Source organism: Saccopteryx bilineata, chromosome 10, assembly GCF_036850765.1.
Source record: "Saccopteryx bilineata isolate mSacBil1 chromosome 10, mSacBil1_pri_phased_curated, whole genome shotgun sequence".
Classification (NCBI taxonomy): Eukaryota; Metazoa; Chordata; class Mammalia; order Chiroptera; family Emballonuridae; genus Saccopteryx; species Saccopteryx bilineata.
The window spans coordinates 41,769,497-41,841,585 of record NC_089499.1 but is presented as its reverse complement, the minus strand read 5'-3'; the positions used below and the strand labels follow the sequence as shown (position 1 = coordinate 41,841,585).

At 43.4% G+C, this 72,089-nt stretch overlaps 1 protein-coding gene across 1 annotated transcript; it reads left to right on the top strand.

Annotated features, from left to right (window-relative positions):
- Window positions 1–22,350: 22,350 nt before the first annotated feature.
- Window positions 22,351–44,768, top strand: TRIM42 (tripartite motif containing 42). The gene is made up of 5 exons (XM_066245406.1): window positions 22,351–22,691; window positions 26,559–27,256; window positions 30,995–31,818; window positions 35,489–35,713; window positions 44,509–44,768. Exons 1-5 carry the CDS (start codon window positions 22,351–22,353, stop codon window positions 44,593–44,595), a joined length of 2,175 nt encoding a protein of 724 aa, XP_066101503.1. The 3' UTR covers window positions 44,596–44,768.
- The last annotated feature ends 27,321 nt before the right edge of the window (window positions 44,769–72,089 follow it).

Genomic DNA, 72,089 nt, shown 5'->3' with positions numbered 1-72,089 from the left:
AAGAATAATTTATATCAGATGTTAGAGAATCTTTGGGTTTCAAAGCAACAATCATTGGAATTTGGAATCTTAGTTTTTTAAATTTTTTTAAATTGATTTTTTAGAGAGAGGAAGAGAGAGAGAGACGAACAGGAACATCAATCTGTCTGTCTGTATGTGCCCTGACTGGGGCTCAAACTGGCAACCTCTGTGCTTCAGGATGATGCTTTAACCAACTGAGCTCTCTGACCAGGACTGGAACTTGGAATCTTTAAGGCAAACATGCAACTGCCTATCAATGTTGAACAAGCTGAGTCACAAAATAAAATGCCTGTCAGCAAGAAGGCTCTCAGTGGCCAGACTCTTAGCAAAGCCACCTATCTCCCTGGAATAGGGAACAGACAAAACCTTAGGGAGTCCCCAAGTTGTAGATGCACCCCTGAAGCAGTGAACAACCCGATCTAGGATTCCAGAAGGACTCTCCCCTCAAAGGGGTGTGAGCACATGGACTGAAGGGGGCAGCATGAATTTGTGGAATGGACTCACGCACAGCCTGATGTCTGGGCAGGAAGAAGCTGGCTTCCCCCCTGACACTGGCAAGAGAAGCATCCTCAGCAAACTGTCAGACAAGGAGGAGTCCTCACAGAACCTGGAACTGAAGGAATAGTCTGACATGAGCAGGAATGGCTTTAGACACTGAAATGGCTTTAGCCACACAATCTTGGGAAAGTTTCAGTTCAAGTCGTGAAACTTCTCAGGTATTAACAAGGCTCCTCAAATGGCCCTATTTCCTTCTCTGAACAAGAAATAGAATTCCATTGCTGCAGTAGTGTTCTTTTAGCTTCTGACTTTAATCCCCAATACAGATTTCCTTAAAAAGAAAATAGCTCAGACATTAAACTGCTGTCAGTCACCTCCCCTTCTATGGGAAAGATTTGCACACTAGAGAAAATAATGTATGGTAATTAGGAACATAAATACCTGAAGAGGATGAGGAAGTGGAGCACCATTGAGGGGGAAGTAGTTTTTGGACAAGTGGCTCATTGGACTGGGCAGAGCATAGACTCTGGAGTCAGAAAGACCTGGATTCAAATCTTTTTTTAGAATTATTTTTGAGAGATAAAGAGAGAGAGAAGCATCAACTCTTTGTTCTACTTAGTTGTACCACTGACTGCTTCTCATATGCACCCTGACTGGGGCTGGAACCGGGACCCTCTGTGGTTGAGCCCGTGCCCTTGCAATCGAGCCAGTGACGCTGAGCTAGAGCCTAGGAAGCTAGGATCTAACTGACAACCCCAGAATTGAGCTGGTGACCTTTGGCGCTCTAGGACAATGCTCTATCTACTGTGCTACTGACCAGGGCTGGATTCAAATCTTGCTTCTATTACTAACTAACTGTTACCTTGGGCTAATTACTTCACTTCTTTGAAACTTAACTACTTTCTTTTGGAAGTAACTATATAAATACCTATCTCCAGACCATTGATCATTGCATCCTCTCTGTCTTGAATGTCCACATTGTCCTTACTATTGGCCTGGCTAACTCCTGTTCAGGCTGTATGCCACCTGTGTCACCCCATCAGGAAGATGGGATGGGCGAGGTGGCGGTCGGCAGGGCCCTCCAGTATCCAGCTGCATCGAGCAGAGGCTGCATATTGTACCTCTTCTGTACTGTGTTTCCCTCTGACTGTCTCCACTAAAATGGAAGGGTTTTAAGATCCAGGGTCTTACTCATCAGTGCACCCCCAACGCTTAGGAAACTTGAAACCATCAGGGAGAGGAATCTGAAGTGCTCTCACCTAGGAGAGATGAAAGCCCTGGACTCGGGTGGGCTGGGGAGAAGCAGGAGCCCTGTGGGAGGCCATTCCTCCACCACATGGAGACACAATGCAGGCAGACCTGGGAAAGATGGGCAGCACCACCACTTCTCTCCTCAAACCAGCTTTCTAACCCGGGACTGAAGCCTAAATGGAGACAGGCAGGAATCATGACACGGTTATGAGACAAAGTCGAGGTTGAGAGTATTGCATGGGGGCAGAAGAGGTCACTTCATAATGATGAAGGTTGCAATCCACAGTGGAGATAATACTGTCATAAACCATTAGAAATTAAATAAGAAACCATCAACGTTTGTAAAGTAAAACCATTGCAAATGCAGAGGAAAACTGACAAAAACATAAAAGCAATAATAAGGTTTTTAATACACTTTTGTAGATCCCTAACACATCAACTATATAAAAATATTTAAGGATATAAAACAGGTGAACAATGTAATTAAAATTATATCTTACTAGGTTGTTATGGTATATTTACAAAAAGTACCACCTTTTAGGCATAAATTCCTAGAAACACTTGTAATGCAAACTACATTCTAAGATTGCAGTACAATAAAGCAATACATAAGTAGCAAACATAAAAATATAGAAAGGCCAAACACTGGGAAATTAGGAGGAAAACATTTCTCCTAATTAACTATTGCGTCGAAGATGTTAGATTAATTACAGTTGTTAAATATCTAAAAAATAAAATAACGTTGAAAATTAGAACTAAAATGCATTCAAAATTGTATTGATAGGGAAAGTCATAACCTCAACACTAATATTACTAAACATACAAGAATAAAAATAAGCATTCAACATAGAAAGTTAAAAGGGAAAGAAAAAGTTCAAGTTATAAACTGAAAAACAATGAATTTGTAATGAACACATAGTAGAATTAAATATTTTAAGAGTAGGTTCCTTGCAGGAAAAAAAAATCAATATGATCAATACATCATTAGGCAGCCTAATTAAGAATGAAAGAGAGAAAGCACAAAATTATAAAATTAGGAATGGATAAGAAAGAAAACACAAAGGCAGAGAAAAACCCAGATACATAGGAGAACATTTTGCTCAACACTGTGTTAGTAATTTTGAAAATATGAACATAATGTACAATTTTTAAAAGAAAACATAAATGCCAAGACTGCCAAGTTAAGAGGAAGAAACCATGACAAAAACTAAGCAATCTGTCAAAGGGCTAGCCTCTCAAGTCTCACTTCTGCCAAAAAACACTATACCATGATGATATTACAGATTCTAGAAAATATTCAAGAGGCAGATTCCACTCTTAATTTTTTTAATTGTCCTTAATTAGACTGAAAATAAAGCAACAAAGTCCCTACCACTAGATGAAAGAAGTCACAGGTTTGCATTTTAAGTAGAGCATGTAGGATGGGAGATATTGACCCTTAACCAGAAAATTTAGTCTCAAACTCACAACTGTGGTCTCATTCACTAGCACCTGTGCTGTCACTCAAAGCGTTAGAAAATAGACTGTTATAAGAACACCAGGAAAGGAGTGTATCTGATGCTGTCCTGCTGTCCTCCTGCATTTTCTCTCCTCACCTTTCAGGTGGCAGTGGAGAAACAACTGTGGCCTGTTGAAGTCAGGTAAGGGTTATGGTCAGATTAAGCCTAAAACCTCTAAAATGGGCTTTGTTCTCACAGTGTCTTGAAATTCTTGTTCTACTTCTGAAAAAAAAAATACAAATTAGAAACTATGGACATACATAATAAAAAATATATATTCTTGAAGTAAATGCCATAGTCCTACATCAAAAACTTGGTCAATTGGTATGCAAGTATATATTTTATGGTAAAATTAAAATGAAAAGTTTAAGGTATGGGAATTTTGCTCTTGTGACCAAAGTAACTTTTATCTGATAAACTCTCCTGAAGTTAATAGTTATAAACCCTGGACAAACTTAGGGGAAAATTAATCTGTCAGCAAGCATTAATAAACAGTTATAAAGCAGGCAAAGACTGGAGGAGTTTGATAAAAGGGGACAGCACTATGTATTGGTTTATACAGATTTTCCTTAGTCCAGACAAAATAGGATTGGAAGACAAGCAAATACCCACAGCCCTGCAGCCTGAGAACTCAAGGATGGAGTTCAGGACTGCCAGGACGGCTGGAACGGAAGGGAGCTCTGGAGGTAAAGCCCTGTCATCTGCATGTAGAGCCTACCCAAATCCTCAGTTGACCCAGGAATTACACAAGCCTGGGAGGAAACACCAGGAGGCTCAACAGAAAGCAATGGCTGGGAGACAGAAAGACTGTCTTCAGCTGCTTCAGAAAAGCATACTTCAGCTGCTGCCCACCATAAGACAGACAGAGTTTAGAGTTTGTGTCCAACCAAGGAAATTACTCTCTAAAATAAAAATCAACAATCTTCAGATGAAGATAAGAGAATCCAGAGTTGTAATCATGTGTCAACCTCAATTTCCACTATACAATCACGTGTTACTGGATAATATGAAGAAACAGAAAAATATGCATCGTAGACAAGGAAAAAGAAGTCAATTATCAGCTGCCTGTGAGAGGACGCAGACATTGGAATCGTCAGATAAGAATTTTGAAGCAGCTATTACATTTTCAAGCACTTAAAAGAAAATATGGTTAAAATGGATGAGTAGAGGAGGATCTTCTGCAGAGAAATAGAACCCAGGTAAAATAACCAAATAGAAAATGAAAAATGAAAAGTATAATATCTAACATGAAGATTTGCTAAATAAGCTTAACAACACATTGGGAACAGTGGAGAATCATTACATTTGAAAACAGACAATATTAATTTTCTAATGTGAAGAGCAGGGGAAACAAGGAATTTTTAATGAAAGAGCCATAGTGACCCTTGGGACAATATCAATCACTCTACCTTACATGTAACCAGCACCCCAGATAGAGAGGAGACAGAGGGGAAGGAAAATATTTGAAGAAATGATAGCTGAACTGGCTTCAGATTTTGTTAACACCAACTTATAGATTCAAGGAGCTCAGAGAAACCAGACCAAAATAAATACTAAGAAGATCAGAGCTAGGCATGCCATGGTCAAACTTCGGAAGACCAAAGGCAAAGCAAAACTTTTTAAAGTAGCCAGATAAAGAAAACACATTATATACATTAAAAAAAAAAAAGAATAATGGTCAGTTCTTTTAAAAACAACAAAGATCAAAAGACAAAAGTGACATCTGTAAAGTGCTGAAGGAAACATTCCAGATTTTTATATCCTGCCAAAAATATTCCTCAAAAAATAAAAGTGAATATGGACAGTTTAAGATAAACTAAGATTGGCCCTGGCCAACTGGCTCGGTGGTAGAGTGTTGGCCTGGCATGTGGAAGTCCTGGGTTTGATTCCCAGTCAGGGCACACAGGAGAAGTGTCCATTTGCTTCTCTACCCCTCCCCCTCCCTCTTCCCTCTCTCTTTCTCTTCCTCCCCCCATAACCATGGCTCATTCAAACAAGTTTGCCCTGGGCATTGAGGATGGCACCATGGCCTCACTTCAGGCACTAAAATAGCTTAGTTGCCAAGCAATGGAGCAAAGACCCCAGATGAGCAGAGCACTGCCCCATAGGGGGCTTGCCGGGTGGATCCCAGTCTGTCTCTCTGCCTCCCTGCTTCTCAGTTAATAATAATAATTTTTTTTTTTTAAAAAAAGAAAAGGTAAACTAAGATTGAGAATAATTTTAAGAAATCTACAATGAAATTACTAGGATTCATAAATGCATTTAGCAAGGCCAGTGCATACATGTTCAATATATAATAGTCAAGTACAGCAGCAAATAATCAGAAAATGAAATATAGAAATTTCAATTATCATACAGTCAACAAACGATACTTTAGGGATAAATTTAACATAAGATATACAATACAACTGCCATTGTAATGACACCATTATTTTATTAAAAATAGTGGGATCTGGAAGTAGCAGAGGCCGTGTGGTAGGACTTAATCACAGCAACAGGCTGGTGTAATTAGTATAGTAGGAAACGGAGATAAAGTGGCTATCAAAATGTTCTGACTCTATGAGAATTCTGGCAATGGCTAATTGACTACAGCATCCCCAGGAAAGAGCTTGACAGCCTACTAAAGAATTAATGTATCTGTACAGCTGCAAATACTCTAGGCTTGGCAGGAAGAAGCCTGATAGATCACCTTATAGAAAGTTAGAGCCTACATTTGTTCAAAGGCGATGGCTAATGGTTTGGCTACAGGGTCAGTGTTTTGAAAGACAATAATTGGTGACCAGAAGGTGTGGGGGAATAGTATGTGGATGGACCTCACAAAATGGGCACAAAGTGTGGATATCTGTGTCCTGTGTGCTTAATCACTCAGAAGAGGTTTTATAATCATTTGGGAAAACGGAAAATGGAATCTGTTGGTGTCAGTCACCTCTTTCCCCAGCCACTGCAATGGTTGCTCGGTAAGCCCCTGAGTATAGTGAAAATGGTGGAGGCTATCCATGAGCTAAAAATGAATCTCCCCCCACCAAGCCTAACCTGCCTACGCCACTGTGGGCGGTGACTTGCCAGCAGCAGAGATCAATGTGGCACCACGGTCTCTGTGTGATCCCAGTGTGGCACCATGCCCTGGGGAACCATGCTGATGTCAGAGTGATTAATGTGTTGCCCTTCCATCACAAGGGGGCAACAACTTGACCTCATGAAACAGGCCTTCTGCTGAATATGGATCAGCCTCCTGTGTCCACAGCCGTATGTGAAATATTTATTAACTGTCTTATCTAACCTCACAACATTGCTTCTAACCAAAAAACTCATTTTCACAGTAAAAGAAATACAAGAGTGGCACATGCTCGTGGAATTCCAGCTGATCTTACTACATAACCCATCACTTAGAAGCAGCTAGACTAAATGGGACCATAGCATGGCCTGCTGAAAGCCAGGTGTGAAACGATACCTTGCCAGGGTGGGGTATTATTCTAAAGGATGTTTTTGAACCCACATCCAACACATGGTAGTTCCCCCCACAGCCAGTGTACATGGACCCAAGAATCAAAAAGTAGAGATGGAGTAGCCCTTCTCATTATTACACCCAGTAATTCACTTACAGAATTTTTATTTCCTGCCCCTATACCATTGGGCTCTACTAGTTTAAAAAGTCTTAGATCCCAAGAGGAGAATCTTGCCACTGGAAGTTGAGAGTGAGACCTGGTCATGTCAAATTCTGCATGCTAGTAATCCAACAGGTGAAGAAGTAAGATTATTCTTCTGCCTGGGAGGGTTAATCCTAATTATTGAGGGGAACTGGGTTGCTACAGAGTGTCTAAGCCTAGAACTCAAGTAATGAACTCCTTCCACTGAATAAAAATAGTTTTTGCAAGACTTTATCAGTGGAAGGCCTGTTTCAGATTGTTCAAGTGTTTACCATGGTCCAGCCTTTGTTAAACTCAGGACTGTCACAGGATGAGGGATCTGAGTAGAAAGACTGATGCTGTTTCCTATAATGAGCACAGGAGAAGCAGTTCCCGAGTGACTGTTCCCTTGAGCTTTACCACATAGTAACTCACTTAAGAACTGCAACAGCTAGAGATCTCCCCATTTGAACTTAAATGGGTTCCCTCAGGCAGGAGAAACTCCCCAACACCAGAGGACAACAGAAGCTGGGGGAGCCTGAGTCCAGGGTGTTGGGGGAGTGTTCTTATACCCACAGGGGCTGGAGCAGATGACGCATGATGACCCCATCCTGTTGGTATGAGTCATTCACTAGGGGGTATGCCAAAGTCAACTGCCAGCCCTCTTTCCTCCTCGCTTCTTCCCAACTGCCTCCTAAGTGCCTTAATCTCTACACTTGATTTTAGCCAAAAGGACAAGAAGTGAGAAGTACCCTACTCTCTAATTAAAGACCTAGACTGTGGCCTGACCTGTGGTGGTGCAGTGGATAAAGCATTGACCTGGGTGGGACATTGAGGTCACCAGTAACTGCTTGTTTGAAACACCAGGTTTCTTTCGTCAAGGCACATATGGGAGTTGATGCTTCCTGCTCTTCCCTCTCTTCTCTCTCTCTATCCTGTCTCTCTAAAAATGAATAAATAAAATCTAAAAAAATAATAATAAAAAAATTTTTAAAAAGACTTAGTACTGTGACTAACAGGTAGTAGGTAGGTTGTGGTCTGGAAACCAAAGGTCCATTTACTACTTTGTTTTGAAGTAGGCACACAGAAATCTTTCTTTATCCCAAAATGTCACGTGAATTTATTTTATTAACCACAGGCTTGCTGCTTCTGGATGAGACTCTGGAAAATCAAAGCAGTGACTCTTCATGTGCGCTAGACATGGTGTGAGACTCACAGAATCTCACTGATAACGTGAAAATGACCCATAAAGTAGGTACCCTTTTTATACCCTTTCCAATGTCACTGTTGAATAAACAGCAACTTTGAGAAATTTATTTGTCCTAAGCTACAGAGCTAATTAGTAACCAAGTTGATACTTAGGCCCTACCAGGCCACTTGAAAGCCACACCAGTGGGCCCCCCAACTGCAGTGTTCCGACAGTGCTGGTCCGAGGACTACACTTGGAGTCCGGGCACCGTGCCTCCCAGTAGAGAATTTTGTTAATACTTGGCACCTACCGCAAGCCAGGCATTATACAAGATGCTCTATAGACTTTGCTCACTTAACTCCCACTTCTATGCAGTAGATATTTTAATTCCTATTTTACTAACAGGAAATTTGAGTTAGGGAGCTAAAGTGCTTACCCAAAGTAAAACAGACCTAAGAGGCAGAGGAAGGATTCAGACTCAGATCTGACCGACCCCTAAAGGACTTTCTTTACCTCTCAGTGGGTTGCTCTGGTCTTCGTGTCCTCATAGGACTGCCAGGTGTGCTCACAGTGCAGTAGTCCTTGGAGGAAAAGAATACAACAGAAAATTAAGACGCCACCGGCAAGAGAGACTGCAGAACTATCACCACCAACCGTGCTCTGATCGGTGTGTTTGATCATTCTCTCAAGAGTTATATGTTAGTTTATCATTTTAAATAAATTCTCAACAAGCTATTTACCGGTCAATCTGTATCTGTGGAGACTTTTTGTACATCAGATAAACAAGCAATTAGAGACTTAAGAAGGCTCTTAAATGTGGTGGGAGCTTGTAAACCTAAACTCCCAGGGACAGTAAATGTCACATCAAAGGTTTCAGTACACATTTCTTGTCTTCCCTTTGTTTCAGCAGCTGCAATATGAGCCTCCTCATCTCACTGTCGGAGGACACCTGACTTCTGGCCGGGTGTGAAGGGAAAATCGGGGAACTGGTACTTAGGTCACTGGAATTCTAGATCTAGCTGTCCTTGGATGACCTCAACCAAATCAATGTTTCTCTGTTATTTGTTAATAAAATGAGAGAGTCAAAACTAGAATATTGTTAAAAACTGTCTAAGCTTGACCATTTTATGCCTTCATGAATCTATGATTTTGACTATGCATAACTTCTTCCTTTACAATATCCTAGGCAGGAATAGCAATAAAAAGCCCTCAATAAATATTACTTATTATTTGATGAAATTGGAAAGTCTATATGTAGTATATATATATAATATACATGTAGACTTTCCAGCTTCTAGCAGAACCAGGATCTAATATTCTGCCATTAGAGGCTCATTTCTTTGGTTAGAGGATTGTGAAGTGTCTCAGACTAGAGAAATGCTTTAAGACAAGATTCTATATTTTAAGAAGCAAAAATCTTTTTAAAAGTAAAACTCTTCAGTGAATCCCTACATGTAAGATACTGAATTTTTCTGGAAGAAGTGGAGACTGGAGCAGGGATACCTGGGAGCGCCCCCACTTAGCATCCCCTTCACCCTCACATGGCCCCTAGGTACCACCTCAGAAACCTGGGTTTCTGCAGAACACCATTCAAAACTCTTTTCTCTTAGAGATTAAGATGATTGATTGGGAGTGAAAAATGGTGGGGCTGGCACCGAGGAGGCCAGACTTCAGACTGGAAGGGAGAGAAAAGAAACTAACTTTGGCCGTGGCCTGTTGGCTCAGTGGTAGAGCATTGGCGCAGCATGTGGAAGTCCCAGGTTCGATTCCCGGCCAGGGCACACAGGAGAAGCGCCCATCTGCTTCTCCACCCTTTCCCCTCTCCTTTCTCTCTATCTCTCTGTTTACATCCCACAGCCAAGGCTCCATTGGAGCAAAGTTGGCCCGGGCACTGAAGACAGCTCCATGGCCTCTGCCTCAGATGCTAGAATGGCTCCGATTGCAGCAGAGCAACGCCCCAGATGGGCATAATGGGTGGATCCGGTCGGGCGCATGCGACAGTTGATTTGACTGCCTCCCCACTTCTAACTCCGGAAAAATACAAAAAAAAAAAAAAAAAAAAGGAAGAAACTAACCTTTACTGAGTGTCTTCTGTCCACCAGGTATTTTGCCAGATTCTTTAACTGTCCAATAAGGGGGAATTGTTTACACTGTGTATGTTTACAGAGGCCCAGTACCCATGCCATGGCTCTTCAGAGCCAGTACCTCTACTTCCACACAAGAGCCCATCCCGCTTCTCTGCTCGAGACATTGCTCCAGACTTCCTCCCGTCTCTCCTGTCTTACTCATCTCCCACCTGGATCACAGCCATAGCTTCCCGGCTGCTGCCACACACATCGGCAGTGTGCTGACAACAGAGGCACTCTGCCTCTGGTCCTCCATTAGGCTCCCAGCAAAAGCCACACAAGTCCTTCACAGGCCGCCAAGGGCCACATGATCTGGGCCTGATCCCCACTGACCTCCTCTCTGCTGCAGCCACACTGGCTTCCTGCTGTTCCTGGAGGATCCAAGCACAGTCCTGCCACTGGGACTTTGCACTGACTGTCCTCTCTACCTGGGACACTCTTATGCAATGTCCACATGGCCCACTCCTTACAGCCTCCAAGCCTTCTCTCCAATGCCCCCTTCTCAACAAGTTTCTCTGTTCAACATAGCAGCTGCCCACTGACTTGGTCACTTTAATCACCCTTCCTGGTATGTAAATTATTAATATGTTGAAGTTAAAACCTCCAGTAGCTTCAAATGTTACCTTATTTGGAAATAGGGTCATTGTCAATGTAATGAAGATGAGATCACACTGGAGTAGGGGGGCCCTAATCCAATAGAACTGGCATCTGTATAAAAATAGAAATTCTGGACCCCAAGACGGACATGCGCAGAAGGAGAATGCCACGTGAAGACTGAAGCCCAAAGCCAGGGAACTTACCAGGGAAGCTGGGAAAGAAGCCTGGAACAGATCCCTCCCTAGGGCCTTCGGAGGGAGCATGACCTCGCTGACATCCTGGTCTCCCATCCCCGGCCTCCAGCACTGGGCCAGTTGATTTCCGTTGTTTCTGCCCCCCAGCTGGTGATGCTTGTAACAGCAGCCCTAGCACACTCATATACTTCCCTGCTCTGCTTATTTTTCCCCCATGGAAATACCTAATGCATCACATAATTGACTCACTTATTTCTTTTAGTGTCTATTGTCTAGCTCCCCATTTTAGATTATAACCTCTGAAGGGGTGCAGGTCTCAGTTTATGATGTTCGCCGATGTATATATATAGCATCGTAAATATTGAGTTCATGCTTTCAGATGATTGTATCAATTCACCTCCTTTCTTCTGTGTTCTCAAGAAACCATCAGAAAATTCTTCCTTATCCTTTTATGCTTTAACTCTGATTCATTTTCCTTAACTGACGCCCCACCCCCGCCTGCCACCTTCCCCACTCTCACTGCCTGTCTTCCCACCCCAAGGGACTAGAACGGCATGTTGGTTTGGACCTCATAATGAGAGGTATGTGGCCCAAGAGGGTGCAATTACATTCATGTTGCTCATTTTTAACCCTCATAGAAGCACTTTGAAGCAGACATTATAATCCCATTTTATAGATGAGGAAACTGCGGTTCAGAAAAGTTAAGCAACATGTCCATAGCCTCCTGCATATAAAATACTCATGCATGTTGACCTCTCTCCTTCCCTCATTATCATGGCAGCTGCCCAAAGGCAGGCACAACCTCGTCACCTCTGTATGGCAAGCTTGCAGGCCAGGCGGGCACACAGGAGTGCTGCTGAATTCTGCACGTGATACCACCAGTAAGCTGGACTGGAACGCAGCTTCCAGTCTGTATGGCAAGCTTGCAGGCCAGGCGAGCACACAGTTAGTGCTCCAGGAGTGCTGCTGAATTCTGCACGTGATACCATAAGTAAGCTGGACTGGAACACAGCTTCCAGTCTGTATGGCAAGCATGCAGGCCAGGCGGGCACAGTTAGTGCTCCAGGAGTGCTGCTGAATTCTGCACGTGACCACCAGTAAGCTGGACTGGAACACAGCTTCCAGTCTGTATGGCAAGCTTGCAGGCCAGGCGGGCACACAGTTAGTGCTCCAGGAGTGCTGCTGAATTCTGCACATGATACCACCAATAAGCAGGACTGGAACGCAGCCTGACCCCACAGCCCGTACTCACGCCCACAGAGCCCGCCCCCCAGAGAACCTGGCCTGCATTATAGCTTCCTACTCTTTTTATCAGAGTTTTCAGCAGCCTTGTCTCCCCACCAGACCCCAAGTAACCCATGTTAACACCCCAACTGACACCCTCCTAGATGCACATGTGCACCTGCAGGGTTTTTGTCTTTATTTTGTTAAATGAGGTCTCATAGAGCCCTGGCCAGTTGGCTCAGTGGTAGAGCGTCGGCTTGGCATGTGGATGTCCTAGGTTCAATTCCTGGCCAGGGCACACAGGAGAAGCACTCATTTGCTTCTCCACCCTCCCCTCTCTCCTTTCTCTTCATATCTCTCTTCCCCTCTCTCAGCCAAGGCTCCATTGGAGCAAGGTTGGCCTGGGCGCTGAGGATGGCTCCATGGCCTCTGCCTCAGGCGCTAGAATGGCTATGGTTATAACAGAGCAATGCCCCAGGTGGGCAGAGCATTGCCCCCTAGTGGGCTTGCAGGGTGGATCCTGGTTGGGTGCATGCGGGAGTTTTTCTCCTCTGCCTCCCCAATTCTCACTTTAGGAAAATACACACACACACACACACACACACACACACACACACACACACACAGTAAATAAATAAATAAATAAAGTCTCATACATTCATGTGTGCATCTTGCCTTCTTCATTCAGCAGTATGCCTGAGAACTCCTCCGGATGAACTGGTTTGGTTCTAAATTATTCTTTTAAAGACTGCCTGGTATCATGATTCATTCAACCATATGTCATTGCTGGGTGTTCAGTTTATATCCAGGAATATCTTTTTCTTCTTGTTAATGTCACTACCCTAACCATCCTTTCATGGATAATATCTATAGATAGATTCCTGTGAGTAGGATCATTATATTACAAGGCAACTGTGTATATGCTTTACTTGTTATATGAAACATTTCAAAGATATAAAAGTAAAATAAGTAGAATGAGGAATCCTCATGGCCCAGCTTCAGCAGCTATCAAATCATGACCAGTTTTGTCTAATACCTTTCCCATTTCCCCACAGTCTAGATTATTTTGGGATAAAAACAGATACTTTATTAGTTAGTCTATAAAGATTTCTGTACCTCTAAAAGTTGAAGATTGTTTTAAAGAACATAATCACGATACCATTATCAAACCTAAAAAAAGAATAATAATTTCTTTCTATCATCCAATCTTCAGACAGTGTTCAAATTCCCTCAATTGATTCATAAATGAATATTTTTACAGTTTGTTCAAATCGGGATCTTAATAAGGCTCAAGAGCTACAATTGGTTAATATGCCTCTTATTTCTTAGGTCTCCTTAATAAATATCCCCCCGGGGTGTGTGTGTGTGTGTGTCCCTTACAATACCTCTTTGGAAGAAACCAGGTAATTTGTCTTGTACAGTTTTCACAATCTGGATTTTGCAAATGCCCCCCACAGTCTCACTGTTCCCTACAATTGGTACGTAAATCTGGAAGTTTGGTAAGATTCGGGTTAAAACTTTCTTTTGGAGCTTTTTGCAAGAATACTTACAGCTGATGGTGTTTACTTCCATCAAGGGTAAACAATGGTTGTCTCTGTGCTGTTAACAGCAACTCACGATCTTGCCTAGATTCATCTTTTCAGCAGGAGTTAATTCCACCGTTCTTCATTTTTAAGCTGGGAATTTCTCTTCTATAAAGAGAAATTATCCTAACACACAGTTCATATAACAAAGTCTGGATAAATTATTCCTTTTCTTTATTTACCAAATTTCAAAATAATGAGTTAATTTCCTAGTATTCTCTCTAAATGAGGGTTTTTTAGGATTTTTGTTTTGTTATCTTCATGAACTCTTTGGTTTTTAAATGTGAATTACACGGTTAAGGAACTCATTCTCTTCCTCTATGGAAAAATGACCTTGGGTTAACTTTCTAGCTCTGTTCCCCTGGAAACCTAATGAAGGTGGAATGTCATGTATGTTACCAGGCAACACTGCTTATGATCAAAATGACCTCTAATTAGAAAGCCGCATCTGGCCTGGGGAAACTGTGAATGAACTGGTGGGAATTCATAGTTTGAGCTTTTCTAAACACAGTGTATCCTTGTAACCGAGCTGTTCTTTGCTGGGACCCCTGAAAGCTATTCCCATAGGGTGAAATAAAATATACTGGCTCACAGGGGTAATGGGGCTTATAAACAAGAATGGCTCCCATACCTATTTTGGGGGGCAGGGTTCCCCAAGAAACAGACTATGAGATGGAGATTTATGCCCAGGAGCAGAGGCAGATTAAGGTCAGTTGAGACCCCGGCACAGAAGAAAATATTGGGCCTCTTAGAAAAAGGAGACATGGAAAATAAAAATACATGTTAACCATATTTTTAAATAAATAAAATTGCACATATGAAACCAAATTTTGTGTCATTAGAAAAAAGTATGAAGTTGGGGTTTTGCGGGTTCTCTTCAGAAGTCAGGGCCCAGGGCGCATGCCCCGTGCACCCGCCATTAAATCCGCCTCTGCACAGGAGGTTTAATGAGAAGGACCCTTAGAAAGTGAAGGAAACAGGGTTGCGCAGAGGGAAAAGCTAACCTGCAATACAGTTGCAACTGTGAACCTCCACTGGTTTAACAGGGCTTCCTTGGTAGCTGGAATGGCCCTTTAACGTCCTGGTATAGACAAGGTGATCCCTGAAAAGGGTCGTAATCTCGGGCAAAGCTATTCCCACACACCAAAGCAATTCACAGAGAAAGATTCAGGTGTGAACTGCGAGCAGCCAACACTCCAGGCAGCTAGAGAAATGAGTGTCTCAGTCTTAACGAGGACACCTGGCCGGTGCACCAGAGCATCACTATACCAGTCATATGGTCTCATTCCTCCACCCCTGAGCCATCACAGCTGACCCTGCCTTGCCGCAAGCTGCCCTCCTGTTTTATCTCCTCTAGCAAAGTGAAGCAACCTGGTGCCAGAGGGGATCTGTTCAGTTTTGTGAAATGCACACCTAAACACACAGTTATCTCATACAGTCCTGCCCTAGACCTGAAATCATCCATTTCTCCTAAGAGCCCCGGTTCCTTTTTTTAAAACCATACTTTCTTTTTCTTATTTTTAAATATATTATTTTAAATTTTTTCAATGACACTTTACATAGTTTATATTCACTATTATTTTGTATTAGTTTCAGGTGTACGACATGGTGGCTAGACAGTCATATACTTTACAAAGTGTTCCCTCAATACTTCCAGTACCCACTGGCACCATACATAATTACTACAATATTACTGACTATATTTCCTATGTTGTACCAAAGAGCCCTGGTTCCCTTTAGTGATATTCAGACTACAATCTGGGAGTCAAGGGAGCTCGTTATACAGTTGGGGAAGTCATGGTTTCCCAACCCTTTCAGTGGCCAGAGTTAAGAAATACATTCTTCAGATAATATACATCATGAGTTGTTATTAATATTTCCAATTCAAATTTAAGGCTAGAGATTTTCTTAATTTCAGCATTCGTTTATGTATGTCCTTTCTTCCACGCCAAAAATTGTGATTCTCGTTGATACCAACATAATTCCGCATTTGCTATATTGTACAACACACACACACACAACACTTTCAAAATAACAATACCAGCACTACCCCCCTGGAGATGTGCAGTCAGATTACTGCATCTCAAACGAGTGAAATAATTCCTTCTTGTCGGGCTATGCCACCACTTCAATTTATAGTTTCATTTTGCTTTAATTTTTAGAATTACTCTTTTTAGTTTAATTTTGTTTGACAATTATGTAAAATAATTAAGTGGCTCCAAAATCAATTTTATGAATAAAGATATATAGTCCTCTCAATCTTATTTCTGTGCCTCCCTCATATATCTAAGTCTTTTATTTATCTTTTTTATTTATTGAATTTTGCTGTGGTGATACTTGTTAACATAATTATACAGATTTCAGGCTCCTAATTCTCCAACACATCTCCATACACCATATTGTGTTCACCCCCAAGTCAAGTCTTTGTCCATCACCATTTATCCCCCCACACTCTCCTCTACCCTTCTAGCCCAGAAATTACCACACTGTTGTTTGTGTCCAAGAGTTTTTCCTTAGTTTTTGATTTATCGTAACATATAATGTGATGAGATAAACCAATGACTTAAGACATTTTCTGAGATGAATGGTAGCACATTATACACACATTTCCACACCTGGATTTTTGCACTCAATAATATATTTTAGAAATCATTTTGAAACAATCAACCTAAGTCTCTATCATTCTTTTATATAATTGCATTAGACACTATTGTGTGAATTACCGTATTTACCCATGTATAAGATACACCCTTTTTCAAAAAATTTGGGATCTAAAAACAATGGGTGCATTTTTACAGTGGTTATAAATTTTTTTACTCGCATTTCCCGCTTTTTTTGCCCTTGTTGAAGAGTTGTATGAATTTTATGATGAATAAAATTTGATTTCAATAACTTTATGTAATAAATTTTTTTTTCATATTTTGGGCCCCCAAATTAAGGTGCATCTTATACATGGGAGCATCTTATCCATAGGGAAATATGGTACTTTATTTTATCAATTCCTACTAAAGAATATTTAGAATGTTTCTAGTTTTGTATTATTATAATTAGTGCTGTGATATAACAGTATGAATGAATCTTTGTATTTTTGCCAATATATCTTTGGGAAAGATTCTTAGCATTGGAATTATTGAATGAACAGGTAGATGTCGTTTTGAGTTATGTCAAACTCCATAGTGTTTGTACCGTTTATAACATTCTCACCAATAACATGAGAACTGCTGTTTCACTAGGGCTTTGCAACAAATTGTTCTTGATGTGGGGGAATTTTGGTAATCCGATGGATGAAACATGGTATCTCAGTGCATATTTATTTTGCATTTCACTTAAAAACAAAGGTAAACAGCTTTATACATGCTGAAGTCTATTAACATTTTTCTGTAAACTTCATATTCTTAGCTCATTTTTCTATAGAAAAAAGATCTTTTCCATCTAAAATTTTTAGAACCTCTTTAAATGTAAGGATAGCAAACTTTTGCCTATGATATAGATTATTCATTCTTTTTCAATTTGTCATTTGCCTTTCTATTATGTTAATGGTTGGTGAGTTTAGTATTTTTGTGGGACTTCATTTGTTTTTCATTTTTGTTTGTTCAGCCCTTTAAAATATTTTTATTCATGTAATCAAATTTATCAGTAATTTTCATTATTTCTTTTGCATTTTCTTAATTCAGGAGGTTTTCCCCACAGACAGGTTATAAAGCAATTAAACCATATTTTCTACTATACATATTATTTGTTTGATTTTATTTTTTACCACATTTAAATCTCTGATGCATTTAGAATTTATTCTGGTGTGAAGAATGGATCCAATTTTATTTTCTTACATACAACTATTAGTCCTCCTAACTTTGTTAAATTATTAAATATTAAATACCTTCTTTTTTCCCCCACTGATTTGAGATGCTGCTTTTTTATATACTTATTCAATTTCCATATGTAATTTAATCTATTTGGACTTTTGTGTTCTCTTCCAATGGTCAATCTATACCTTCAAAAACACCAAAACTTAGCGTGCGGAGGACCCGGGTTCGATTCCCGGCCAGGGCACACAGGAGAAGCGCCCATTTGCTTCTCCACCCCTCCGCCGCGCTTTCCTCTCTGTCTCTCTCTTCCCCTCCCGCAGCCAAGGCTCCATTGGAGCAAAGATGGCCCGGGCGCTGGGGATGGCTCTGTGGCCTCTGCCTCAGGCGCTAGAGTGGCTCTGGTCGCAACATGGCGACGCCCAGGATGGGCAGAGCATCCTCCCCTGGTGGGCAGAGCATCGCCCCATGGTGGGCGTGCCGGGTGGATCCCGGTCGGGCGCATGCGGGAGTCTGTCTGACTGTCTCTCCCTGTTTCCAGCTTCAGAAAAATGCAAAAAACAAACAAACAAACAAAAAAAAAACACCAAAACTGTTTCAATTATACAGGTATTAAAATATTTTTAATGTTTAGTAAAACCTGACCTCTTATTCCTATTTTTTTTTTTTTTTTTTTTAGAAAGGAGAGAGAGAGGAAGTGACACAGGAGAGAGGAGAGAAAGGGGGAGGAGCATGAAGTATCAACTCCCATATGTGCCTTGACCAGGCAAGCCCAGGGTTTCGAACCGGTGACCTCAGCATTTCCAGGTCAACGCTTTATCCACTGCGCCACCACAGGTCAGGCCTTATTCCTATTTTTTATCAGTTTTCATGGCTCTTTTTGTTTGTTAGTTTTTTCCAACTAAGCATTAAATCAAATTTTCTAACTTCAGAAAAAAATTCTGATATTTTTTTATTGACATTACATTAAGTATATTAATTAATATAGGAAAACTGACATCTTCATGATGTTGACTTTTCTTATCCACGAATATGGAACATACTTTCATTTGCTTGAGTCTAGATTTAAGTTTTTAAATGGTGTTGCATAATTTTCCTTATGAGATTTTGAACTTTTCCACTCAAGTTTACACTTAGGTATTTTCATTGTTTTTTATTTTTGTTCACGAACATAAATTAGGTCTTTTATTTTATATCTTCTAACTGGTTTTGTTTTCATATCTAGTCATTGATTTTTTGTATGTTGATTTTGTTTTTCCCTCCAACTTTATTGAGGTATAATTGCAAATAAAATTGTGTGTTAGCAAATTTCAAGTGTGTAATTCAATGTTAACTACAGTCACCATGTAGTATATTAGATCTCCAGGACTTACTGTTGGAAATGAAGTGTTATATTTCCTGCCCAACAGTTGCTCATCTCATCAACCTCTTTCCCAACCCTGGAAGTCACCATTTTACTGTTTCTATGAGACTGACTTTTTTCTTATTAAATTCCACATATAAGTGAGGTCATACAGTATTGTTTTTCTCTTATTTCACTTGGCATAATTTCCTCCAGCTTCACCTATTTTGTCACAAATGACAGAATATTATTTCTTTTTAATGGCTGGATAATATTCCTGCATATATATGTATGTGTGTGTGTGTATCAATCAAATTTTCTTTATTCATTCATTCATTGATGTATGTTTAAATTGTTTCCATATCATGACCATTGAGAATAATGCAGCAATTAACATGGAAACGCAGATAGCTCTTTAAAATACTGATTTCATTTCTTTCAGCTCTGTATCCAGAAACAGGATTTCTGGATCAGAGGGAAGTATTTTTAATTTTTTGAGGAACCTCCATACTATTTTCCCTAGAGACTACAGTATATCATTTTACATTCCCACAAATAGTGCACAAGTGGTTTCTTTACATCTTCAACAACACGTGTTATCTCTTCCAGCCATTCCGACTGATGTGAGGTGATATCTCATTGTGGTTTTTATTTACATTTCCCTGATGATTAGTGACATGGAGCACCTTTTTATGTACCTGTTGGCCATCTGTATGTCTTCTTTGGAAAATGTCTAATTTAGGTTATTTTGCAGTTGTTAAATTGGATTGCTTTTTGCTCTTGAGTTGTATGAGTTCTTCATGTATTTTAGAAGTTGACCCCTGATTATATGTATGGTTTGTAAATATTTCTCTTATTGCATTGGGTCCCTCTTTATTGATTCCTTTGATATACAGAAGCTTTTTAGTGTAATATAATCCTCCCTGTCTATTTTTACTTCTATTGCCTGTGTTTTTGTTGTCATATCAAAAAAAAAAAAACATATAAAAGTATCTCTAGTCACAGATGATATGAAGTTATATATTTAAAAAAATCCTTTAAAATCAACAAAAAAGATTAGAGCTAATAATGAGTTCATCAAAGTTGTGGAACACAATAGCAATACAGAAATATCAGTTATATTTCTACACACTAACAATGAACAATCTAAACCTAAAATTAAGAAAGCAATTCCATTTACAGTAGTAACAAAATAAAATATTCTTGGGAATAAATTTAACCATAGAAATGCAAGATTTGTACAACGAAAACAAAAATCACTCTTGACAGAAACTTTAAGAGACCTAAATAAATGGAAGGACAGCTTGTGTTCATGAACTGGAAAACTTAATATTGTTAAGATGACAATATTTCCCAAATTTATCTATAAATTAAATGCAATCCTTATTAATATTCTAATGAACTTTATGCACAAAAGAAGAGCTGACCATAAAATCTGTATTAAAATATAAGGGTTTCAGAATATCCAAGACAATCTTTAAAAGAACAAAAGTGAAAACACCCTTCCAATTTCAATACTACAAAGCTGTAGTAATCAAAACAGGGTGATTGGCATAAAGATAGACATAAAGATCAAAGGAATGAAGGGTCCACTAATAAACCATACATTTATGGTCAATTGATTTTTTCACATCAAATACAAAAATTAATTCAAAATGGATCAAAGACCTAAGTATTAGAGCTCAAACTATAAAGCTATTAGGAAAGAGCATTGGTATAAATCTCTAAGATGTTGAGTTAGGCAAGGGTTTCTTAAATGACACTAAAAAAGCAAGCAACAAAACAAAAATGTACATAAAATTAAAACTTTTGGGCTTCAAAGTGCACTACCTAAGAAGTAAAAAGATCATTCACAGAATGGAAGAACTATTTTCAAATTATTTATATATATCTGATAAAGTATAGTATCTATATTATACAAAGAACTCTTACAGGGCCATGGGCGAGGGGGACTGCAAAGGGGGTGGGGGGAAGGGTGTAAAGAGGGACAAAGCTGACAGAAATGGTTTGACTTTGGGTGGTGGGTGTACAACATAATCAACAGTTCAAATGCTATAGAGATGTTCACCTGAATCTTCGTACGCTTATTGATCAATGTCACCCTGTTAAGGTTAATTTTCTAAATAAAATTTAAAAATTAAAAATAAAAGAAAGAAAGAAAGAAAGAAAGAAAGAAAAAAGAAAGAAAGAAAGAAAGAAAGAAAGAAAGAAAGAAAGAAAGAAAGAAAGAAAGAAAGAACCTACCCTATGATCCAGGATTTTCATTTGTAGGAATCTAAAATCGATGTGTGGAGGACATAGTGAGCCCTGTTACAGAGGTGATGATCACAGGGAGGGACAGTGCAGTATGCAGTAAACTCCTGCAGCCAGTTTAGCTTTCATTTCTGCTTCTTTTTGGAAAAATAATAAGACAATGTTTATACCACAGGGTGGTATGACCAAAAAATGTCTACTTTTTAAATCTTTGCCAGCTACATAAAATGGAAAGAATTTTTTTTCCCTAACATATAAGGTCATTTCTAGAGATACTGAACATGTAGTAAAAGAAGAGTTAAAGATTCTCACGTAGAATTCCAGCCTCTTATAAAAGAGACAGTGGGATGGGCGTAGGAGGTGGGGAAGAAAGCAGCTTGAGCCAAATCCCATGAAGCTGCAAAAAAAAAGGCCAGGAACTTTCAGTGACTTATGCATGAAGCCTCATGAAAACCAGCAGTGACTGCAGCTGCTGACAAACTCAATGACTACTTAAATGAAGGGTCTAAGTGAACCTGTATCTTTTTCCCCTTTAATTCTTTCTTGAACTGGTGATTCCCATTAAATTTGGCATTGCTATTATTTGTAAACACTGATTCGTCCATCCAATAAAGAGTTCTATCAATGCAGAAAGAACCCAAGGAGAAGAACATCATGTCAGTCTACTTTCCAATTAATCACACACACTTTTAGCCTATAAAGACATATCCTAAAGTCATTTGCCCAAGTTGCAGGGAAAGCACCAGGCAGAGAGAAATAACTTCTGAAATCCACCTCATGGCTGGAAAGATGACAGGTGACAGCTAACCCTTCAGGATGCTCATTGCCTTATCACTCCTTGGACCTGGCTCTGTGGAAACACGGCATGCCCATCAGCCCACCTGCCCCTAACCCTCAGACCTCACCCTCTCACCTACCCAGCATGGTGAGATATGGTGAGGTGACAGTGATTGTGACATAAGCAAAAGGCCTCAGACTGATATATGTAAATACCAGCCCAGAAGCTTCCTAGTGGGGACATGGCCTGTGAAGGTTTCATAACAGCCAACCTCTTACAACCTCCCCGGGGGAGGAGGAACCCATCCCAGGAGAGCTGACAGCAAGATTCTGGTAGAGGAGGGCAGGCGACAGTAACTCAGGAGCCATGGAGACGGCTATGTGTGTTTGTTCTCCATGTTGCACATGGCAGAGATGTTGTCCTCGCTTATGCTCCTGTCTGTGCTGCAAGTTCCTCTTCACCTCCGAGCGGAACTGCACCTGCTTCCCTTGCCCTTACAAGGATGAGCGGGACTGCCAGTGCTGCCACTGTACCTGTGCCGAGAACCCCAACTGCCACTGGTGCTGCTGCTCCTGGGCCAATGACCCCAACTGTAAGTGCTGCTGCACAGCAAGCAGCAATATCACATTCCACTACTACGAGAGCCGCTGCTGCCGCAACACCACCATCAGATTCCGCAAGGGCCGCCTCAGGGCCATCCTCACCTCGTAAGTACCGGGCACCCCACATGGGCCACACTGGCTCAGGAATCTGGCAGCCCCCTGCTCACTGTGGAGTCCACAGGGTAGGCTGGTGTTCCTGCCCTGAGTCCATTTCTCTATCTAAATAAAGGAGGCAAAGAATTGTGTAGCAATTAAGTGTGTCCTAAACAACTCTTAATCACATATTAACCCGAGCTCCAAATGCATGCTCTCTCGCCGTGTGACCGAGCACTGTGCTCCGCTGAGCATTACCCTCTCACCTGTGCAAAATGGCACTAGCTGTGCTCAATGCTTAAGCAGCTTTCCAGGCACTGCCTGAGTGACCCAGGGAACCCTCACCCCATGCCCACTCTACCAAGAGGAAAGTGAGCCTCTGAGAAGTTAAGTTGCCCAGGATCATACAGCCAGTCAGATGCAGTCAGGATTTGAACCCAAAGTCTGTGTTCTCAACTTTAAAATGCTCTACTGCAAAATGGACAGAAAATACCTGCCATGATTTAATGGGCATGAGGACTAATGCATGTGCTTCGTAATCTGTTATGTGACATAAAAATATAAATCACTCTTCCTCTTCCTCCTCTGAACTCCTGATATCTGCAACACTTACTAGAAAAGCAATCCCTTCCACAGGCCACTGTTGACCCCACATCCTATATGAGGGCACCAGGCAGCTCCTCTTTGTTCCTATCCAGAAGGCAAGGCTGTGGGCGAGGTGATGGTTTGGGCATGAGACCACAGCCACTGAATTTCCAGGTCTAAACCTGAGGGTTTCAGAAGACAGTCAGAGACGTTATTGCAGGTGTCCGGAGGTTGGCCCTGGGGGCGCAGAGGTTAATCTTCCGTCTGGCCTCTCCTGGTTTCTGAGCCACAGCCTTCCCTGTTGCTTGCCACTACTTACTGCTCAGCACCTTGCTCATTCTGCCCACTCTGGTTCATTCATCCCTCTCTGCCTTCCTCATATCTTTCTCTCACTTCTTTTTTCACCTTCACCCTGGCTCCTTGGACCATGAACACCTACCTACCTGTCTCTTAGCTCATCACTCTCTTTCTCTTCCCCCAACACCACCTTCCCTCCCTTTCTCTTTCTGATCTTTCATGCTGTCTCCCTTTATATTACTCCTGGTTTTCAGAGTTCCACCTTCCCAAACCAGAGAGGTCCATTGAGTGGTGAGACTCAGACAACTGGTTCTTTGCCCTAATGACTATTTTAAGTATAAAAAATATATACCAACAGGTAGTTTATTATTTAATGCATTTAATACTTAAATAAGAACAATAAAAGAGGTACTCAAAACTAGATTATGTTATAAGAAAGTTTTAAAATAATAATAAAAAATATTAAATAATACCTGAAAAAAATCAATAAAACTGTTATTTAAGGTATTTCCATATCACTTCTTGATTGGCATCCTCAACTTGCAGTATTTTTCCACCTATGGACAGAATGAACATTGCTACAGGTGCTTAGAATATGCGGCATTACAGATGAACATTAAAAAACAGTAAGGACTGTAAATTGTGATTTCCTCATTGGGTGGCTGCCCGGGCGCCCACCTTAGAGAGAACCCTGATTACTAGTGCCATTTTAACAATTGGTTTGCTGAACTCAATAAAAAATTAGGTATCAATTCTGCCAAAGCAGTGTGATCTGGCTGAATCCCACCACCGGGTCCATCCATCTAATGTGTACAATAGAAGTGTTCCTAGAGGTGACCCTTTCAGGACCCAGGCAGGAGGCTGGGAAAGCAGGGAGGGAACAGGGCTGAGATCATTGAGGCCAGTATCCCTGGAGCCCAGCATCCAAATCCTAAGGGATGAGCTTTCTAGGTGCCTGAGTCTCCACAAGGGGCAATCTCCATCACCATAGAGCCACTCGTTCCCATATATGTGAGTAACACCTTTGATTATCTGGATTCCGAGACATAGGTCCCTGACCAAGGGAATGGGGAATGATACAGGAGCAGGTAGGGATGACACGAAGGCAAAAGCAGAAGATAACACAGCCACAATGGTCAAGATCAACACCAAACATCATTCATGTGAACAGAAGAAAAGAAATTAATATAGTCACAAATTGTGTATCTGGTGACATCTCCATCCTATGGCTAATTTATTTATTTTTATAAACTGCTTTTGCCCCAATTAGCACTTGAATTTTACAAACATGCTTTTATTTTTGTCCATAATTCTTATAATACATAAAACTAGCTTCAGATATTAGACAAATAAAACACACACACACACAATAGTACAAGCCCACACTTTTCATGGTCTTGACCAGGGGTCCCCAAACTACAGCCCGCGGGCAGCATGCGGCCCCCTGAGGCCATTCATCCGGCCCCTGCCACACTTCCGGAAGGGGCACCTCTTTCATTGGTGGTCAGTGAGAGGAGCACATTGACCATCTCATTAGCCAAAAGCAGGTCCATAGTTCCCATTGAAATACTGGTCAGTTTGCTGATTTAAATTTACTTGTTCTTTATTTTAAATATTGTATTTGTTCCCGTTTTGTTTTTTTACTTTAAAATAATATATGTGCAGTGTTCATAGGGATTTGTTCATAGTTTTTTTTTGGTAGTCCAGCCCTCCAACGGTCTGAGGGACAGTGAACTGGCCCCTGTGTAAAGTGTTTGGGGACCCCTGGTCTTGACTATTGCTTTCCTCTGCTGTGGACACTGGCTGGCTAGTAGTAGAGGGTGGTAATTACAGTGGCCACATTTACGGGATGCCTACTAGATACCAACAGTTAAGCACTTTTCATGGATTATCTCATGCAGACTTTATAAAATTCTCATGACAGAAGTAGTATTGTGAGCCTTGATTAACAGATGAGGAAACTGAGAATGAGAGAGATTAAGAAACCCATCTCAAAGGTTCAGCTCCACAGTGATACATCGCACCATGTGCAATCTGCCCAGATCCTTAACTCTTACTTGTCTAGGGGCCAGATACCTGGGTTTTAGGTTTGGCTCAGGGATGGACCTCCAGGTGGCGTGGAAAGGACACTTTACCCTCCTCTTCTGTGTTCCATCTTACACTAATAACAATGATGCCAATGCCCTCCAGGCAACACTCACCAAGAACACACCTGTACTTGGATGAGATTGAATTTATTACCCCATTGCAGCAAGTGAGAACACACACTCTGGTTAACTCTGAGGTGTTTCAGCAAGAAGGGATCAGTAAGCTATTACAGAATTTAGACTCACATTAGATGTGGGTAAATCTGCTATTGGATATCTTAGTAAAGCTTGTCTAGAATGTGGGAAGGACAGAGGGAGCCTCAGGCTGCAATTGGTGGAAAAGCAGCAGTCACTCCTATTAACCAGGAGAGGAATGTTTGGCCATTTGTGTGGATTGGGCAATGTTCTTGCTCTTGTCCAAGTTTAAGATGAAGTGGCTTTGTTTCTGCTTTGCTTCACCAGAGTCCTAGGATGGCCTTGCCTGGTGTTAGAGTTCTGGAATGTTGTTATGGCCAACTGAACAGCAAGGCGGGGCTGACAGTGCCAGGCCAGTGTTGGCTGCTTTTCTCTTGCTCAAAAATAATAAGCCCTTACGGAGTCCCAGGATTCTCCACGGCCTTGCTGTACTCGAGTCAGCTGTACTTCTCTCAAGGAAACCCATCATGTGGGTACTAATCTTATAATGAGTAAACAGGCAGAGAGAGGGGCTCATTAGCTTTTCTGACATCACCCAGTTTAAAGATAGTGAAGGCAAAATTAGAACCCAGACACCCTGGCGCCGAGCCCTTGCTCCTTGCGGTCACACGGGTCTGCCTCTCGGTAGCCCCCTGCCGCTTTCAGCGGTGGAGAAATGGAGCGAGCCCAGGAGCCTGCATCCTGAAGCCCTGCCTGTGTTTGCGTCTCCTTTCAGCTCCAAAACCGCCCTGCGCGTCGGGAGCAGCGATACCGAGGTCGGTGAACCGAGGAAGTTGCCGGGGAAAAGCCCCCTCGTTGACCATCTGGCGTGCCCCTCGTGCGGCCGGCTGCGCTTGCACTCGTTCATGCTGCCCTGCAACCACAGCCTGTGCGAGAAGTGCCTGCGGCAGCTGCAGAAGCAGGCGGAGGTCACGGAGAACTTCTTCATCCTCATCTGCCCGGTGTGCAGCCGTTCGCACTGCATGCCCTACAGCCACAAAATGCAGCTGCCCGAGAACTACCTGCGCGGGCGCCTCACCAAGCGCTACATGCAGCAGCACGGTTACCTCAAGTGGCGCTTCGATCGCTCCACCGGGCCCATCACGTGCCAGGTCTGCCGCGGCCGGCACGTCGCCTACAAGCGCTGCATCACCTGCCGCCTCAACATGTGCAACGAGTGCCTCAAGATCTTCCACTCGGATGTGACCATGCAGGACCACGTCTTCGTGGACACCAGCACGGAGGACCAGGACGAGAAGATCTGCATCCACCACCCATCCAGCCGCATTATAGAGTACTGCCGCAATGACGACCAGCTGCTCTGCACCTTCTGCAAGACCTCGTTCCACAATGGCCACGACACAGTCAGCCTCGTCGACGCCTGCTCTGAGAGGGCCGCTGCACTCTTCAGCGTCATTGCCAAGTTCAAAGCAGGTTATGGTTCCATTCTCTCTCCTCCAGAATAGCACTAAAGCTAGGCTGCGAGTCATTGGCCTGGTGTCCACACCTGGCACTTAACCTCCCTGTGCCTTGGTTTTCTCATCTATAAAGTGGGGATAAATAGTAATGACTCCCTCGTTGTGTGGTTGTGAAGGTTTAATGAGTTATTCTACATGAAACACACAAAACAAAACAAAACTATCTGGCACACAAGTCCATAAAGATTCTATAATCCTAGTTCTAACCTTCACGACCTTGGGCCTTATTTTCCCCTCTGGACAATAGTTTGATTCCATAGCACCCTGACATTCTGTGAGTCCTTCTAAGGAGTCTTGTCACTAGAGTTGGATTTCTGCAGTACATCCCAATTTTCAGGGGAAGAGAATTAAGTCAGTGCTGAGAATTACCTCAGTTTAAAAGTTTCCTTGATGATTTCCCCCAAAACTTGCAAATAGCAAAGTAAAGTAACTAGTAATAAACACATAACAGGAAAATTCAGAAATAGACAAAAACATTCTGGTCAACAACTTGCCTGTTTTCTTCTGCATGCCTATTTATGTTTGCTTTATATTGGCTGCATATAATATAGTTTGAGTTTCTATAAGGGAAACTGACCCTAGTTTCCACGATGGAAGCCAGTATAACAGTATTTACGGAGTTTGGCAAACAGCCCAGTAATTTCTGGGTGTGCATTCACCTGAGGAGACATGAGGATCTCAGGAATTCTGGTAGGACTCTGCCTCTGGGAATATCTTCATTGTCAGAGGCCTATGTTACCCAGCCCCTTTAGAAGAATTATGTCTACTCTTCTCAGTAATCCTATAATACAGACATTAAAATTTCCTCCATGGGCCCTGGCCAGTTGGCTCAGTGGTAGAGCGTCGGCCTGGCATGCAGGAGCCCCGGGTTCGATTCCCAGCCAGGGCACACAGGAGAAGCACCCATCTGCTTCTCCACCCCTCCCCCTCTCCTTCCTCTCTGTCTCTCTCTTCCCCTCCCGCAGCCAAGGATCCATTGGAGCAAAGTTGGCTGGGGCGCTGAGGATGGCTCATGGCCTCTGCCTCAGGTGCTAGAATGGCTCTGGTTGCAACAGAGCAACGCCCCAGATGGGCGGAGCATCGCCCCCTGGTGGGCATGCCAGGTGGATCCTGGTCGGGCGCATGCAGGAGTCTGTCTGTGTCCCCGTTTCCAACTTCAGAAAAATACAAAAAAAAAAAAAAAAATTTCCTCCGTGAATAAGCCAGGTGTTCCAGGAAGTAACTGGCAAAGGTAGCTAGTGGATGGCAGACCCAATCTACCTGACCCCAACACCCATGCTAATTTCACAATATTCATTTGACAATTGATTATGCTAAACAGTGACCAGAATCTAATCATAAAGATATTGAGAAATGCCAGAACCTCAGGCCCTACCCCATCCTGACTGCATGGGAATCTGCATTTTTAACAGGAGATTCCCTGGATTCGCTCTAAACCTAGCTTCAAACTTCCTCTTCTGAATTTCTGAGCCCCAACTCAGGCCAATTCAGAATCTCAGCAGATGCAGCCAAGAAAAGAATGTTTTCTTAAAGTCTCCCAGGTGATTCTGGTGCTCACAGAGGGCTAAGAACCACAGCTGAAGCAATTAAAAATATAGGTTTGGAGTTAGACAAAAATTAGGCCAGGCCCTGTTTTCTCCCATTCACTTGCTGTGTGACACCGGACAGTGGCTCAACCTCTCTGAGCCTTAGTTTTCTCATCTATAAATGAGAACAATATCTTCCTCAATAGAACAATACATGTAATATATCATAATATATGAAAATGATCCATAATATCCATAATATATGTATCTAATCCATATAAATGTTTAAGAAGTAATAGCTTTTAAGCATATTGCCTGAAAGAGACCTTGATTTGACTTTGCTCCAAGACCAGCTTTTGCAAAGCCATTATATTTGCAAGGGGGAGGGGCACTTCTGGCCTTTTCTTCTTCTGGTGCTGCCTCTTTCCCCTCATCTAAGTAATTTGTATCCTGCCTTTCAGGACTGTGCTCTACTTCACCTTAACTAATCTTTAATAAAGCAAGAAATGTATCCAAGTATCTTTGACAGTGAGTCACTATTGAATATTAAAAAAAGTGAATACAGAAAGTGGAATTTCAGTTTCCATAAGTCACAGTAAGGCTTGCATTGGGGAGGCCAGGGGGCACTTCTCAGCCCCACTGCATCCACACCTGATAGTGTCCTGTCCAGCCCCCATCTGCATCACCTGCTCATCCCTCTGGACCAGTGTGAGGGAGAAGGTGAGCAAAGCAAATGGGGACTTCGGAAAGTAAGCCAGAGAATGCCACTGCTGATATTCCCCCCAAAGACGTTAGAAAATGGGATAGAATGACTTTCACTCAACAAGCATCTTTCAAGCACCTCTACACACCCTGGGCATAGTGACAACCATGACATCTGTGGGCCCTGGCTTTATGACTGAGAGAACTCTAGGATTTCTTTTACTCAAACCACCCACAAAAGTCCAGCTTACCATGGACCCGAGACCATGTTAAGAACCAAGTGCGTGAGAACCATGTTAAGAACCTGGCTGGATAGCTCGCTTGGTTAGAGCAGCATCCCAAAGCACAGAGGTTGCCAGTTCAATTCTCAGTCAGGGTACATACAGCACAGATTGATGTTCCTGTCTCTCCCTTCTTCTCTCTACATCAATAAAATAAACATTGAAAAAAGTATAAGAGTCCAACAAGGAAAAATAACTAAGTACCAAAAAGACTTGATCACTCTCAATCCTGAGTAAAATGTAGTGAGGATCGTAGCTCATCCATTCACTGCGGAATTGGACTTTCATGGAAGGACCTTACTTTGGAATAGGCCACATGTCTTTAAATGGGTACTTAATGCCTAAGTTCCTGTAAAGCCAACAAAGATGCCCATTTCACAGATTGAGACATGCTGTGTGCTCCCCTAGGATAGTGTCCTCTGAGCTGTAGTATCATTAGATTTACGAGGTCCCTGCCCTCCCACATTCCCATCTGTGATCCTAGTGCCTAGAAAGGCATGTGCTGTGGAACGGTGTCCATTCAGTGCTTGCTGAATGCCTGAGTAGACTTAAAATGCCACGTGAGAGGATGCGGGATGAATTAGATTCTCGCGGAAGTGTAACACAGACCCTTTACTGAAAAGAAGTGGGGGAAAGCAAGAGAGGCAGCCCCACTGACCCTGGGAGGGTAGAGTCCCCCAGCAGAGAACAGAAGGCCTGGGAAAGAGCAGCCCTGTTGTCTGGGACTGGGTTTCTGGTTAATAAAGCATGGCAAAGTTTAGAAGTCGTCATCACAAAGTTGGTTCTTTCTCCTACACCTTCAAAGACTTAGTTTTCACACAGGGAAAACCAGTCACTTTGTAACGTTACATCTTCTCAAGTCCAGTTTGCTGACAAGTGAAATCTGGTGAAAATTAATATCAAGGGTGGCCTTGAACTTCCAACTTCAGACCCAAGGCCACAGGGATTAGTGTTATATCTGAGGGACGTGGGAGAAGAAGAGGAATAGACTGAGGAAGGTCAGATACGTTTCATAAATCACTTTATGAAATTCATTCCAGCATGTTCTGGCCCAGTTACAAGGCCTTCCCTCCCTCTCCACCCACTGCCTTGGAGTCAAAAGTAATTTGCTTGAGTTTAGTACTGGCTTTCACGTCTGGGGAAATGACAACTTTAACTGAAATAACTAACTTGGTTGTTTTGCAGTGCGATATGAAATTGATAATGACCTCATGGAATTCAACATTTTAAAAAGCAGCTTTAAAGCCGACAAGGAGGCAAAGCGAAAAGAGATCAGAAATGGATTTCTCAAGCTGCGCAGCATTCTACAAGAAAAAGAGAAATTGATCATGGAGCAGGTAGAGAACCTAGAAGTGTCCAGGCAGCAGGAGATAGAAAAATATGTGAACATCACCAGCCTGAAGGTGAACGAGATGGATGGCCTGATCGCCTACTCCAAGGAAGCCCTGAAGGAGACAGGCCAGGTGGCTTTCCTGCAGTCCGCCAAGATCCTGGTGGAGCAGATCGAGGACGGCATCCAGAGCACCTACAGGCCTGACCCGCAGCTGCGGCTCCACTCCATCAACTGCATGCCCTTGGACTTTGCCGAGCTCTCTACTGCCATCCATGAGCTTTTCCCCACGGGACCCAAGAAGGTATGCTCTTCAGGGGACTCCCTGCCCTCTTCCTACCCCACGCACTCAGAAATGATGATTGCCAGGAAGGTCACTTTCAGCACCCATAGCTTCGGCAACCGGCAGATATACCAGCGAAGCGCCTCCTTATTGTCCTTCAACGCCAGCGGAGGAGAGAAGGCCAAGATGGGTCTAGAGGCCTGTGGACGAGCCCAGTCCGCCGCACCTGCCAAAACCACGGATGGTCTCTACACCTACTGGACTGCAGGGGCAGAAAACCAGTCTGTGCAGAACAGCAGCAGCTTCCACAACTGGTACTCATTCAATGAGTGCTCTCTGAAAACCCCAGGCCCCGTCGTCATCTACCAGACTCTGGTGTATCCAAGGGCTGCCAAGGTAAGAAAAAGGCTCCAGGCTCTGTGGGGAAAGTGAGAGGGTATGGGGTATATAATGGAGGCAGGCAGTCGGAAAGACTGCAATTACTGCTTTGACCTCCAGGGGGTGGTCACTCTAATTTGCTCCTCTGGATTCTTTGTGGTCAACCCATTCAAAAGAGATACGTTCCTGAAATCGAAGGAGCTCAAGACTGGCTTAAAGCTAACAAAGTATTTAACTCACAGCCAGAAATACACCTGAAAGCCCCAATCCCACTTTAAAGGCAGCTTCTCTATGAAAGGGAACCCAATGTGAGAACCAACATAATCTGAGCAGACTGTGTGGAAAGTGTAATATTTATGATAGGAAGGCCTATAACAGTAGAGGAAGCCAGGAATTGGAATTAGAAATGCAGGTTATGCATTTTATATCCATTACCAGCTCTTCAGGGGACTCCTTGAAGAAATGCAGGTTATATCCATTATCAGCTAGGATTCCTCTAAATTGCTACCATTCCTAAAGAAAATATCTAGATTCTTCATGATTTGGAAAAATTGGAAAGATAATCCTGAATGGCATTCCAATTCTTACCTCCTAAGAGTCACCTTTTTGGGGGAAATGGGGGATAGATCTTCCAGAGACCTCTACAACGGCCATCATTTGGCTCCAGGGTCATGACCTCTACTTGACACTCTTGTCTTAACAGAGCCAAATAGCCTTTCTGCTGTTTGTAGAATATTCTATTAAAGTTCAGGGAAGAAAAAAGATTAATATGTAACTGGAAATTCTTTTTGTTTTGTTTTGTTTTGTTTATTGACTTTAGAGAGAGGAAGGAAGAGAACAAGAGAGAGACAGAAATATCTGTTTCTGTATGTGCCCTGACTGGGGATCGAACTAGCAATCTCTGCACCTCAGGATGATGCGCCAACCCACCAAGCTATCCAGCCAGGGTGCAGCTAGATATTCTATTAGAGCATATCCTATCTTGTGTTAGGGTTCCCTATAAGAACATCTCCAAGGCCTGCTTTCCTGTGGCAGAGCCCATCTTTTGTCCCCATAATCTGAGAACACTCCCAAATACTTTTAGCATCTTTGATGTCTAAACTAGGAGTACACTTGGGGACCTCATTAAAATGCAAGTTTGGAGATCCTGGCCACTCAGCGGTAGAGCATCAGCCCAGCATGTGGAAGTTCCAGGTTTGATTCCTGGCCAGGCACACAGGAGAAGTGTCCATCTGCTTCTCTACCCTTCCCCCTCTCCTTTCTATCTCTTGTTTCCCCTCCCGCAGCCAAGGCTCCATTGGAGCAAAATTGTCTGGGGCGCTGAGGATGGCTCCATGGCCTCTGCCTCACATGTTAGAATGACTGCAGCTGCAACAGAGCAACAGCTCAGGTAGGCAAAGCATCACCCCCTAGTGGGCATGCTGGGTGGATCCTGGTCAGGTGCATGCAGGAGTCTGTCTCTCTGCCTCCCTGCCTCTCACTTCAGAAAAATACAATAATAATAATTAAAAAAAAGCAAGTTCTGTTTTAGTGGGTCTCAGTGGGGCCTGAGATTCCACATTTTTAACAAACTTCCAGGTGTTGCCATTGCTGACGAGCTGCAGGCCACACTTTATGCCGATGGTCTTAAAACAAGAAAACGAAAGCCAGACACAAACCGAACTTTACTTTTCTAATGTCCTCAGACATTATAATCTACTTTTTGGAATTTATAATTGACACTAAGAATGATCTTATGTTGCAACATAGAACATACCCTCCAGGGCCCCATCAAAGAAAGCAAAGTATCTCTGCACTTCACACAAGAGACGCCTACAACTGAGCTGCCGAACCTACGTTTCTAAATGATACTGGATCAGCAAAGCCTGCAGTGTATGTGACGTTAGCTCAGGGGTGACATTAGGTCTCATCTTCACGAAGCTCAGACCTCTTGGGAGGTTGGCAGGATCCTGCTCCAGAAGGGAAGGACTGGTGGTGTCTGCTTTCTACTTGGGCTTGGAGGATAGTCACCCCATGCTGCCTATTAGCGCTCCTTGGGTGAGCTCAAGAAAGGAGCCTGCACGGGGAAACTTAGTCAAGTCAGGCTGTCGAGAAGACACGTCGACTTACTTGCAGACACTGGTATCCGATGTAAAAACATCCTTGATTGCTACTTCAGGACCATGGAATGGAATTCACACAGAAGTCGTGGTGCTCATAATGCAGAAGAGGAGATCCGTATTGACATCTCTCGAATAATGGCTGACTGATGGACATAGTTGCCTTTAGGCTTGTGGAGTAGAAAAGATTCTGAAAATTGGAGTTATCACTTGTCAATATGTATCTTTAAAATCCTAAAGAGTTTTTTATGAAAACTCAATTTTATTTCTAGAAATCCCTTGCAAGGAAATGATTAAAAAGTCAGGCAAAGATTTGTGCCCAAAAGTATTCATTGCACCATTATTTGTTAAAGGATAAAATTAAGAACAACCTGAATGTTCAACTGTAGAAGAATTAAATCACTTGTGGGGCAGTAATTAAAATGGTGCTTTACTGAATTTTTAATGTGTAGGGAAATATTCAATATATATAGTAAATGATATAAAGCAGGAATATAAAGCAGGAATAAAGCAATATAATCCAAATTATATGTATTTCTGTGTTTGTATGTGTTGCAAAATTGAAAAGTAATAATAATTAATTATTAATTGAATTGTTGGATTATAAGTGATGTTTATTTTCTTCCCTTATACGTTTTCTCTATTTTCTAAGTATTTCACAGTGAGCATGTTTGTTTTAATAAGCAGAAAAAAATAACTTGATTTGTAACTGTGATATAAATTAATAAAATCTTTAAAAGCAAAATAATAACCCAAAGAACTCATTGACAACAGTATGATGATTACGAGGGACAGAGGGTGGGGAGGTAGAAGAAGGTGCAGGCGATGAAAGGAGACTCGACTTTGGGTGGTTAACACGCAATACAATGTATACATGATGTATTATAGATTTGTATACCTGAAACCTACCTGATTTTATTAAACAATGCCATCCTAAGAGATTCAATGAAAATTTTTAAAAAAAAGAGAGAGAGACTCCAGAGAACTCTCTTGCCCCCTCTGCCATGCGAGGACATAGCAAGAGAAACAATGTCTATGAATCTGGAAACGGGCCCTCACCAGACACCGAATCTGTAGGTGCCTTGATCTCGTATTTCTAGCTCCAGAACTGTGAGAAATAAATGTCTGTGCTTTAGTGTTTTAAAAAATAATGATTATAAATTAATTTTATCAACATTATAACATTTAAATTTATTTAAGTTTAAATAAAGCATGTAATAATATTTATTTTAAACTATAATTATTATTGAATATTTATACGCCAGGCACAATCTTCTAATTGATACTTGCTAATATATCTCTTCGCAAGGGTTGATATTTTATGCTTTCAGTATAAACATATATTCTCCATTACTTTAATATTCAGTTCACCTCTCTGGGACTCTATTTTCTTGTATATAAAATAGAGGGTTGGAATATATATATATATATATATATATATATATATATACTTTTCATCTTCTAGGATTTTGTGGTTCCACTGGAATGTGCTAAAACTTACCTTACCTAGTTGATGTCACAAACCTTGATGGGAAAGAAAGCTGAGAAGTGTAGACTAGAACTATACCCACATGTTCATTTCTTCATAGGTCTACTGGACATGCCCAAGAGAAGATGTGGACTCCTTTGAGATGGAATTCTATGAACTCATTACTTCTCCTCCCAACAATGTGCGGACAGAACTCTGCGGACAGATTCGGGACATAACGCAGCAGAGCCTGGAGCTGCACAACCTGACCCCCAACACTGAGTATCTGTTCAAAGTGAGAGCCACCAACGACAACGGGCCCGGGCAGTGGAGCGACGTCTGCAAGGTACTGTGTACTTCAATCCAGACAGATATCCTTTGTCTGGATGCAGGTCTGTTAGGATTTTCACGAGACCACAGAATCCACCGTGTAGGTGACGGCCCCCGTCTAATCCCGGGAAATTGAACTCAAGGCCAAAGAGAGGGCTGCTGTCCTCAACCAACTTTGCAAATGAGGCCTAAGAATTATTAGCTCAGTTTGATTCAAAAACATTTGTGCTCGGCATTGTGTTAGAATGTAGAGGTTCAGAGGAAAATAAGACATAATACTTACCTTCAGGGAGCTCAGGGTCCCTAAAGTGAACAAATAATTGTGGGGCAAAAAAGACAAAAAAAAAGTTACATATTAGACCTGGTGGTGACTCAAAGCAAAGATTGCATGCCAGAGTTAACAAATACAAATACAGGATGCCCAATTCAATTTGCAACTCAGGCAAACAACAAATATTTTTATAGTATAACTATGTCCCATGCAATATTTGGGATATAGTTATGCTAAAACAATGCACTTGTTGTTTATCTGAAAGTCAAGGAAAAGCCATTGAGGAGGTTAGGATGGACTCTAAAAAAAAGGTACAAGATTATATTCCTCTCCTCTTTGTGATTCAAGGCTGATTCCTCTACATATCCCCAGGGAACATACTTTCATGGGTATAATGTTATTGATATTCAAAGGAGAAAGGGAAGAAAAATACCAAGACTGTGCAGAGCTATCTTACTATACAACAATGCTGGCATTCTTTGGAGTCAGAGTAGATTATGTTTTAATCGGAATTCTTTAGGGAAAAAAAAGAGAGAATTAAGTCCATCCATTTCAGCTTTGGAAAAGGGAAATTTACATAGATGCAGACAACAGACTGAGAGCTGCTGGAGGAGAGGGGGGTTGGGGGCCCGGGTGGAAAGGGGGAAGGGATTGAGAAGTACAGGTAGGTGAGTACTTACAAAATAATCATGGGGATGGGAAAGTACAGCGTAGAGCATGTAGTAAATAATATTGTTATATTTATGTATAGTGCCAGGTGGGTACTTGAATTATCAGGGGAAATCACTTTGTAAATTATATGATCATTTAATCACTATACTATACACATGAAACTAATGTAATACTGAATGTCAACTGTAATTGAAAAATAAAATATTTTAAAAAAGGAAATCTATAGTACAGAGAGAAGGGAGTCTCATGGGACCACTTCCAGCCAGGACATGCATCTGATGCCCAAGGCAACAGGAAAGTCATTATTTCTCTCTCAGTCTCAATGCTTCTCTCTCTCTCTCTCTCTCTCTTTCTCTGACTAGTGACAACTTTGTCTCTGGTCAGATGCTTGCAGAGAATTTGAATGGCTCTAGTGATGAAGGGAAGTAGGAAGTAGAGTGGCGTCAGGATTACGCTGCTGCTCAGTCTACCCAGAGCAAGCCTCCTGGGATCAGGGCTCTCAATTCCATCCTCCCCTCCAGTTCCTGGGCTAGACCCACGTGCACTGCCTCCTTCAGCCCCAGAAGTCAGACACTCACACCACACGGGAAGGAAGTGGGATGATGTAAAGCTAGTAGCCGTGGCCACCATCACAGCTGCCTTTGATTCGGACAGACGGTAATGAAACAACGAAGCCTAGAACTGGTGGGCCATTAGCTTCAATCCTAGCTTTCACCCCAGGGCAAGAAATACACACAGTGGGAAAACACTTCTCTTTCCATTCAGGGCTCCCAAAGCCACTGACTCATCCGAGTTTCCTAGAATCAAAGGTTTGTACCTCACCAGCCTTATTCACCTCTGTTCCCTATCTCTTTCTCTCTGCACAAACTGCACAAACTGGTTTCTCTTTCAGCACTCTGCCATCTTGGCTGCTTCTCCTCCCCTCCATGTGGCCTTTCTCTGCTCTCCTCCAGCATGGGCTCCTCTGCCCCATTTTATAGCGTAGAAATCAAAACCTTTAATCCAATATACAAATAAGGAAGTCTCTGATACAAAGTCACTTATCTGAGGCATAATGGGACTCCTCATAATAGTGCACCACCCCACATCATGCAACGGTCAAGGGTGTGGGGTAAAGCTTAGTGGTAAAACTAAGCCTTAGGCTATAATGACCCTGCCTGCCTACAGCCTGTCCCCCACACCCAATGCAAACTATAAGTGAGCAAATATATTCATCATATTTACAAACTTATTTGACCAACAGATGAGAAAGTCAGCCTGTCTACTCTTCTGCTCTGACCAGCCAGTGGCCTTGCCAGTCAGGTGCCTAGAGCCCTTCTTCTCGCTACTCTTCTCTTCAAAGCCTGGAGCATTCACAGCTGCTACCACACTTTGCGGCATGTCCTTCTGACCGTGGATTTTTCCTTCAATCTAATGTCATCTGCCTTCCCATTGAAAAAACAAAATCCTCAAAAATGCCTGGCCCATGAAGAGCACTCAGTGCTGTTACTAATTTTTTTTTCCAATGTTATCTTCCGTCATTTTTAGTTGCTAGAACCAGGGATGTGGCTGGAAGGCTGATGTATACTGGCTTTAAGTAGGTGTTTTGTCATCCCTCTTAAACTCGAACTCCTTGAGAACAAAAGTCACATCTAATTCGTCTTTCTTTCTCCCACAATGCTTACCACAGCACTGCACACAAAGCGGGTTCTTAATGGATATGGAGTGACTACATGAGTGAAAATGTGACCACACAAATGAGCAAGGGAATAGATGTCCAAATTAAAGACTGAATAAATAAATTGATAGACAAAATTAATAATTACAAAGTAGCAAAAGCTGCCTGAAAGCTCTTAGCGTCTTACACAATCAGTCAAGAATAACATTCCCTCTGAAGTGGTGTTTGTGCGATTAAGCTGCACTCCCTGTCTGGGAACGAAACTTATTGCAGACCCTTTACTTCTCAACACAATTTCTAACTGAGCAGAGCACTAATTAATGAGGTTTTCTGGAAGCTTCATTTTTATCAGAGTCACAGAGCCGCAATATAGATTTTTTTTCTTTAGAAGTAATTCTTCCTCCCTCCTTGTGATTATATTAGCATTCTGGGGGAAACACTGGTTTCCTTAACATCTGTCATGATTTGCATAAGTAAAGAATTCAATAGCAAATGAAAATAAGATGGTGTGTTTGAGTGACATTTATAAAGTTTCATAAAAGTAATGACTTTGGCTCTTTCCCATAAAATCAAAATATTTTTTCCTTTGGCATCAGTTCTGTGCAGGTATCCCTGAAAGCTTTCATTTAAAATTATGTTAGGAGGCAACAGAATAATTTCTTCTCCAAAATGCAATATTTCTCTCATATATACTTTTGTAAAGGAAGTGAAATAGCACCTTTTGTACTTAGTTTTCATAGTCTGGGGCTTGTTGATTTTTTTTTAAGGGATTTTATTTGAAGTATAGCACCTGAAGCATGAAAATTAACTTCAACACTTTTTAAAGGTCCTATTTATTGAAGGCCAACTCTGTCAGACACTGTGTATTCATTATCACTGAGCCTCTCAACTACTCGGCAGGTGGGGAGTACAGCCTCCATTTTACTGATGAAGAAACTGAGGCTATAAAGACAGAGTGTCTGGCTTCATGTAACTCAAAGGAGTCGAGCAGGGAGCTAGGTCTCATCTAAAGTGGGAGCTCTTTGTCTTCCTACACCATAATCAGATGCAGGGCATGTTCAGTCCTGTGGATCTAGCACCTCACTTGGAAGAATGTCACGGAAGGCAACAGCTGTGAGAGCCAACTTTTGCTTTCTTTGAAAGGCTAGCTCATGCATTGGGAAGAACATTAGACTTGGGCTGGTGTTCCTGGGTCTAAGCCCCAAAGCCACCAGGCTACAAGTTTTGTGATTGGCCTTACTCACCCTTCTTGGCCCATGGTTCCCAGCTAAGAGCTTCTAACAGCCAAGACCCTAACTGATATCTTTGAAGGAAAGGAGAAAGTTGTTGCAAGCAAGTCCTGTATTCTTTGGCCTCAGTTTCTCCTCCTGTTCTTCCACTCATATTCAATATCCCTGCTGACCACCATCCCCATTTCTGAAAATAGTCTCCTTACTTTGTCTTTCTCTGACTTCAAATCTCCGCTAACTTCCAAGAAGTCTTCCCATGACAAGATAACTTTCTCTATATATACTGGTTTCCTATTGCTTCTGTAACAAATTAGTGGCTTAAACAACATAAATGCATTTATCATCTGACAATTCTGGAGATCAGAAATCCAAAATGGGTCTTATCAAGGTGTTAGGATGGCTGTGTTCCCTCTGGAGGCTCTAAGAGAAAATTCATTTCCTCACCCTTTTCAGCTTCTAGCAACCTCCCACACTCCTTGGTTCATAGCCCCTTCCTCCATTTTCAAAGCTGGCACCAGAAGGCTGAGTCCTTCTCACACTGCCATCTCTCTCGTTCTCTTCTGCCTCTATCTTCCATCTTGAAAGACTCTTGTGCTTACACTGGACCCACCTGATGATTCAGGATAATTTCCCTGTCTTAAGGCCAGCCGACTAACAACCCAATTCCCCTTTGTCATGTAACACAACATACCCACCTGTTCCTGGGATTCAGACATGGATATTTTTAGGGGACATTATTCTGCCTACCACACTCTGTAAATTGGATGACCCAGGTTCCTTCAGATTTGGAGGTAAAAATTCAGGCCCAACAATAGTCACAGACTGGTACTTTTCTTCTGGGTCTCTCCCTGTAGCTCTTCAGGAAATCTGGCACCTCTGCCCCCAACCATTTTCTCAAATTTCTTCCCCATCTGTACTGGGGCCCCTCCCACCCACCCCGTGTCTGATGTGCTCAGGAAGTCATCTTGCCAGCAACCCTGAGTATCTTCGTTGCCACTCCCTTCCTGCCCACATTGCGTTCAGGATGGAACTCCAGCCGTAGATCGGGATTACCTGGCCTTCCCGGGCATCCTACCTTGGCATTCTTACCTTGGTTTCCTAGTATCCCCCAATATGGTTTATCCTCCATCCCTACTGCAGACCCTGTGCTAGGCTGAGACATGCATTTTAGGGATTGGGATTGGAAGACAATCTGAGTGACCAACACTGCTTCACACTCAGAGTAACTACCCCAAACCTACTCCACACCAAAGAGTCCTTGATCCTTCATGTAAATAGAACCCTATTGGAATTGCCCTGAAGATGGGCTGGAACCTGGAGTGATAGAATTTAGGCTAAGATAGACCTATTATTTTTAACCTAATATACAGAAGGTTGAATTAATCACATACCTCAATTCATGGTCCATTATCAACATTGGCCTATGCGAGACCCTTTTCTTGTTTACACAGTTTATTCTTTTGTGAACATTCCTCTCTCGACATCCATTCTAATATGTTTTATGTGTATCTTATTGCTTTTATGTGCTCTTACATGATGTGTGATAAGTGTGTTATTAACTTACACAAATAGTGTTGTGTTACATATCTGACTTTGTTTACCCCCCACCCCACCTCTGTGTTTTTATGACCCATCCATGTTCTATGCACATTTAGTCCCTTACTCCAGCAATTTTCAACAGGTAGGCCACAGAATTTTAAAAACATGCAATACCTGACTATTTATTCAGAGGCACTGACCTCTTTTCCCTTAGAATGTCAAGTAAAAAAATGGCAAAAGCCAATACAATAGCCATCCAGTGTGAATGAATAAAAAATATACCTATTTTTTTCCTCAGATTGACAAAAAAATATATATTGTTGCCTGAGCAGGTGGTAGCGCAGTGAATAGAGCGTCGGACTGGGATGCGGATGGACCCAGGTTCGAGACCCCGAGGTTGCCAGCTTGAGCGCGGGCTCATCTGGCTTGAGCCAAAAAAAGCTCACCAGCTTGGACCCAAGGTCGCTGGCTCGAGCAAGGGGTTACTCGGTCTGATGAAGGCCCACGGTCAAGGCACATATGAGAAAGCAATCAATGAACAACTAAGGAGTCCCAACAAAAAACTGATTGATGCTTCTCATCTCTCTCCGTTCCTGTCTGTCTGTCCCTATCTATCCCTCTCTCTGACTCTCTCTCTGTCCCTGTAAAAAAAATAAATAAATAAAAGTTAAAAAAAATATTGTTTTGGCATGCCACAGAATTCCAATAATAAGTTTATGTGTGCCGTGAGATGACAGGGGTTAAAATCACTGCCTTACTCTTATTGCTGCCTCATCTTCACCACATCTTACCTGTCTAGTCAGTCAGGATGGACACCCAGGTGACTCCCAGTAATGCTGTGCTGAACAGCCTCTTTCGTGACGCCTTGTGGGTGAGATGGGGTATGAGTTTGCTAGCTGCCATATCAAAACGCTACAGACTTGGTGGCTTACACAGCAGAAATTTATTTTCTTCCAGTTCTGGACACTAGAAATCCAAGATCAAGGTGTTGGCAGGCCTGCTTTCTTCTGACCTCTCTCCTTGGCTCGCAGATATTGGCCTTCTCCTCACAGCCTTTCCTCTATTCACATGCCCCTGTGATGTGTCTCTGTGTATCCAAACTTTCTCTTATGAGGATACCAGTCAGAGTAGATTAGAGCCTATTATAGTAAACTCATTTTAACTTTATCACCCCTTTAAATGCCCTATCTCCAAATACAATCACATTCTGGGGGTACTGGGGTTAGGACTACAACATTTGAATTTGGGGAGAACATAGTCTTTACCAGATATATACCACTAGTGAAATTGCTGGATCTTAAAGTATGTGCTTATTTGACTTGACTATATGCATGCATACTTCCATAAAGAATGAATGAGGGCTTCTATATTCTAAATCCAACCTACATTTGGCACACTCCAACTTTCTACTATTTTTCTAGCCCAATAGGTATAAATTGTTATCTCCTAGTGCTTTAAAGTTTATTTTATATGCTTGTTGGTTTTTAGAATTTCCATTTTTTTAATTGCATTTTTTTCTTTTTCTTGGTGGTTTGCAGGATGTCTTTATATAGTCTAGATAGTGCTATAACTAATGTTTCAGACATTGCTAATAACTTCTCCATTCTGACATTTGTCTGTTAACTTTGTTCATGGTGTACTTTATGAAATAGCAGAAATCTTTAATCTTGATGTTATAGAAGTCATGAATTATTTTTTCCTTATGCTTTGACCTTTTAAACTTCTTTTTTAAACAGTCCTTCCTTAGGCTTAGATCACAAAGATAATCTATATATTTTTAAATTAACTTTACAGTTTCACCTTTCAAACTTAGGACTTTAATCCATTCATAGTCTTCCTTTGTAAGTAGTTCTAGACAGGAATATACTCTTTGGGCAGCTAGTAAGCCAGTTTTTCCAATATCATCTACCAATCAACATCTTTTTGCTAGTGTACAATAAAGGTCCACTTTGATCTTATATTAAATAGCCATATATTTAGGGGTACGTCTCCGAGTTCTCTGTCGTATCCAGTTGGTCTGTTTGTCTGTTCTTATGTAAATACCACACTAGTTTTATTGTTCTTTAACCTCAGCTGTGTGCTGTCTTGATGATCTACTAAGGTAAGTCTGTCCATTCTTCTTTTTTTTCTTAAAGTATATTTTATTTTATTTTATTTTATTTTATTTTATTTTTCTGAAGTGAGAAGTATGGAGGCAGAGAGACAGACTACCTTATTTTTATGAGCCAGTTCCTAGCCACTCACACGCTGGTATCGCTTCCTCGTTGTCCTCTGATAGCTTTGTGTGTTCATCATACATTATTTATGTCACCTTTATCAGGGTTATCTCTGAGTGTCATCTCTCGTTTTTACCTGGCAAAGGGTAATCCAATGTCATGTATGTGATATTACCTTGCATGAAGCCCTGTTTTCTCTAAAACCGAAAATAAATTGTGTAAAACCAGAGAGCATAATGGTAATAAGCTTCTTTTTATTTTCTCTTTCCTTTTGAACACAAACAAAAAGCGAGAAGCTTTGTATATAGAGACAATGTACTTGGTACAACCATTGCTCTTCGCCATCCAAACCACACCCCCACCCCAGCTGTCCCACAAGTCCTGAGTTATCTAGACAGAGCCCATCGATCCAGGGGGCTGCCTCTCATCCTGGGATCTCAACCCACCCCATAAATAAATGCCTCTTCAGTAAATGTGTATTGGGGAGAAAGGGGGATGTTGTTGGACCAGAGATATGAAGAAACCCACCACTCTTAAGGTAGGGCATAGGGATGCATATCTAAGCTGAGCTGGTGAGACTTCTAGGAGGGACCTGATGCCCAGTGCAGTCTGCCTTTTCTCAGTAACATGATCATTCACTGTGATCAAAGATAATATGAAACATCAAAGAGAAACAATTGGCAGATTTACAAATTATGGTTCTATTCACCTTTTATCTACTTTTCTAAGAAACTTCCCTTTACCGTAATCAATGTTGGGATTAGAGAGATGGGGGCTGTCAGCCCCCCCCCCCCCCTCCAATCAAGGTGCTCACAGTCTGGTAAAAAAGTTAAACATAGTTGCTGAAATTTACAAATGATGAGAGTTGTGACAGAAGCAATTTCTAGAGTAGGACCCAGAGGGCTGCTCTATGTTGAAGCCCATCTGGGGTCGCAGCTCCAACACTATCATCAGCTCTCAGTCACACGAGTGCCTTCAAGAAAGTGTAACCTGGTCTGGGAAATCCCAATCCCACCACATATTAGCTGTGGGACTTTAGAAAAGCTACCCAATCCTTCTGAGCCTCAGTTTCTTTATCTATAAAATGGGGTCGGTGGCACCTGCCTCGTGGTTGGTGTGAGTTGTTGATGAGATGAGGTGTGTTATAGCCGGCACCCGGCAGGGCCCAGTCCTGGGAGCTGCTGTTTCCCCGTGGAAGGCCCAACGGCTCTCTGCTTCTGATTGCAGGTGGTAACGCCAGACGGGCACGGAAAGAATCGAGCCAAGTGGGGCCTGCTGAAGAATATCCAGTCTGCCCTCCAGAAGCACTTCTGAGCTCCCACAGAGCAGCTGGCAGCCTGGAAGACTCTCCACAAAATAGACCCAGACACACACACACATATGTAGATGTATTTTTCTCACCCCATTCTTTAGTGAGGCTGCAGATGATGTTCCTAGGGCCTCGGGGCCGTTTCAGCAGGAGTCTTCTAAGAGCCAATAAAAGGAAATGCCTGATGTTGTGGCTTGCTGTTTGCTCATTATTATGAAACTAAGACACAAAATAGCCAGCGAGTCTCTGTGTCTCCATTAGCTCAGGTCTGGCCACAGGCTCAGAGTTCTGTGGTGTTTTGTACATGGCACCACCAGGCTGCTGGGCGGGAAAAGAGCTGTCTTTGCAGGCAAGGCCCTGACTGTGCAACTAACCCTAGTGTGGCCAGCTTTTGTTGTTAGGACAAGTCACTGATTGACAGGGAGCTCGTTGCCTCACCATACAGGCTATTTAAATATACTAAGCAGCCCATATTGTTAGACATTTTTTCTAATTATTGGGTCTGAATGTGTCTTCCCATAACATTAACCCCTTGGTCTCTGGGCTGCCTCTTAGACTTAAAGACTGAGAGAACTCCCTCTTCTCCCCCTCTGTCCCTTCTGGTCCCCAGGGCAAAGGAGGGGCAGCAGAACGCCTAGTCCTAGTCCGAGGTTCCGGTGGAGTTTGAAACAAGGCATTGACAGATGGCGGAGTCACTGGCAGCTACTATCTCCCTGAGCTTGCCCAGCCCTCAGACAGTAGGGAGCCCCCAGCGATTCTTGCCTGACAGGCCCATCTGCCTGGAATGACCCTCTCCTAAACTCCACCCCACTTCTGACCCAGCTCAACCACTTCTTCCAGGAAGCCTTTGCTGCTTCTCTAGGTGGGGGTGACACATCCCTCCTCCCCTGGGTTCTCACGAACCACAGACCCCTCTTCCCCTACGCCCTCCCCCATAGAGACATCTATTCCATCCCATAATTCTCAGGAGCTCTCTTTGTCCCCAGTCTCTGGGACAAAGTTGGTATCCTTTATTCAGTCCCAGTGCCTGGCTCAGTAAGCCTCACATTGCATGTTAGTACCAAGGAGAAAGGCTCTAGTGCCAGAAGGCAGCACACACAGTGACCCTCCTCGGCACACCCCCAGCCCTGCCATGTGTCAGTCTGCACAGACGTGGGAGGGAGTGTGGAAAAGCATGAGCAGTCGCTGGTCTACCCCCTCCTCTAGTAACATTCTGTTCATGAGAGGTCGCACTGACGGGGCTGGCCGGCCTATCTACCTTCACCCATAGGACCACTACTTTGAGATCCTTTATGTCGCCCAGAGGCTCAGTGTCAGAGCCAGAAAATGCCTTTTCCTTGAGGGAGGTTCCTAGTGCGGGATCTTCTAACAATATGGGATGAAGCCAAGCAGGTTCCAGCCCTGCCCCCACAGTGGTACAAGAAGGACTACCCCAGGAGGTTTCTTATGATCCTATTACTGCAAATGATGGCTTGAATCCACCATCAGCTTTGGTATTAACATATAATCATTTCTGTAAAAAGCTTCAGAATCATCATTAGCACAGGGAACAAATTAAATGACATGCTAGCAGGGATTTTACTACTGATAAACTGAAATGAAATTAAACTAAAAAAAATAGAATGGTATGAATATTGCATTACAATGATCACACCTGCTCTCAGAGCCAGTGAACGGAGATGGCAAGAATCAGACAAGGCACAGCACCCTGACCCCGCCTCTCTAAAGAACATGGAAACTTTCAGTGATCAAGACAGTGAGCTGGGTTCTCTGAGAGTCCCACTTAACCGGTAGCTGAGCCATTCAACCAAATGCAGCATGGAATTTTATTTTTTTTATTATATATTAATCTTCTAGAACACTAATTGTATTAGTTTTACACGTGCAATGTAATGATTTATGTATAGATAGTGAGAGGATCACCACAAGAAGCTTAGCTGTCTTTGAGCAAAGCCCACCAGCTTGGACCCAAGGTCGCTGGCTCCAGCAAGGGGTCCCTAGGTCTGCTGAAGGCCCGTGGTCAAGGCACATATGAGAAAGCAAACAATGAACAACTAAAGTGCCACAACAAAAAACTGATGTTTGATGCTTCTCATTCATCTCTCTCCATTCCTGTCTGTCTGTCCCTATCTATCCCTCTCTCTAACTCTCACTCTGCCTCTGTCAAAAAAAAAAAAAAAAGGCCCTGGCCGGTTGGCTCAGCGGTAGAGCATCAGCCTGGCGTGTGGGGGACCCGGGTTCGATTCCCGGCCAGGGCACATAGGAGAAGCGCCCATCTGCTTCTCCACCCCTCCCCCTCCTTCCTCTCTGTCTCTCTCTTCCCTTCTCGCAGCCAAGGCTCCATTGGAGCAAAGATGGCCCGGGCACTGGGGATGGCTCCTTGGCCTCTGTCCCAGGCGCTAGAGTGGCTCTGGTTGCGGCAGAGCGATGCCCCGGAGGGGCAAAGCATCGCCCCCTGGTGGGCAGAGCATCGCCCCTGGTGGGCATGCCGGGTGGATCCCGGTCGGGCGCATGCGGGAGTCTGTCTGACTGTCTCTCCCTGTTTCCAGCTTCAGAAAAATACAAAAAAAATAAATAAATAAAAAAATAAAAAGCTTAGCTGTTATCCATCATCATCCATAGTTACATTTTTTCTTCTTGTGGTGACTTTTCAGATCTCTTCTATTAGTAATGTTCCATACACAATACAGGATTATTAACTGTAGTCCCCATGGTGTGCATTACATCCCAGGGCTTCTTCTTCTTGTAACTGGAAATCTGTGCCTGTAACTCTGAACCCTTCCCCCACTTAGCTACCACCCCTCCCCCACCTAAGATTGTATTTTCTTAATGGCTCAGAAACCCTGCACATCATGTGGTCCCTGAGGTTATGAATCACATTGAGTCCCCACTCCCAGGACTCTTCCTGAGGTAGAGAAAGGGAAGTGAGGACCTAGTTTCCACACCAACTCTTCACTTTGCTCTAACTCGCTGGGTGGCCTTGAGCAAGTCCTCTCTCACGCTGTGAGAGAGAATAATGTGGTTTGATGAGATATTTTACAGATGATCTTTAAGAAGATGAGAATAATGCTCCTAGCCCTGCCTCTCAGATTGCTGTCAGAGAGTCAAATGAGCAATTAAGAGCAAGCATGTTACAAAGCAGAAAACGCTGTTTAAATATATGAAGATGCTTGAGGGACAGTGAGTGGAATCAAATAGAGGCAGCTGGGTATTGTATCAACTGGATTTGGTCAGGGAAACAGAAACCATACTGGTTCTTTTCACAGAGAGAATGGAATAAGGGGATTGGTTAAACAGATATTGAAGCACTGAGGACAGAAAGGGGTTCGCTGGGATAACACAGAGGTGGCAGCTTCAGGGAGCCGTTGTCACCCCCAAAACTGGGGGAATGTAGGGCAGGGGGAGGGAGTAGCACAAACAGAGGCTCAGAGGAGGAGCCCTGCTGAGCTGGGACCCAAGCCTCAGAGCAGGGTTCCAAGGGAGTTCCAGGTGGCCAGTTCCCGGTGGTGGGGAGAGCTGGAAACCGACAGCAACTGTTAGCCTGCCTGGAATGGCTATAGCAACATCACTCAGAAGAGCGAGCGAGACAGAAAGCAGCCCTTTCCTTCTCGCCCTTCCAGGCTTCCCCTGGCGTCCCCTGGTGGTAGAGCCTCACGGAGCCAGCTGGCCAGGGAAAAGTGCCATGTGCAGAGCTGCAGCCCCATGTCAAGGCCAGGTCCAGAATGGCGGGTTCAGGGCCGAGACAACCGCTTAATCATCCGCTCTGTTACATAGGATGAGAACTCAAAGGATAAGTCTGGGCTGGGGACACACATTCAGGAGTTGTCAGTGGGTGTGCCTCAGCCATCTTCTAGAACATGAATGCCATCAAGTGTCTTGAACTCAGCTCTGCTCTGGAGGGTAAACTAGATACATGAAGCTAGTTCTATCTTCAGGTTGCTTCCTAAACCTAAGACAACCACAAGGCCAACCAGAAAGCAATTAGGTATTTGAATATATCACTTCGCCTCTGGAGTCATGGGTCCCAACCCCAGGTGAGCATTGAAATCGCCTCTAGGGAGCTTTTCAAAAACGCCGGTGCCCAGGCCTCACCCCAGACTCACTGATCAGGTTATGCAGTGCAAGGGCCAAGCAAGACATCTGTATCTTCTAAGAGCCTTTGAGTGATTCTGAGGAACTGCGCTTTCCCAGACCAGCAAGCGGTTCAGACCCATGAGATGGGGGCCAGAATTGTTGGAAGGTGGCTCCTGGCTGTAGGAGGACCAAGTTTGCTTTGGAAGAATGGGCAGGAACAGCTCAGGGGTGGGCCAGGGGCAAGGCTGCCGTGAGGACAGCTTGCCAACAAGCAGGGGGGCGTGAGTGAATAGAGAGCTGGGTACAACAGGTACTGAAAAAGTGCTCATTGATTTGAGTTGGGACCCACAGCTCTCCAAACAGGAAGAGGGACACAGTTTACTTGGGGAAATGTTGTATTTAAATCATTATTATTTCAATAGTTGCCATACTCCTAAACAAGTAAGGGATATAACAGGGAACAAAGGAATAGGATGGGGGGGGGGGGGGAAGGGAAGGCGTAAACATGAGTTTAAGGGAGTGAAGGGAGGCATTTCTCTGTTACCCCAGTTTCCAAATGATCTGTGAGGCTATTCAGGCTTTAAATCAAAGAGTTTCTTTGCCAGCAAACATCTAGGAAGAATTAGATGGTGAAAAAGTTCCCAGAAAAGCTAATACATTCCAAGGGAAATAATTGACTGAATCTAAGAAAAAAGTGCAATTTGAGGAGAAGCCCAAGGGACACGTATTACAGCAAAGCTGAACTGGACCCAGAAGCTTGAATTTTTTATAGCAAGTTGTAGGAGTCAGAAAAATAAGGGTCCAAAACAGAGTTCTTCAGATGCTGTGAATCTATGCATGACTTATTTCCATTCCTCTAATTCCACTAGGAGCTACAATTTCTAAATTTTCCTTCAGGAAAAAAAATCATTTAGCTCAGAAATAAAGCTTTCTATATAAAACTGTAGCTGTTTTGGGATTTATATCTTTGATTCTTTTTTTCCTTCCAAGAAAATAAAAATAAAGGGAGCCTTTCATCTTAATAAAGCCAGACATGGGAAGTCTCTCTATAAGCACCAAAGCAGACAACAAATTCTCTCAGTAAAAATTGACTAAGTGCTGCACCAGTCTGGTCCTGGGCACGCAGAGCGAACAGGCTCTGCCCGCTATGGGCTCCCACACGTGAAACAATGAGAGAAAATTGAGTAGAACCTGTATGGAGACTCTGGTGTCCTGGCCAGGTTTCAGGGAAGGCGTGGAACATCTCTGGGGTCATGAAAGTGCAAGAGAATTAAAGAAGCAGAGAAACAAGGAGTAGGCATACTAGGCGGGGAACAGCACAAAGGTGCAGAGGCTAGACTGTATGTCAGATGCAGGAGTGCAAGATTTGTACATATACTGGTCTCTGCCCCCAGTTCCTGGCACTGACTCCTAAAACCCTTGTAAATTCCTAAATGGTAAGAGCACTAGAAGCAAATTTTTGTCTTGATGAGGTAACTCTGGATGGGCTCCTGGATGAGGCCTGGTCCCCAAAAAGACCAGCCGATAATTAGAAGCTTGAAATTTTCAACCCCACCCCCAACCTCCCCTACAGGGGAGAGGGGCTGGGCATGGAGTTAACAGATCATGCCTATGTGATGAATGCTCCATAAAAATCGCAGTAGCGGCCCTGGCCAGTTGGCTCAGTGGTAGAGTGTCGGCCTGGCGTGCAGAAGTCCCGGGTTCGATTCCCGGCCAGGGCACACAGGAGAAGCGCCCATCTGCTTCTCCACCCCTCCCCCTCTCCTTCCTCTCTGTCTCTCTCTTCCCCTCCCGCAGCCGAGGATCCACTGGAGCAGGGGTCCCCAAACTTTTTACACAGGGGGCCAGTTCACTGTCCCTCAGACCATTGGAGGGCCGGACTATAAAAAAACCTATGAACAAATCCTTATGCACACTGCACATATCTTATTTTAAAGTAAAAAAAACAAAACAGGTACAAATACAATACTTAAAGAACAAGTAAATTTAAATCAACAAACTGACCAGTATTTCAATGGGAACTATGGGCCTGCTTTTGGCTAATGAGATGGTCAATGGGCTCCTCTCACTGACCACCAATGAAAGAGGTGCCCTTTCTGGAAGTGCGGCAGGGGCCGGATAAATGGCCTCAGGGGGCCGCATGCGGCCCGCAGGCCGTAGTTTGGGGACCCCTGCACTGGAGCAAAGATGGCCCGGGCGCTGGGGATGGCTCCTCAGCCTCTGCTCCAGGCGCTAGAGTGGCTCTGGTCAAAATAGAGCGACGCCCCGGAGGAGCAGAGCGTCGCCCCCTGGTGGGCGTGCCGGGTGGATCCCGGTGGGGCGCATACGGGAGTCTGTCTGACTATCTCTCCCCGTTTCCGGCTTCAGAAAAAAATACAGAAAAAAAAAAAATCCCATTAGCACTGGGGTCAAGCTGCTTCCAGGTTGGTAAACAGACCCATGAACTGGGAGGGTGATGGGTCCCAACTCCACAGAGATGGAAGCTTCTGCACCAGGGACCCGCCCAGCGGTTGCCCTATGCATCTCTTCATCTGGCCATCCATTTGTATCCTTTCTAGATTTTTATTTATTTATTTTAGAGAGAAGAGAGAGAGAGAGAAAGAAAGGGGAGGAGGAGCAGGAAGCATCAACTCCCATATGTGCCTTGACCAGGCAAGCCCAGGGTTTCTGAACAGGTGACCTCAGCATTCCAGATTGATGCTTTAATCACTGCGCCATCACAGGTCAGGGAACACTGTCTTTTAATAAACTGGTCAATGTGCTCCCCTGAGCTCTGTGAGCGATTCTAGCAAATGGTCAGACCCAACAGAGTTGTAGGAACTCTGATTTAGAGCCAGTTGGTCAGGAATAGAGGTGACAACTTGTGATTTATGATTGGGATCCCAAATGGGGGCAGTGTTGTGGGAGCCCTTAACTTGTGGGATCTGATGCTACCTCCAGGTTGACAGTGTCAAAATTGAAGTGAATTGTAGAACACCCAGCTGGTGTTGTGGAGGTTTGCTTGGTGTGGGACCCCTCTCCATATGGTGCCCAGAAGTGTCAGGAGTGAAGAGAAGTATGTCAAGAGTGTGAGAGTAGCCTGACCTGTGGTGGCGCAGTGGATAAAGCGTCGACCTGGAAATGCTGAGGTCGCTAGTTCGAAACCCTGGGCTTGCCTGGTCAAGGCACATATGGGAGTTGATGCTTCCTGCTCCTCCCCCTTCTCTCTCTCTGTTTCTCTCTCTCTCTCCCTCTCTCTCTTCTTTCTAAAATGAATAAATAAAATAAAAATAAATATTAAAAAAAAAAAAGAGTGTGAGAGTAAAGGACAAACACACCATGGTGTGTGCTTCTCCTCTTCAATGAGTGATATGCCTGGAGGGCGATTTGTGCCAGATTGTAGCGGTTGATAAAAAACAACAACAGGTTTTGAGTTTATCCTAATGAGGAGCCTATATTGGTTGTTGAGCTGGAAATGAACAATATTAATAATCATAGTAGTAACAGCTAACACATAACCATATTCCAAGCACTATGCCAAACATTTTACATGTGTTAACTTATTTAATTCCTGTGAGGTAGGCCTGTCATTATTCCCATTTGACTGATGAGAAAAGTGAGGCACAGAGAGGTTAAGTAACTTGGCTGAGGTCACACCACTTGTCAGTGGCACAAAGACAGTGAGGTAGATCTGCATGGGAGTGGTCTTTCCCAGCACACTGATGTTGGACTTGATCGTGTGACTTGTTTTGGCCCCATGGTGAGCAGCGTATACTACCTCCTCACCCTTAGATCTGCACTTGGTCGTGAGACTTACTCTGGCCAATGAAACATTAGCGAACATGGTGTAACAGAAGTTTGAAGTGTGCACGCAGGGTTTAGCTTGTTTTCTTGCACTTCTTGGGTATGGCTTTCCTGAGGTAGCTGTTTCACCTTTGTGTGTGTGTGTGTGTGTGTGACAGAGACAGAGAGACAGAGAGAGGGACAGATAAGGACAGACAGGAAGGGAAAGAGATGAGAAGCATCAATTTTTTGTTACGGCACCTTAGTTGTTCACTGATTGCTTTCTCATATGTGCCTTGACCAGAGGGTTACAGCAGAGTGAGTGACTCCCTTGCTCAAGCCAGTGACTTTGGGCTCAAGGTGCTGAGCCTTGCTCAATCCAGATAAGCCCGCTAGCTCAAGCTAGCGACCTCGAGGTTTCAAACCTGGGTCCTCCACGTCCCAGTCCAGCACTCTATCCACTGTGAAACTGCCTGGTCAGGCGCTGCTTCACCTTTAGTTTCAGCTCAGATGGAACACACCTAGAACAAACCTGAGCCCAACCAGCAGCGAGCTAAGACTACTTAGAATCATCATTTGGAGTTGAGCTGACCACACAGCTCAGCTTGTCAAACTTGTATCAGTTGAACTGCAGCCCCATGGTTGTGAAAAGTGCTTATTGTTACATGTCACCAAGTTTAGGGTGATTTGTTAGCTAACCGATACAATGGTGAGAGTTCTTCAGACACCTTGATGATGTACTTTATGAGTGTGTGGCACAGTGATCCTAGAGTCACACTGGAAAACTTATGAGGGCAGAACCTGGCAAAAGCTGCCCATCATGTTAGGACAAGGAGAAATGGGACAGAGTTGGGCAGGTTGCACTCTCACCATTTAATAGGGCAAGGATCTATAAGATTCCCATGTGATTAGTGGACACAGAAGTTAGTGAGTTTGAGCCATCCTGAAAGAATCTTGTTCAAAACTAGTATCTTCCAGGTGGGGAAATCCATCAGTAAGAGGCTGTGGTGGGTCTCTGGGGCAAAAGTAGAGGGAGCAGGAGCTGGCAGCAGGTGCAGAAGGACAGCAACGAAGAGGGAAAAGGTCACCCTGCCCTCCTCTCCCACATTAGGTCCCTCAGCTTGGACCATCTTAAACTGCAAAGAGGAAAGGAGTGAAATGTGAGATTAGAGTTTTTATCTAGATTTGACTAGACCTTTTAAAATGTGAAAACAGGGTTCTTATAACTGAGAAGTACCAGGAAGCTAAACTAGAGGCAACATTATGGGCAGAGAAAGAGGTCTAACAAAACATAGTGGAAACAATAATGGGATTAAACTATTCAATCAAATGGATACAGTATTATATATTATACATAATTGTTAATATAGTATATGCTGTTACATATGTTACATACAGTGCATAGATGTAACTTGTCAAGATATTTGTATCTTGATCTCTGAGAAAACAAAGGGCGGGCATGGGTCTGAGACAGGGCTGTCTGCTGGGTGGGGCTCCTGCAGTGGAAACAGAGGGCAGCTGGGCAGCCTTCTCCTCCCCTTAGTTCCCTGAGCCCTGACCAGAAGACGCACTCCTCGGCAAATTTCCTTCAAATATTCAGCCTGTGGCAATGAGATATTCTCACAGCTTTTTCTTTAACATCCCCCTGAGAATTATCATTTGCTTTTATGAGGTAGTACCTGGAAGCAAAGATACATTTTCCCCCAAGCAATTCTTTCAAATAATGAAGGAATTGAAAATCAGTAGAGCAGAGAACTGGACCGCAGTCTGAAGAAGGAGATTTTTGTCCAGTCGGTGGCCTAGACTCCCCATGAGACCGTAAGCAGGTCCCTTAGTCTTCCTGGTCTTCATTTTCCTCTCGTGTAGATCCTCTGCAGTATGTGCTCCAAACAGCCTGCATACCAGGGTGTTTGTTGTGGGAAATCCCTGCACTCCGTTGATAATCAGAACATGTGCTCTATTCCTTCTGTTCCACTGAAGAGCACTATGACCTCAAGGAAAGAATTTTGTGTCATTGAGCATCAGTTTCTTTACCCTCAAAATAAGTAAAAGTAATGCTTTACCAACCTCCCAGGTGTTACTATTAATTTTATGTTTTGGATATCTAGTGCTGCACACCACCACCAAACATAGTGACTAAATACAACCATTTCTGTTGCTCATGATTATGTGGGCTGAGTACTTGGGCAAAGACCCAGCTGGGTGGTTCATCTTAGCCCTCTGTGGCACCACGTGGGACCTCTGGGGCTGGAGGATTCAGTTCCGCTTGCTCTTTCACTCACATATCGGCACAACGATATGTGATACTTCTTGATCTCTCTCTCTCTCCCCCACATCCCACATGGCCTCTCATCCTAGAGCCTAAGCATAGTAAGCAAGAAGCAGAGCTGTTCCCTGTAAGCACTACTCCCAGAACTGGCACAGCGTAACTCCTGCTGGATTTATTCTATTGATCAAAGTAGTCCAAGTCCAGCCCAGGATCAGGGGCTGGGAAATCATCTTCTGAAGGAGGACTGGCAGGTTCACATTACAGGAGAGCAGATGGGTGTTAGGTATTAGAAAATAGAATCTGTCACGTGTTGTTTTTGGTGTTATACTGGGCAAAAATCATGATAGATTTAGAAAGTCTTTGAAAAAGTAAATCTCCATGCCATATCAAGTGCCATTAAAATTTTCATTTCAGTTTTCAATTTTCAATCTACTGTGGTCAGTGTGATTTTGAGGTGAACAGTAACTCCATTCCAAATCCAGCTGCACTGGTCTCCAAGGCATTACCTGTTCCTGAGATTGACTTCAATTAGAGACTCAGGGTAGTTCCTTCAACAGGACACAGGGATCTTTTGGTTGAACAGAGATTTGATGTGTCTGTCATGACATGCCAGATTATGATCTAGTAACTGACAATCCCAAAACCAATAGCTTAAGCAAAGTGTAATTCTCACTGTGTGCCTATCACAGGTTGGCTGGGGTTCTGCTTCTCTAGGCCTGAGCTGGCAGAGCCACTCGCAGCCTTGCTGGGCACTGCAACAAAGGCAGGGAGCCTGGCCTCCACCCAGAAGGGACACGTGTCACCTCTACTCACATGACACTGACCAACACAAGTCACATGGCCATGCCCAACCTGAAAAGGGCAGGTATGTACAACTTTCCTCTGCCACAGAGGAGGTGAACCCGAAATGAAGAACTGCATTCCCAGTCATTGGATTCTTCGGGGTTCTGCTCAAGGACATTTTCAGAGCCCCTTCTCAGTGCACAAGCACCTGCTTGAAAATGCAGAGAGCAAGCGCATGCTGTTATCCCATACTCTCCTGCTCTAACAGGCTGCGTATTTTTTGCCAAGCTTTTCTTTGCTGTTTCTTGTAAGACATTTCCCAGGGGAGTGACAGTGATTGAAATCCTGACCTTGAGTGGAGATTCACGGAGAACAAAATGTTCCGTAGGGAAGACTTCACAATAGTATACATCTGCTAGCTCCATAGAACACATGGAGATGCCACATGCGACCCACATTAGTGAGTTTCAGCCCAGAGTTTCACGTTCTTGGTTTAGACGGTGGTGCGTTAACAGAGTCGGTGCGGCAGAATGGAGAGAGCAGTGTAGTAGGGATCCAATCACCTAAGTTCAAAACCACCATTTCCTAGCGTGTGACTCAAGCTCTTTGAGCCTCAGTTTCCTCAGCTGCAAAGTGACAATAGTAAGAATACCTTTTGGAGCTGCTGTTAGAATCAAATGAGATCATATGTATGGAACACTTAGAACAGTGACTGGAACTTTTAAAATGGCTATTTTTGCTATTGTTGGTATTGTTGGCATTTGGCCCTGTGCAGAAACTGACAGCCATCCTCTGAGAGCAAGGCCCTTCATGCTCGCGTAGGACAGCACAGCCACTGAGTGCGGTGAGGATGAAGTGAAAAAGACGTGGAAAGCAGCAGTCCCTACACTTCAGTATGACGAGATGGTCATGGAATAAGGGGGCTGTTATCCTTCTTACCCCAAAATATCTCTCCTACCAACCTGCCAAGATGCCTGATATTTTGTCGTTAGAAAGTTATTCCTCTAGTTTAACTTTTGGCTTGTCTAAATGCCTCATACACATTCATTAAGTGAGGGAGGGACAGAGGGAAAGGAGGAGCCAAGGCGTTTCTTACAAATACCTTGGTGAAAAGGACTAGAAAAATTCTTCTGCCCGGTAATCTCTCAAACAACAAAGAATAAGTAAAATTCCACCTTGTGTGACGACATTAAAAAATTCTTGTTAAAACGATATTTTCATCTGTATCACTTTGAGAGCCACTGGTCTAGGGAAATTTCAGATGTAAAAGATAGAAACTCAACTAAATTACAGGGAACACATGGGATGTCCAAGACTAGTCCTGGAGGTGCCGATGTATCAGTTACCTAATAGTCAGAAGCAAGTCACCCCAACGTAGTGACTTAAAACAACAAACACATATTATCTCACAATCTCTGAGGGTCAGGATTTTGGTAGTGGCTTAGGAGGGTGGTTCTGGCTCAGGTCTCTCACGAGGTTGAAGACAAAATTTTGGCCAAGGCATCTGAAGACTTGACGAGGGGTGAAAGTTCCACTTCCAAGATGACTCTTGCATGTGGCCATGGCCAGGGGCCTTCAGTTCCTCCCTGGCTGTTGGCAGGAGGACTTGGTTCCTCACCACATGAGCCTCTCTCTCTCTCTCTCTCTCTCTCTCTCTTTTTCTTTTTTTCATGTTAATATTCTTTTTTTTTATAAATAAAATTTTATTTTAATGGGGTGACATCAATAAATCAGGGCACATATATTCAAAGAAAACATTTCCAGGTTATCTTGTCATTTAGTTCTGTTGCATACCCATCACCCAAAGAGAGATCGTCCTCCGTCACCCTCTATCCAGTTTTCTTTGTACCCCAATATCCTTTTTTATAACTGAATTTATTGGGGTGACATTGGTTAATAAAATCACATAGGTTTCCAATGTACCGTTCCATAATATATCATGAGTACGCTCTACCGTGCATTCACCCCCCAAGTCAAGTCCCCTTCCATCATCACTTGGCCCCCCTCTACCTTCTCTGTCTCCCCCACCACCACCTTTTCCCTCCCGGAATCATCACCCTGTTGTCTGTGTCTATGAGCTTTTTTCTTCCCTTGCTTAATCCCTTCACCTTTCTTTAGGGCTGCTTTAATGTGCTCTCACATGCAGCTAGCTTCTCACAGAGCAAGTGGTCCAAAAGAGAGCAAGGCAGAAGTCACAATGCCTTACCTACCCTCAAAAGTCATGCTCTGTCATTTCTACCGCATTTATCCATTAGAAGCAAGCCACTGAATCCAGCACACACACAAGGAGACTCCACCTTTTAAAGGGAGGAGTGTCAAAAAAATTTTGGACCTACAGTATTTTAAATTTATCACTGCAGGTATGACTAGATCCTGGGATAAAAACAAGGTCTGTCATAAATTTATAATCACATTCATATTCTCTCTCTGTCTCTTCCTTTTCCATTTTAGCTCCTCCAGATGACAATATCTCTGCATTGGAAGCAAGAGGAGAGAAGAGCTTCTGCAGCCCCTGGTGTACCTTATTCTAGATTCATGACAAAAGAGATCAGACTTCATTTAATAAAACTACAAGGGAAGGCTCTGATTGCCTTATTTGGATCGCTTGGCTGTACTTGAACCAATCTTATTTCCAAGAGAAAGCAGTTTTCTGGTTGGCTGAGTCTGAGTCACATGCTCATTCTTATGTCTAGAAGAAATGAGTCTTATAATTATTGGTCCCCCAAGAATCACATGATAATGCTGATGGAAGAAAGTTCTCCCCAGACCACGATTTCCATTAAATGTGATGGAGGCAGAGGTGTAAAGGTGACAACTAAAGAAAGAATATGATACTTCCTGCCTAGCCAGTTTGGGTGTGTGAGTTAGAATGTTGGTTGGCAATAGGGCGCTGGAGGGTGTGATAATGGGGGACCTTCCGTGACACTGCAACACCAAAGAACCAACTATCTTGATGCAGTGGCTGGGGTTGGAGCCATCAGAAGGCTTGACTGGGCTGCATGCCCAAGATGTCTCACTCACACGGCTGGCAGTTGATACTGGCAGTTTGCTAGGAGCCCGGCTAACGGTGTCCCCCAGAGCTTTCTCCCTATCATGGTAACTGCCAGGTTCTGAGACAAGATCAAGCTTTCCCAGAGGCCTGGGGAAGCTGCCAGGCTTCAGCTCTGGTGATGTGGCCATGGATTCATGCAGTGTCACTTCCACCGCATTCTTCTGGTCAAGACCTCCTCATAGCCAGCCCCAGCGCAAGGCGTGGACGCCGCTTCACTGGGTGCCATCTTTGGAGACCAGTCAGCCCAAAAATAAATGTTAGTTAAGGATTGGAAGAGGAAGGTTAGCATTTATCAAAACCTGCCTTATCTGTGCCAGGTTTTTCGAAAAGTTCACCTCAGAAAGATGTTCTTGCCCCCATTTTAAAGAAAAGGCAATTGAGATTCAAGGACATTACATGTTTACCCAGGGTGGTAAACCAGAGTGGCCAGGCCAGAGTTGAACGTAATCTGTGGGCCACTGCATGTGGCCCTCCCCAGATCAGCCCCACTGTGAGGGTTCCCAGGCAACCAGTTCCTGGCTATTCTGCCTCCAGAAACTGAGGACTTCCCATGCTGATCATTACCTTCTCCTTTCCACTCGAACATGTTCCCTTTCACTGAAAAGTGAAATGACTTCTGGCTCCATCCAAAAATCCCCAACCACCTGCTCTGACCATGGCGACAGTGCGGCCGGTCCCTCAGTGAGGCCTGGCTCACCTGCCCCTACTGCTGCGTTAGCCAGAGCAGAGGCAGCCATGCTCCAGGTCCTTCCCCCCCCCCCGCTGAGCTGAGCCCCCATTTCTGTGTGGCTCGCCTGCCTGCTTTGCTGAGCAGATTCGCTAAGGTCCCCTGACTTTTATAGACATAAGCCAGAGCTGGGTCATTAAGCCCGAGTCTTCTGAAATCCCAGAGATTCGTTGCAATCTAATATCTGCAGTGGGGGAGGGGCAAACACTCCTGATCTGGTAGCAGATTCAGAGCCTGTAAGTGGGACTTCGAGGCCGCCCTGGGAGGACTGGCTGAACGGCAAAGACCCCAGCAGCTGAAGACCAGGAGGCACCACAACTCTTTGCCGAGCGCTTAGTAACCGTCTGTGAGTCAGGGCCGGCGGGGATGCGGGAGAAGAGTGAAGAGCTTTGCCTCCAAGATCTTTAAGGGCTCAGCAGCGCCTGGCACATAAGCAGCTGTTGATACATGCATAAAAGAATGAATGAGTGGATGACCCTTGAATAGCTCAACAGCAGATTTTATAGGGATATATGCAATAACCTCCAAAAGGCAGCGTGGTAGGGAAAACACTAATTCTATTCATCTCAACTGAGCGCGTATTTTATGCCTCCACCATTAGAATGTTCGTGTCTTGACACATGGCCCTAAATTGTCTTAACCACTTAACTATCTGGAGTGGAGAAAAGACTGTGGTGTCCTGAAGCTGAGGAAACAGGCTCTGTCCAGGTGAGCTTGCAGGGGGACAACAGGCACAGAGAGGGAGCCAATGCCTTGGGACACAGGACACAGGGGTGGGGGGGGTGGAGGCATAGTAATATGCCCCCACTGATCGAGGCACCAATTTAATCACATTCGCAGAGGAAATCAAGCAGGGTGAATGGCAGGTTTGAAATGGCCCCTTGGTTCTTTCCTAATAGACAAAGGCTGAAAGGTGAGGTGAAGGCCGGAAACTGTCTCTACCCCCACTGCATAGAAGTGACAGCCAAACCAGGAAGTACTGCAGTGCCAAGGACTGTTTACAAAGGCAGCTGCCTGCAGGGATGAAGTCACCCACATCCCTAAGCAGTGTCCCCCTCCATGTCCCCAGAGTCCGTGGGGGAGCCCGCACGCAGGGAACAGTAAGGACACGCACCCTCCAAGGGCTCATTTGCAGTCCTGGTTCCAGGACTCACTCTCCATTTTCCCCAATTAGGGCACCAATGCCCTTGCGTCTTGCCTGGGAGGGCAGGGGCCTGGGAAAGGGAACTCACCTCTTCTCGGCCTCATTCTTCCTGGAGCCCCGAGCATCTCTTAACTGCTGCAGCACCTGTGCTCATTTTATCCTGATTTTATGCTAAAATTCAGCTGTTCTAGCTCACTTTCCTCATCTGTTCAGTGAGCACTTGAACTAAATAAAGTTTTCTGAGATCTTAAATCCATGATTTTTATGTCAGAGTGACAGTGACGTTAAAACGGACTCACCCACAAAGAATTACCTATAATTTTTTTTCATTACTGTTATTCTCTGCTGCATCCAATCCCAGGAGTCATTATGCTTTCGCTGGTACTGGTTCCATCCCTGCTATGCCACTGTGTCACCTTGGCTAAGTTACTTAACATCTCGGAGCTTCTGTCTCCTCAAATGGAAAAAGGGTTGAAGTTAGCTGACTCATAATGTCATCACAAAGATCAAATGAGAGAATGTCTACAAAGAAGGGACGCACAGGATGCTCTGCTCATGTTAATTCCCTTCTGGTTCCTACAACATTCCCTGCTCATAAAGAAATCTCCACTGGAATGCTCCAGACCTGACCCACCCCAACCCCAGCCCCTTTGCTATGGGAGTAAGGTGTCTTCTATCCCATCCACGTCCTTCCGTGGCAAGCAGTGGTGGTACCAGCCGGCTTGCACCAGCTTGTGAGAGCTCACTGTGCTTATTTTTCCCAACTCTGCATTCAATGACTTCATCTTGACAGCCTGATATCAGCCATGGTGCTCTTTACACTACAGTAATCAGCAAAGCTACACGTCAAGCTTCCATCTCCCAAGCCACTTTACCAGCCCACCCTTGCTGGCAGGCTACCCTTCTCTGCCATCCTACCCACCCAGCCCCGCCAGAGCCCACGAGGGAGGCAGTAGGCTGAGCATTGCAGGGAATGTTGGACATAAAGCATAGCTTTCCTCCATACTCAACAGTTTTACAACTGGCCATGTGGGGGCGAGTCAGAGCCCCCCAATAGTCAGCTGCCATTGACTTTCTAACAGGTGGAAAAACCAGCAAAAAGAACATGTACTCAGAGGCCAGTAGACCTGTTATTGCAGGGGTCGGGAACCTATGGCTCGCGAGCCATATGTGGCTCTTTTGATGGCTACATCTGGCTCGCAGAGAAATCTTTAATAAAAATAATAATAACGTTAAAAATATAAAACATTCTCATGTATTACAATCCATTCATTTCCTACCGCTCATGTTCATGGTTGCGGGTGGCTGGAGCCAATCACAGCTGTTCTCCGGGACAACACCAAATTTTTATTGGATAATGTGTAATGTATATGGGTCGTTGTATGGCTCTCACGAAATTACATTTTAAAATATGTGGCGTTCATGGCTCTCTCAGCCAAAAAGTTTCCCGACCCCTGTGTTATTGGATCAGATGAACCCCACTGAAAACAACTGCCTAAAAGTTTCTGGCTCAAACAGTATACCAGGGACTGTTTCTGAAATAAGACCACTTTGTTGTTTAAACACACAAAGTTGACTACTTCTTTTCTCTCTGTGAACTGAAAAGAAAATTTTCTAAAAAAAAAAAAATTTTAAACATAAACTATATGTAAGGAAGTGACAACAAACATTAAAGGCCACACACATTGTTTATAATAATGCATACACTTATTTGACCCTCAAGGTTCACCAGACCCTGTTTTAAGCACTCGACAAACATTAACTTATTAAATCCTCACAATCGGCCTGGGAGATATACACTAGCATTAACCCCTTTTTGTAGATGAGGAAACTGAGGCAAAGGGAGAAACTCTCTGAAGTTGAGACCTACGGCCTTTGACACGGTAGCCCTGACAGACATTCGCTGAGGCTCATGCTAAAGCAGGTGGAGATGGGCTGAGAAGGGGGTCCTGCATGCTCATGCCTTCCCTAAGGTGCTCCTTCCCTCTGGCTGTCTTCTCCCTGATCACCCATCACCCTTCAATCTGGCAAGCTCTTGCTTTTCCTTGACATTCTTATTGACGGTGGCGGAAGGAGATCTGCCTTTCCTCTCTGGGCCTTCCTCCCACCCACCACCCACCCCCTTCCTGGAGAAGAGATTACTATCATGATAACACTGCAATGCTAGGAAAGGCTGTTGATGCTGGGAAGAGAAAGGCTTATTTGTCTTCCAGTGCTTCCTGGAAGACTCTAGAAGCTCTAAGCTTCCTGCAGGATTACACAAGACCCAAGGTTGTCTGATAGGACCCCCAGGAAGGGTGCAACCCTAGAGAAGATGAGAAAAAAGAAAGAAAGATGAGGCAGGAGGGAACTCCTGGACACCCAGCAGGAGGGGCCTGTGAGCCTAACTGGTGACTGTGAGAACAAGTTGCATCCGGGCCCCAAGTTCCGAGTGCAGGCTTCATCAGCTACCACACTCACAGACGTCATTGTCAGAACTGAGAGTCTGGTAACAAATTTAAACAGTACACAGTGGGATGTAAGGTGCACTGTGAAAATCGAGAGTTTATTTCAAGCATTATTTATGTAAGAAGTAAAACAAGTTGTAGGGAATCAAGGAATAAAAAATATAAAACTTTAATAAGTTACCCAAACACGAATTTTTATGTGAATAGGGAAATTAATCTAAACGTACAAGAAAATGGAAGAATCTATATTCAATGATCATGACTAAAAACTGTATTTAAATACTGAGCCACAGGTCAAGAAAAATAGAAATGAATACCCTCATTTAGGCTATTACTTGATGATGATGCTATTTTCATGAAATTAGTAATGTGACTTAAAAATCAAATTTTGGAACATTTTCTTATCAAAACATCATTGGGACTGTTTCTATAAAGAAAATACACCTTTTACTCCTTTTCATCTTTTTGTTTGTTTGTTTTTTTACATTAACACATACAACATTCTTTCATTTGAAAAAAATTAAATCCTTTATTAACCTTGCCTGAACCCCTAGGGGAACTAGTAAACTTCCAGGCTCATTTCTTTATTCATATACATATACTGTTTTCTGCATAATTGAAATCATACTCTACATATTATTTTGTGACTTAATGTCTTAGAAACTCTCCCTGCCAATACATGTAGATTGACCGAAGTCCTTTTGCCATGTCATTGCATTTAACAATATAGCACAATCTTCCCCTATTGAAGAGCATTAGGTAGGTTTCAGTTCTCTATTAATACAAACTATTGCCATGAGCTTGGACATATTTTTGTTCACTTAATTTTTGGTGAAGGATTGATTCTTAAATATGGGATTATACAGTCCAAAGGTGTGAGATGGTAGACATTGCCAAATTTCTTTCCGGCAATACGGTAACAATGATTCTCACACTAACAATGCATGTGAATGATTGAATCTATAAAATAATTTGAGGAGAATTGCCATCTTGAAGTATTCCCTTCTCCCATCTAGAATATGTTTGTTATCTCAAAATTTCTCTTGGCCCTGGCTGGTTACTTCAGTCAGTTAGGGCATCACCCGGAAGTAACAAGGTTGTGGGTTTGATCCCCAATAAGGGCTCACACGGGAAGCAACCAATGAGGGCACAACCAAGTGGAACAAATGAATGCTTCCCTTCTTTCTCCCCTCTTTCTCCCTTCCTCTCTCTGTCTCTCTAATAAATAAATAAATAAATAAATAAATAAAATCAATGAATAAAATATTAAGTCCTGAACAGATAGCTCAGTTTGTTCGAGTGTCATCCCAAAGTGCAGGAGTTGCCGGTTTGATCCCTGGTCAGGGCACATATAGGAACAGCTTGATGTTCCGTCTCTCTGTTTTGTGTCTCTCTCTATATAAAAAACAAGCAAACAAACAAATAAAAATACTTCTCTCGTATGGACTCTGTGCTTCTCTTGTCAGGTTTACTCTTAAACATTCAGACTTCTGAACCAGTTTTAAAGGTTTCTCAATTGACTTGACTGCATTTTATATTAAAAATACCCATGTCAGTTCATCTTTTCTTCTATTACTGTATCAACTATTTTTCCTTTTTTTTATGTGAAATTTTTTTATTTAAGTAATTGTGTTTACATAGATTCTAGGGTCACCCCGAATACATCCCCCCTCCCCCATATTCCCCTCAACATCTCCCTTGCCCCCCTCCCCACAGCACCTTCTCCCCTTCCCTTCAGGTTTATCCCATCCTATCATCCCCTTTCCCTCTGTCCTCTTTTCCTCTGGTCCCTTTGATCCTTCCTCTGTCTCAATTCTGTTCCTCAGTTCTCACTGTTCCTTGGATTCCTCAAGTGAGTGAGGTCATATGGTATTTTTCTTTCTCTGCCTGGCTTATTTCACTCAACATAATAGTTTCCAGGTCCATCCATGTTGTTGCAAAAGGTAATATTTCCTTCTTTTTCATGGCCCCATAGTATTCCATTGTATATATGTACCACAGCTTTTTAATCCACTCATCCACTGATGGACAATTGGGTTGTTTCCAGATCTTCGCTATTGTGAACAATGCTGCCATAAACATGGGGGTGCATTTCTTTTTTTCAGTCGATGATAAAAGACAGAATAAACAAATGGGACTAAATCAAACTAAAAAGTTTTTTACAGTTAAAGACAATAAAATAAAAGACAAAGCACACAATGGGAGAACATATTCGACAATACGTCTGATAAGGGGTTAATAACCAAAATTTATAAAGAACTTGTAAAATTCAACACCAGGAAGACAAACAATCCAATCAAAAATGAGCAAAAGAAATGAATAGACACTTCTCCAAAGAGGACATACAGATATCCAATAGACAGATGAAAAAATGTTCAACATCACTAATCATTAGAGAAAATTCAAATTAAAACCACAATGAGATACCATCTCACACCAGTCAGAATGGCACTCATCAACAAAATAACACACGATAGATGCTGGCAAGGATGTGGAGATAGGGGAAACCTCCTGCACTGCTGGTGGGAATATAGACTTGTGCAGCCACTGTGGAAAACAGTATGGAGATTCCTCAAAAAATTAAAAATGGAACTGCCTTTTGACCCAGTCATCCCACTTTTAGGAATATATCTCAACTATTTTTCTTTACAGAGCCTGCTCCAGGAAGTCGTCTTCTCTCCTGCTACTTTCTAACACACAACACTACCCCACACAGGTATCAACTGTGCACTGCTAGCTTCCAATTTGAAAGTTAGCTTCTTGGCCCTGGCCAGTTGGCTTAGTGATAGAGCATCGGCCTGTGTGTGGATATCCCAGGTTCAATTCCTGGTCAGGGCACACAGGAGAAGCGCCCATCTGCTTCTCCACCCCTCCCCCTATCACTTCTCTCTCTCTCTCTCTTCTCCTCCTGCAGCCATGGCTCCACTGGAGCAAGCTGGTCCCATGTACTGAGAAGGGTTCCATGGCCTCTGCCTTAGGCACTAAGAAGACAGAGCAACACCCCAAATGGGCAGCACATCGCCCCCTAGTGGGCTTGCTGGGTGGATCCCAATCAGGGCACATTTGGGAGTCTGTCTCTGCCTCCCCTCCTGTCACTGAAAAAAGAAAGATTCTCACTACCACCGTTTGTAAGCATATATAATGTGCTGTGGACTAGGTTAAGAAGTTTATATTCACTGTGTCTCTTAATTCTGGTATAACACCTCTTGAAAAGGTATTACACTTCCTATTTTGCCAATGAGAAAACTGAGGCTCAGAGAAGAAATGTGGCACTCCGAGGTCTCCACAGGTGATAGTTGAGGAGCTGAAATGTTCACCTCTATCACATTGTCACAAGACAGCAACCCCACTCTGCTATGACACCATCTTAAGGACAAGAACTCATGTTATATTCATCTCCTCATCCTTTCTGCTAGCACAGTGTGTGATGACGCATCAGGGATTCTTGCCTAATGTCACCTCTTTGATATGTCAATTATCTCAGAAAGGTTCCAAATAGTTCCCTGAGCTTGGACAAAACCCATCAGGTTCCAATGTATGGATGCTTTTAATAACAACACAGGATTGGGGTTTCAACCACAGGAAAGAATATTCTGGTAGGAGGAAGTATCAGAGACCCCTTGTGTCTCACCTCACATCTTAGTTGTGTGCCTTTTACTCCAACCACTAGGGCTGCCAGCAGCTCAGGCAGCCTTCTCCCTGACTGTGTATCTCTCTCTACCCCCAGACTTCTTCGCTGTGGCCTGTGACCCACCCACGACACCACAGTCAGCCACTCTGAAGCGTGAGCCAGGCACGAAGAGCAAAGGTTGTTAATGCTGCCAGATAAGGACTCCTTCTTATGATGGCTAGGTACATCCTGGACAGCTCCGCAGAGGGTTCCAGAAGGCTTGAGCCCACTGCCCACAGCAATGATCAGCTCAATGACACACCTTGGATTGGCTTTCCCACCTTCTCTGTTTCCCTTCTTCCACCTTCCACTTATGCTCCATTGAATCACTTACCAAAATAAACCAACTGCAAGCAAACTCTTGTCTTGGGCTCTGCTTTCTGAGGCTTTCCAATCCAAATAAACAGAGGACATGGCCCAAATGTCAGCTCACATGGCAGTGCATGTACATGCTCACCTGTACCTTTTGATCATGTGTGCACACGGACACCGCACGGATCAAACGGGTTTCTTCAGGGTATGCTTTTTAAAAAATCTGCATGAAAGAACTCAACTGTAGTGAAGAAAAATGAAGCATTTGTCCTTTGTGCCTCATCAGAACTTACTTTTAAATGTCATTATTCATTGTGCTACAGTAGATTACATCACTAAAAATCCAGTCTACTTAATATCACTAGGGCCCTTGTCATGCTCACTTAAGAACAATATATATTGTTTTAAATTTCTCTATTTGTACCTAATCCCTAGCTCTGTCTCTTCCTACCTACAGGAAGGAGGAAGCTCAAGGCTAAAAAATTAGACTTGGGTTTGGTGATCGACAACATGGTACATCTTATTAATAATGATAAGGAACACTCAATTGGCAGCTATAGCCAGGCTCTGTCTGACCCTAGCAAGCCACACAATTTCTCTGAGCCTCCATTTTCCAGTTACTCAGAATATCGATATCTTGTGTATCGGAGAAGGACGAGGGACTTTTAAAGTGAACGAGGCGCTGAGCTAGCCGTGACTTCATCACAGCCCTATGTCATTTAATGCTCACAGCAGCCTGCACTCTTCTCACCATTTCATAACGTGGCCACTGAAACTCCAGAGCTCAGGTAACGCTCTCAAAGTCGATCAAATGGTAAATGGCAGCACCAGAACTAGGACTGGTGCCTCTGAGCTTGCTTCTCACTGCTCCACCCACAGCTAACTTAGGGTGTCGAACACAATAAGGTGTACAGTTAGCATTCAAATATTGAAATATGCCTGTGGGTCTTGTCTCACCTGCTAAGGTAAAAGTCCCTTAAAGGCCAGGATCCCACAGATGAAAATTCTCACCTTAGCCCATGTATTCATTTCCTACGGCTGCTCTGACAAACTGCCACAAACTTGGTGCCTCAACACACATTTATTCTCTTAACAGCTCAGAACTCCAAAATGTTTTCGCTAACCCAAACCCAGGTGTTGACAGGGCCACATTCCCTTTAGAGACACTTTCTTGCCTTTTCCAGCCTCTGGAGCTACATCCTTCGCACTCCTTGGCTCCTGGCCCCTTCCGCCACCTCCAAAGCCAGTATCTTCTCCCTGCCTCAGCCTCCCTCTGCTCTGGCAGATGGCCTTCTTCTCTTCTGCTTGGGATACATGAGGGGCCACTTGGATAACCCAGGATGATCTCCCCATTTTAACATCCTTAACTTAATCATATTTGCAAAAACCTTTTCTCCATATAAAGTAAGCTCACAGGTTCCAGGGTTAATTAAGGCCTGGATATCACTGGGGACCATTATTCAGCCTACCACAGTCCGGTTCAGAGAAATTCTTATGACTTTCTGAAATCAAACAGAGCCTACCAAGTTTAGAGCCACTCTAGAAAGTAACCCAGAAAACTACGAAGCCAGAGACTTCTTCCCCCCAGAAAATGCATTTTCATTACAGGCATCTTCTGCTGAGTGAAGACTCTGCTGAAGGTGTGTCTGCCCTCCAGCTTTCATTGCTCACAACACCAGATACACTTGCCTAACCAACCAGGGTAGCTGGGATTCCAGCTGCAGAACGGCCGCCTCGCTGAGCCAGGGTAATGGAAACAGGTGAAAGGTGGGGTCCTGAAGACTTTATTGTCCAAATCCAAAGGCTGGATTATCCTTGGGTTCTCTCTCTCGAGGGCTGGACTCTCTCTCTCGAGGGCTGGACTCTCTCTCTCGAAGGCTGGATTCTCTCTCTCGAGGGCTGTGTTCTCTCTCTCGAGGGCTGGACTCTCTCTCTCGAGGGCTGGATTCTCTCTCTCGAGAGCTGGGTTCTCTCTCTCGAGGGCTGGACTCTCTCTCTCGAGGGCTGGATTCTCTCTCTCGAGGGCTGGGTTCTCTCTCTCGAGGGCTGGACTCTCTCTCTCGAGGGCTGGATTCTTTCTCTCGAGGGCTGGATTCTCTCTCTGGAGGGCTGGGTTCTCTCTCTCGAGGACTGGATTCTCTCTCTCGAGGGCCGCATCAGCGTCCTTCTGCCTGGCTGTTGGCCTCATTCCCAGCCATGAATGCAGAAGGGAACCAAAACTGGCCTGGGCCTCTGCCACTTCCAGGAGTTAACTCTCCTGCCAAATGGCTCTCAGTTCATCCTTTGCTAACTTTGCTAGATAGTCTAAAGCAGGGGTAGTCAACCTTTTTATACTTGCCGCCCACTTTTGTATCTCTGTTAGTAGTAAAATTTTCTAACCACCCACCAGTTCCACAGTAATAGTGATTTATAAAGTAGGGAAGTCACTTTACTTTATAAAATTTATAAAGCAGAGTTACAGCAAGTTAAAGCATATAATAATAATTACTTACCAAGTACTTTATGTTGGATTTTCGCTAAGTTTGGCAGAATAAATCTTTATAAAACAACTTACTATAGTTAAATCTATCTTTTTATTTACACTTTGGTTGCTCCGCTACCGCCCACCATGAAAGCTGGAACGCCCACTAGTGGGCGGTAGGGAACAGGTTGACTACCACTATTCTAAAGGATGTTGAGAGACTGAAAACATTTTAAACTCAAGGGAAATAAGAACCCATGGTGACACTGGGAGCACTATGACAGACCAGAGAGTAATATGTTTGGGAGCAGAAAAGTCTCTAGGTAACCCCGAAAATAAACCAAGTAGGCAATTATACACTTTCTTCAAACATGTTCTACTAGGTGAATTCCACAGATTGTATTTTAGGCTTTGTCTGGTTCTTATTGAAGGACAATTTTAGGGATTTGTTTCAATCAAGGTTCCCAAGATGCATTGCTTCTGGCCATCCACCAGGCCACTCCTCCAACATGCTGCTTTCTATGCCCTTGAACCTTGTGAAAGTCAGATGTGATTAAGTGCAAGATTGCATAGTCCCAACATGAATCTATAAGTCTCACAGAGGCTGTGGGACCTGGTCCCTATGGGCAGGGCCTCAGGAAAGTGGCCTGGATCTTTTAGTCCTACTGTCAACCCCAGAGCTTAGCCAGCACTACCTCAGAAACTTGAGTGGGTAAATTATCTTCCTGAGCTTTATTTTCCCATGTGGAAAATAGAAATAATGCCTCCGGGAGTTCTTGGGAGAACTAAAAGACATGCATATGTAAAACTCAGCACATGACTACTATACTATACAGTGTGTCCGTAAAGTCAGGGTGCACTTTTGACCGGTCACAGGAAAGCAACAAAACACGATAGAAATGTGAAATCTGCACCAAATAAAAGGAAAACTCTCCCAGTTTCATACCTATTCAGTGCAGTTCAATGTGGGTTCACACAGATTTTTTAGGGCTCCTTAGGTAGCTATTCCGTATAGCCTCTACAGACTCATCACTGACTGATGGCCTACCAGAACGGGGTTTCTCCACCAAACTGCCGGTTTCCTTCAACTGCTTATCCCACAGAGTAATGTTATTCCTCTGTAATTTGTTATAAACGCGCCGATATTCACGTTGCACTTGGGTCATGGATTTGAATTTAGCGAGCCACAGAACACACTGAACTTTCCTCTGTACCATCCACATCTCCACTGGCATGGCCATGGGCTGCTCCACTGTATACACGGTGTAACGTCATCATCTGTGCATGCGCACATGTTGCCACATCATCCTACAGAAACTGGGAGGGTTTTCCTTTTATTTGGTGCAGATTTCACATTTCTATCATCTTTTGTTGCTTTCCTGTGACCAGTCAAAAGTGCACCATGACTTTACGGACACACTGTATATTAGACACTCAGTAAATGCCCTTATTCTTAATCTTATTGATAATAATACAAAGTCACACTGCTGGCTTATAGATTATGCTCTAAGATCATAATCTACAGCTCTCTAAGAACAAGAGTAATGAACAAGAAATCTCTCTTGGTCAGAGGTAGATTGAGGTTGGTTGATGCCCCGGGTGCCGAAGAAAATATTGGGCCCCTTATAGAAAAGAGAGAGACAGGGAAAATAAAAATACATGTTAACCATATTTTTAAATAAAAAAATATTATGTACTATTAATGTTAAAATTGCACATATGAAACCAAACTTAGTGTCATTAGAAAAAAGTATCAAGTTGGGGTTTTTGCAGGGCCCTTCCGAAGTCGGGGCCCAGGGTGTGCCCCTGGTGCACCTGCTGTTAAATCCACCTCTGCTCTTGATGTTTTGCTATCACTCAGTTGTCTGAATAAGGGAGTGATATTTTATTTGCTCTGGGACATCCACAAAAATCTACCAAGTGCTTTCTGTGTGTAGGTGACAGCAAGTTCAAGGTACGGCGTGTACCGTAGGGGAATTGCCACCTCAATGTGGGTCAAGAAACAACAGGTCCAGAAAAATGTGGATCATCATCATATTTCTCAGTGCTCATTGAGTCAGAAGAGCTTTCAAAAAATTCAGAGGTTTTGGTTCTCGAGGCAGGAGGCACACGAAAGGCCTCTTGGGAATTAGACTGTGAAGAAAGAGTAGGACATGAACATGTGGAGAGGAATAGAGAAGTGTCCTATGCCAAGAGCTTAGTGCAAAGGGAAGCAGTAATGGGAATTAAGGTTGGGGACCCTTTTTTGTCCCCAGCTGGCTTTGTGACTGCCACCTAGACAGGCTGGAGTGCTTGGTGACTCTGTGGTTCTGCAAACCTGCACCAGAGACATGAGAAGTGCAATCTGCAAACTGCTCCACCGATCTGTGCAGAACTGCTCCTACCAGCAAACCGGGCTCTTCTTAACCAGCTGAGGGATGAAATGGTCTTGGGATTTGCTTTCTGAAACAGATTGTCTCAGTTCAATTAGCTACATTGGTGGTGTTAATCCCCTTGTTGTGGAATTAGAATTAAATACAGCATTGAAATTAGAGCTGGTCAGATAGGTTTTGAGGAGTTTGGATTCAAGTCAAAGTTCCAAGCAAGACGGAACTCTCAACAGGCCCTGTGGTCTTTGGCTGGAACAATGATGCCATCTCGTGGCCACAATGGCTTCTATTTGGAAGGGTTTTCCTTTGGGGCACATTTTATAAACTCCTAAAGCTTTCCTTGTACGTCTAGGGCCCAAAATGCAATGAAGATTGACATAGGTTAACTCTTCCTTCAAAGGGCTGCAACTGGGCTTCACTAGTCCCAGT

Bases quoted from the DNA above. Each gene is read 5' to 3' on its own strand.
- TRIM42 (XM_066245406.1), top strand. From the start codon at position 22,351: ATGGAGACGGCTATGTGTGTTTGTTCTCCATGTTGCACATGGCAGAGA. The intron at 27,257-30,994 runs GTTATGGTTCCA...GTTGTTTTGCAG, and splicing joins CATTGCCAAGTTCAAAGCAG to TGCGATATGAAATTGATAAT. The intron at 35,714-44,508 runs GTACTGTGTACT...TTCTGATTGCAG, and splicing joins AGTGGAGCGACGTCTGCAAG to GTGGTAACGCCAGACGGGCA.